Consider the following 72,089-nt stretch of genomic DNA (forward strand, 5'->3'; position numbering starts at 1 on the left):
CGTACCGTATGCGTACAAAACCAGCACCAGCGGCAACAGGCATCCACCCTTCGGATGCCCGGGGGACAGCGAGAGGAGATAATGTGCCTAAAAGGCACACCACCTCCCCTTGTCCACCACACACGGCGGCTAAGTGTACAGCCGGAGTCTGAACGCTCCGGAACGACACCGGTAAGAATCTCGGTCCCCGCAACACAGCGATCGAAGGCACAAGCGCTGCAGGCGCTGGGATTCGAACCAGCGTCTTCGCGTGTGCGAGCTCAGCACGTTACCCACTTAGCTACCGTGTGGCACGGCTTCTATAGGTGACACTCGGAATAGGTGTTCCGTGGGGGATGAAGCGGTCAGACCGGAGCATGCGCCGTGCCTTCTTGCTGCTTTTTACGTGATGGGGCGAGCGTGAAGCATATCTCGGGATAACGAGTGCCGCCTCTGTAGCGTGCGCGCTTGATATCGACTGCAGCCGCTGTATTTTTCGTGCCTGGTCATGCATGATTGCCTTGTCACTTAATTCCGTGCTTCGTTGTCCGGACGGCGGATATAAGAAACGTGCGAACAAGGAGAACGTGCCTATAATTTAATGATGGGCGTGCTGTTTCGTATTTTTGTAATGAAGTTCGCTTTTGATGACGTTAACGTAAAGAGAGGGGGAGTAGATAAGTTGGATTCCTATTCTGCTGGAAGAAGATTGCTTTCATAGCATGGTATATATAGGTTTTCTCGAAATCGACATGCCATCTATGAAAGACCCGATGAGGAGGTTTAAGGAACGGATGAGTACAATAAATATGGGTTGGGAGTGTTCGCATGAAGCGAAATTGAAAACGACTGCTAATGTATAAGCGAAGTTCGACAAGTACAGGAACGTGAAGATAAAACATCGTACGGTACTTGTGCATTGAGATGTGCGGGTTGTCGGGGGAACGTAGGGCGTGTAAGCAAAAGTGGATTTATCTATGCAGGTATCTGTGAAACATGAAAAGGTTGAGGTTACGGCGACGAAGTACGAGGTGGCACACCCAAATTTCACATTGTGGTTTGGTATGTCGGGTTTAACGTCCTAAAGCGAGTCAAGCTATCAGAGACGCCGTACTGGAGGGCTCCTGTAATGTCGACCACCTGGGGCTCTTTAACGCGCAGTGATATCGCACAGCACACGTGCGCCTTCCTTTCGCCTCCATCGAAAGCAGCCGCCGAGGCCGGGATTCGATCCCGCGTACTTCTGCACAGTTGTCGAGCGCCTTAACCTCCATGACGCCACGGCGGGGTAGATCGAATTCGATGGCATCACTTCAGAAGCATGCACGCGAAATCAATACCGTTATTACTCTTTTGGTCGCTGCATTGTAAGCTTTGCAACTTTTTCACAGGTCTTTTTTATCCCTCTCTGAATTAGGCACGCGCCATTTATACCGGGTGTCCCGGCTAACTTCGACCAAGGTTCTCAAAATACAGTTCACCCTAGTCCAGTGAAACAAATTCAGAGATTTGCAGAGTCGCATATGCTAATCTCTTATATTTCGTTAATTACAGTTCATTAGTACATACTAATTTTCTAATTATGAAGTTCAGAGAAAACGTGTCGATGCAAAAGTTTATCTCCAAAAACGTCTAGCTGCGCTGTCTCCATCACGCTACGACTTCTGCCGCCCTATTTACAATCCTTCAAAAATACTCACGTAACCAGTCAAATTCGCCAAAAGCACACAACCAGTATTATCGTTGAGAACTTGCTTTATTGAGCCATCAGTAAAAAAATGGGGCGTAAGAGTAGGTGGCGGCATAGCATAACATGCCGGTATGAAATGGTGGCGAGTTGTAATAAAATAAAGTAAACTGAACACAAGAAATCGAACACCTTTCTCACGCTTTATAGGATAGTTCCTTGGAAAAAAAGCCATTCTGGTTAACGAAGGAGGGATTAGTCGGAGAAGGGTGTTCAACAACTCTGGTGGAGTGCCCGGCGTCAGTAATCGAGAACTCGCACTAAGAAAAACACCAGTGAAGATGCAACAGCCCCTCCCATGAAAGCGTATGTATGCTAGGAAGTAGTATGCTTTCATTGCTCTCTTCAGAGTTTAACAGGATGACTTTTCGCGAACACTTTCGTGGCTTCTTTTCGTAGCTGCAGGATGGTGTTACTTTTCGTTATTCTTTTGTTATGTTGTCTTGACGCATTTTTCGTCGTTGGGATCGGGAAGTTCGTGGCAGTTATCGCCATAAAATTTACCCCAAAGTACTTGCCCATTTGAAAAGAACACAGTAAGACACCAGCTTACGTGGAAGATCACGTGACTGATTTGAGCCGTTCGTGCTCACACGTGCGAACCAAAGGTCGTGAGGCGTTTAATTCAGTGCTTCTTTATATGTTAAATTAGCTGAGCGATTCGCTTACTTTTTATTAGACATTTTCACTCCATGCGCGACGTGCCGTTTAACCTGTGCCATGAGGTGTGTTCTAAACTAGAGGTCATATGATATATAGCTCGGACATCATGACCCTTTCGACCTGTCAGAACTGGTAATACGCGACGAACTGCGGGGGACACAACGACGTCGGCTTCGCTAGCTCAGCACTTACTTCAACTGAATACTGCTGGAATTACCCGGCGAAGAGCTGCATTGGCTTCCTTTACCCTCAACAGCGCGTGGCTACGGTCGGCAGCTGTAAACTATAAAACGCAATGAATAAGAAAAAATAATAATTACCGCTTTTCCACTCTCGGACTTATCACAGAAAAGGAAATATGTCTGTGAAATGCGCAACCTAGCCCAGCGATTAGTGTTCTCGGGCCCATTGCTCATACTGAAAGGAGGACAATGATATGAATGACTGGAAGTGTGTTTTTCATATGACGACTCTTTTGATGGGCTTTCCACTGCTCCAAGCACCTTCACTCTAATGAACAATATTATCGGCAACTATAAGTAGCTAGAAATCATATTTATAGGTCACCTCCAACTTACTTCACAGAATTTTATCGAATAAGAAGATCTGTCTTTCAGCTCTTTGTAGCATTCGTCTATAGTGCGCTGCCAACTTCTACTATCCTGGTCGATAAAAAGAAAAAAAAAAAAAAACGTTTCACGTCTGTTTCATTGTATAAATATGTAAAAGTCATTCACAGATTATAATATACGTGAAGGCTTTTACGAATGTTCTCATTTTGTTCTGTTTGCATTTGCGCTCAAGCACCTCTCCAATAGAGCAAAGTTCTCCATGATTGCTTGAAACGAAATTTAAGCGATCGACTGATCATTTTATTTTATACACTTGGAACGTTTTCATTCAAATGCGCGTCATGTTATTCTGCTTACTTTGCACCCCTCATAGCCGCTACTTGCTAGTGATCACTGACCATTTCTCTAAATCGGTTGAATTATACCCGCTGCGTAAACTGGTCTCGTAGGTAATCTGGGATAAACTCCTAGACGCATTCACTCGGTTTGGCTTCCAGGTGCAGCTAATCACTGATAATGTGACATATTTTACGGGCAAGATACTTCCGGACACCTGCAAAGCTCTTGGCGTGCAGCACGAAAAGACTACGCCCTACCGTCCTCAGGCCAACATCACAGAGCGGGTCAACAGAAACCTGAAAAACATGCTCGTGGCTTTCACGGAGCATCACAAAGACAGCGATTCCCTTGTGCAGGAGATGGCGTTCGCCACAAGAACCACAGTAAACCGGTCGACTGGTTTTACGCCGGCGGCTATACTTCTCAGTCGTGAGCTTCGATTTCCCATTGTACGTGCCCTTAACCACTATTTCAACTACAGGCTCCCAGTTATTCAAGGTTCACCCAGGATCCCTGAAGTCGCTTTGCTGGAACCCAAAAGGAGGCCAGGGAGAACTTCGGTCTCGCCCGCCTGGAGCACTGCGGCTAGTATACAACAAGGACAGGCGTCCTTTGCAGTTCGAGGTTGAGGATAAAGTGCTGCGCTGCTCGCACCCGCTAAGTGATGCCGCAAAAGGGTTTGCCGCCTCTCTCGCTCCTCAGTGGACTGGTCCTTTTATAGTAAGTCTTTCGCGGCTAGCTTACATGCTTCGTCATGTATGGCCGGGAGACCGAGCGGCCAGAATGTACGTAAAGGCACTCGGTCTACCAGATGTGAGCCACCTGATGAATGTCACCAACCCAGCGAATGCCTTCAAGCGGGCAGCTCGTCAGCAGCAGCATTGTTTTCGTACTCTTCCCAGTGCCCTTCTTCCGTTCATCGACGTCTCGGGAGGTGTCGAGGTATCCCGTCTTGAGAGGGGGCTGTTTTCAGCCCCTGTTTCCAACCCCTGTTTTCAACCGCGCGCGCGTTTTCATATTTCCAGTGTTTGCGCGGGCAGCGCGAATGCGCATGAGTGAGCAGATAATCTTGGGGGCGGGATTTTAGCGGCGAAGGACGAGGGTAGACAAGCGTGTCAGAAGCAAGGCGTGGGGCCAGCGGGGTGTGCACGGACGACGGAAAGAGGGCAGGCGACATGAAGATACAAGGAGCGCCTGCAGAAACGGACTAGACTGACACTGCTCCTATTCACGTGAGTTGTTGTCACGCGAAGAGCAATGTTTCTTGTGCCGCCGTTAGCGCTTTGACCCTATTGCTCGCCCTGTTCGCTCCGCAGTGTTTTGTCTCGTCGCGGTAAAGCCCCGACCTTTTTCCCGCTTCGGTGTTTATTGTCGCGCTCATGAACAGCATGTTCTCAGCGCAGTAGCGCTTGATGCGATTTCTTTTTATTAGGTGCTTTTATGTTTATCCGGAATAAACCGGTGTTTATAAATAACTGGATTTGTCACTCGTCGGGCGAAACCATGAGGCGCGGACCCCTTTTTTACGCAACCGTTAAACATTACAATTTGGAACTGTGAGCCCACGTCAGGTCCACGATGGGATTCAGGCATAAAATGTAGGCAGCCGAAGCCGCAGCAAAAAGTGTATCGAGACTGACAACTACCTCCTTTTCATTCCTCGTCAAATATTTGCCTTTCATTGTGGCGACCTGTCATTCAAATACAAAATCTATATATCTAAAAGCCCACCTCCCGCACATTAATAATAGTTGTGGCGCCATAAAAATCAATATTTTGCCAATATTGTGTTCTTCTTTTGACGCATTGTCTGCAGAAAAAAGACTCGTGGGAGTGTACGCGCCACACTTTCAAACCGCTGCTGCTCCTACTCCTACTACCGCTGCTACTGCTGCCGCTACTGTTCCTGCTCCTCCTACTGCTGCTCCTAACGCTGCTACTGCTATGGCTGCCGCTATTACTGTTCTTGCTACTGCCCCATTCCTACTACTGCTGCCGCTGCTACTGCTCCTAGTATTACCGCTGCTGCTGTTCCCGCTCCTCCTACTACAGCTGCTGCTGCTCCTACTACCGCTGCTACTGCTATGGCTGATGCTACTCCTCCAACTGCTGCCGCCACAGCCGCCGCTGCTACTGCTCCCACTACTACCGCTACTGCTGTTCCTGCTCCTACTACAGCTGCTGCTGGTCCTACAAATACCGCTGCTCCTGCTCCGCCTGCCACCGCTACTGCACTTCCTGCTGCTGCTCCTCCTACTACAGCTGCTGCTGCTTCTACTACTACCGCTGCTCCTGCTACTGCTGCCGCCGCCGCTGCTCCTGCTATTACTACTGCTGCTACTGCCGCTCCTGCAGCCGCTGCTACCGCCGCTGCTGCCGCACCTCATGCTGCTGCCGCTCCTGCAGCCACTCCTACCGCTGCTGCTGCTACCGCTACTGCTATCGCTGCTGCCGCTGCCACTGCTACAGCCGCTACCGGCGCTGCCGCCACTGCTACTGCCACCCCTGCTGGTACCGTTGCTGCCGCTACCGCTGCTGCTGCCGCCGCTGCCGGTACCATTACTGCTGCCGCTGCCGCCACCGCTACTGTCCCGCTGCTCCTGCCACCGCCGCTGCTCCTGCCACCGCCGCTGCTACCGCCGCTACTACAGTTCCTGCCACTCCTACCACCGCTACCGTTGCGGTTGCCACAGTGCTGCTGCCGCCACTGCTACCCCTGCTGCCACTACAACCGCTGCTGCTTCCACTGCTAACGGCGCTGCCGCCACTGCTACCCCTGCTGGTGCCGCTGCTGCCGCTACCGATGCCACAGCTGCTACCGCTACTGCTGCTGCCACTACCCCTGCTGGTACCGCTGCTCTTGCTGTTCCTGTGCTACCGCTGCCGGTACGACTACTGCTGCGGCTGCCACCGCTGCTGCTGCTACCCCCGCTACTGCTGCCGCCACTGCTGTTTCCGTCACCGCCGCTGCTACTGCTGCTGCTACCGCCGCTACTGCTGCCACCCCTTTCCTGTTTCCACCGCTACCGCTGGTGCCACCGTCCCTGCTACTACCGCCGCTGCCACCGCTACTGCTACCACCGCTGCCGTCGCGGCCGCCGCCGCTACTCCTACCGCCGCTGCTGCCACCAATGCCACCGCCGCTGCTGCTGCCACCGCTACTGCTTCCGCCACCGGAGCTGCTACCGCCGCCGCTGCCGCCACCGCTACTGCTGTGCTGCCGGTACGAATGCTGCTCCGGCTGCCACCGCTACTGCTACCGCCGCTACCGCCGCCACGAAGGCCGCTGCTGCTGCCGCTACTACTGCCACCGCTGCTGCTGTCCGGCTGCTGCTGCCGCTGCCACTGCTACCGCCGCTGCTGGCACCGCTATCGCTGCTCCCGCCACCGCAGCTGCCACTACTGCTGCTGCCGGCGCCACCACCGCCGCTGCCACCGTTCCTGCTGCCGCCGCTGCTGCTGCCACCGGAAGTGCTACCACCGCTTCTGCTGCCACCGCTACCGCCGCAGCTGCTGCCCCCGCTGCCGCCGCTGCTGTCCACACCACTACAGCTGCGGCCACCACTATTACTGCCGCCACCGCAGCTACTACCGCCGCCGCTGCTGCCACCGCCGCTGCTGTGCTACTGCTGCGGCTGCCACGCTACTCCTACCACCGCTGCTGCGGCCGCCATCGCCGACGCTGCTACCACCGGCACTACTGCCCCGCTACTGCTGTCCCGCTGCTGCTGCCACTGCTATTGCCGCCGCCACCACTGCTGCTACCGCCGGCACTGCTGCCACCGCTACTGCTGCCGCCACCGGTGCTGCTACCGCTGCCGCCGCCCCCTCCGCTGCTGCCGCTGCCGCCACCGCTGCTGCTACCACCGTCGCTGCTGCTGCTGCCGCCACCGCCGCTGCTGCTTGTTGCCACCACTACTCCTGCCGCTACCACCGCTACTACTGCCGCCATCCCTACCGCGGCAGCTGCTGCCCCCGCTGCTGCTACCGCCGCCGTTACTGCAGCCGGGACTGCTGACGCCACCGCTACTGCCGCCATTGCTGCTGCCACCGCTACAGCAGGCGCTACCGCCACCACTACTGCTGCCGCTACCGCCGCTGCTGCTGCCACTGACGCCACTGCCGCCGTCACCACCGCCGCTGCTGCCCCTGCTGCCATCACCGCTGCTGCCGGTACCACCGCCACTACTGCCACCGCCGCTGCTGCTGCTGTGCTACCGCGGCGCTGCTGCTACCGCAGCCCCTACCACCGCTGCTGCTGCCACCGCTATTCCTGCAGGCCCCGCTGCTGTATCCGCTGCCTGCTGCCACCACCTCTACTGCTACCGCCGCCGTTAGTACCACCGCGTTGCCGCCACCGCGACTCCTGCCGGTGCTACCACCGCTACTGCTGCTGACACCGCTACTGCCGCCGCCGCTGCTGCTGCCGCCGCTGCTGCCTGCTGCCACGACTACTGCTGCCGCCACCGCCGCTACCACCGCCACTACTGCCGCAGTAACCGCTACCACCCCTACTGCTGCCGCCGCTGTGCTACAGCCACCGCGACTGCTGCCGCTGCCACCGCTGCTGCTGCTGCCACCACTACTGCTGCTACCACCGCTACTGCCGCGTTACCGCCACCCGTACTGCTGGCGCTGCTGCTGCTGCCACTGACGCCACTGCCGCCTTCACCACCGTCGCTGCTGCTCCTGCTGCCATCGCCGCTGCTGCCGCCACCGCAGCTGCTACCGCCGCCGCCGCTGCTACCACCACTACTGTGCCACCGCTACTGCTGCCACCTCTGCTGTTACCACCGCCTCTGTTCCTGCTGTGCCACCGCTGCTGGTAGGACTACTGCTGCGGCTGCTGCTGCTGCCACCGCTACGGCTGCCGCTGCTACCGCCGCCACCACCACCGCTGCTGCTGCTGCCACCGCCGCCGCTGCTAGTGCCGCCGCCCCATCCGCTGCTGCTACCGCCGCTACTACTGCCACGGCTACTGCTGCCACTGCCGCTACCGCTGCTGACGCCGCTGCTGCCACGACTTCTGCTGCCGCTACCACCGCCACTGCTGCCGCCACCGCTACAGCAAGCGCTGCTGCCGACACCACTACTGCTGCCGCTACCGCCACTGCCGCCGTCACCACCGCCGCTGCTGCCGGTACCACCGCCACTCCTGCCACCGCCGCTGCTGCTGCTGTGCTACCGCTGCCGGTACTACCGCTGCGGCTCCTGCTACCGCCGCGCTGCTGCTACCACAGCCCCTACCACCGCTGCTGCTGCCACCGCCATTCCTGCCGCCCCCGCTGCTGTACCCGCTACTGCCACCGCCGCTGCCTGCTGCCACCACCTCTACTGCTACCGCCGCCGTTACTACCACCGCCACCGCGACTGCTGCCGGTGCTACCACCGCTACTGCTGCTGCTACCGCCACCGCCGCTGCTCCTGCTACCGCCGCTGCTGCTGACACCGCTACTGCCGCCGCCGCTACCGCCGCCACCGCTGCTGCTGCCGCCGCGGCTGCCGCCACCGCTGCTACCGCCTGTACTGCTGCCGCCGCTGCTACCTGCTGCCACGACTCTTGCTGCCGCCACCGCCGCTGCTACCACCCCTACTGCTGCCACCGCTACCGCCGCAGCTGCTGCCCCCGCTGCTGCCGCCGCCGCTGTGGTACAGCCGCCGCTACTGCAGCCGCGACTGCTGACGCTGCTGCCACCAAACTACTGCCACCGCTGCCATCGCTGCCGCTGCTGCCATCACTACTGCTGCCGCCACCGCTGCTGCTACCACCGCTACTGCCGCGTTACCGCCACCCGTACTGCTGGCGCTGCTGCTGCTGCCACCGCTACCGCCGCTGCTGCTGCCACTGAGGCCACTGCCGCCTTCACCACCGTCGCTGCTGCTCCTGCTGCCATCGCCGCTGCTGCCGCCACCGCAGCTGCTACCGCCGCCGCCGCTGCTACCACCACTACTGTGCCACCGCTACTGCTGCAACCTCTACTGTTACCACCGCCTCTGTTGCTGCCGTGCCACCGCTGCTGGTAGGACTACTGCTGCGGCTGCTGCTGCTGCTACCGCCGCCACCACCACCGCTGCTGCTGCTGCCACCGCCGCCGCTGCTAGTGCCGCCGCCCCCTCCGCTGCTGCTACCGCCGCTACTACCGCCACGGCTACTCCTGCCACTGCCGCTACCGCTGCTGCCGCCACCACTGTGCTGCCACCGCTGCTGCCGCTACCGCCGCCGCTACCACCGCCACTGCTGCTGCCACCGCGGCTACTGCCGCTGGTGCCATCGCTACCGCCGCAGCTGCTGCCCCCGACGCTGCCGCCGCCGCTGTGCTACAGCCGCGACTGCTGAAGCTGCTGCCACAGAACTACTGCCACCGCTGCTGCTGCCGCCGCCACCGCCACTGCTGCCGCCACCATTACTGCTGCCACCGCAGCTGCTACAGTCGCCGCTACTGCTGCCGCTGCTGCTGCCACCGCTGCCGCCACCGCCGCTGCTGCTACCACCGCTACTGCCGCGCTACCGCCACCCGTACTGTTAGCGCTGCTCATGCTGCCACCGCTACCGCCGCTGCTGCTGCCACCACTACTGTGCCACCTCTACTGCTGCGGCTGCTGCTGCCACTGCTGCTGCTACCGCCGCCACCACCACCGCTACAGCTGCCACCGCCGCTGCTGCTGCCGCCACCGCTACTGCTGCTGCCGCCACCGCTACTGCTGCTGCCACCGCCGCCGCTGCTGGTGCCGCCGCCACCTCCGCTGCTGCTACCGCCGCTACTGCTCCCACTGCTACTGCTCCTGCCACCGCTACCGCCGCAGCTGCTGCCCCCGCTGCTGCTTGCGTTGCTGCCGCCACCGCTACTGCTGCTACCGCCGCGCTACTGCAGCCGCGGCTCCGCCGCTGCTGCCACCGGAACTGCTACCACCGTTACTGCTGCCGCCGCCACCGCCGCAGCTGCTACTGCTGCCGCCACCGCTACTCCCGCTGCCACCGCGGCTGCTGCTGCCACCGCTACTGCAGCCACTGCTGCTGCCACCGCTACTGCAGCCGCTGCTGCTGCCACAGCTACTGCCGTCGCTACCGCCACCCCTACTGGTGCCACCGCTGCTGCTGCTACCGCCACGCTACTGCTGCCACCGCCGCTGCTGCCGCTCCTGCTGCTTCCACTGCTACCGCCGCTGCTACTGCTGCTGCGACTGCTGCTGTCACTGCTACCGCTCCTGCCACTGTGCTGCTGCCGCTGCTACTGGTACCGCTGCTGCTGCTACTGCTACAGCCACTGCTACCCCTGCTGGTACCGCTGCCCCTGCTGCTGCCGCTACCACTGCTGCTGCTTCCCCGGCTGGTACCGTTGCTGCCGCTGCTTCTGCTGCAGCTCCTGCTACCGCCGCTGCTGCCGCTCTTGCTACCGCCACTGCTACTTCTGCCACCACTACCGCTACCGCTGCTGCTGCCACTCCTACTGCTACCGCTGCTGCTGCTACTACAGACATTTAGCACACCGTGATCCGCGGTCCGCTACCGTGAACCGTCACCGCGCGTTCCATTGCGCATGCCCAGATCACTTTCATGCCGATAAATGGCGCCTCATACTTGATGTCGGCACATTGACCTGGCGCATCGGAACCAATCAGCTTGTACGCCCCGCCCACGAGCGGTAGAGTGTCACGGTGGCGGATCGCGGATCACGGTATGCTAAATCTCTCTACTACCGCTGCGGTGAGCACTGCTGCTACCGCTGCCACTGCTAACGCTGCTGCTGCTGCTGCCACTGCAACCGCTGCTACCGTTGCCACTGCTGCCGCTACCGCTGCTCCTGCCGCTCTACTGCTCCTGCTGCTACTCCTACTGCTACTGCTGCTGCTACTGGTGCTCCTGCTGCTACCACAAGGCCGTGACCATTTTCCCGATTCGGTGTTATATTGTCGCGCATATGAACTGTATGTTCTCAACGCAGCCGCGCCTGATATTTGATTGTAATAAGTGGTTTATGTGTATCCGGAACAAAGTAGTCTTTCTAAGAGACTGGATTTGTCACTCATCAGGCGTAACGACAGCTCGCGGACCAGTTCTTTATGCCTTTAACAGGTGCCTTTACGCCCGTTATACATTCCGATTTGAAGCTCGGAGCCCGAATACACTCGTAATACACCCTACACCGAAATACACCGTTAAGGGTGGATATGAATGTCTAGAAGGAAGTGTGCCCTTAAAACATCATAAATTTATGTTCAAATGTACCCTTACGAATGCGAACTTCTATTTCTCCGTTTTAAAGGAGAAACTCGGAGAGGTGTTCTGTGCCAGTTACACCGTTTCACAATTGGTGTAGAAAACATTCCTTACTTTGGCACAGCTTTTAATTTTGTGATATTATACCGTCCCTTTTCGGAAATTTCTTTACTACGTACTGCGTGGCGAGGAACGCCGAGTGAAATATGAAAGCCTTGCACTTCCCAAAATATTGAATATGTGCTGCAGGCAACACACCTGCTTTCTCTTCCTTTCAGAATGTTTAAACCATGTCAAACATTCAATGAGAATGAACACACATGAAACTGTACTCTTCGAAAACCATTCATTGAAACCACTCAGGGGACAGGACAGACAGTTACAGTACATGCTATCAAAAATATGACTTTCGCTTGAAGGATTCTGAATATAAAAAAACAATGTGCTTAACCATGGCCTGGTCTTTACGCAAAAGCAATATGTGCTGCTATGAAGAGCTGAATGATGTGTATCAAGCCTGTGTTACATAAACACTTCAATATAGCTGATCAAATACACAAAAACCCAGTGTGCTGCCATGAAAGCTATAGTGCCTTATATGATGTCTGGAACTCGGAGTACAGAATTTAAAAAGTAATCTCTTGTGCCTCTGCGATGATGATGCTGGTGAATCCCATGCATGGTGTATAATTTTCTCTTTGTCCTGAATAAGAAACAAAAAGGAACAGAAGTTAAAACATTTACTATTTCTATTAATGACAGCATTGTTGCCATCTACTGGCTTACAAATTTGTGTCACCAAAAGCTGTTACTGCAGTTTTATAAAATATTTCACACTTTGGAACCTGTAAGGCAGAACGAAGCAGTCAGTCTAAAATTTCTATCAAAAAACTGTCTACGTCTCAGGTTTTGCTTTTTTTAATACCAGTCATAAAACCTTTTAATCAATTTTTCCTGGCTATCATATTCAGTGCAGTGTTTCGAACAGCTAGGTCAGACACATGTGTGGAACATTAGGCACTGCTTCGAGTACCTTTGTTTTTGTCCCTGTTCACACTTTCAAACCTGCAAGGCAGAACGAAGCAGTCAGTCTTTAAAATTTCTATCAAAAAACTCTACCTCAGGCTTTCCTTTTTTTTAATACCAGTCTATAACTCTTTTAATCAATTTTTTCCTGGCTATAATATTCAGTGCAGTGTTTCGAACAGCTAGATCAGACACACGTGTGGAACATTGGGCACTGCTTCAAGTACCTTTGTTTTTGTCCCTGTTCAGGCACCAGTATGTAGAAGGCATTTATTTATTCAGTGCAGAAATCCTACTGAATAGAATCTGTTGCAGCAATAGCCAGATCTAGTATGGGCCCTGGTAACATATATAACTAGAGTTCTACTTATGCACATTACCATTGCAACTCAGTCCTGAAGAGGAATGTACCATCAAAACTGATGCTTCATTCTCATGCACAGAAGAATGTGATTACTATTTTCAAATATTTTTGCATAGCTGTGCTCGAATAATATCCGCAAAAATACAAAATATCATGAGTCCAAATCTAGAATGCAATTTTTGGCGCCACAAAATGATTGCACATATTACAAGTAACATGAGACTACGATTTCTTTTAAACAGTATACGAGGGTCTAAATATGAAAACAATATTCCAGTTAGCACACACTGTGTACAGCATAATGCTAGTTTAACTCACCAAAGCCACAGAAGTTGCTTCCTTTACTCTCAGTTGATTCACATATTTCAACAGCAAGCAAAAGATGTATGCAGCTTGGATGTCTGTACCATAAAGACAAAAATAAGCCAAGATTGAGGTTTTGGTCAAGTCTTCGTTTAGAAAGAACAAGGCACTATGAAAGCTGACAGTACGATTCTCTGACCATTCTACTGCTCACTGTCCACCAAAAACCAGAGCTGCATCAGTGAAAATACTGAGAGCAGCAATAAAATTTTCTGAAGGAATTTTCTGATATGATTTCAAAGCTCAGAAACTGTGACTAAAATGTATGCATTGCCATAATACATCGCCACACATTCATGTCACGAAATCAGAGGAGCCATTCCACTATTAGGGAGTTTCCCTCTAATGATGCTTCAGCCGCGCTGCTAGAATAAAAAATTACAATGATGCACTTAAGCCGGATCATGTGCGGAATTCATTACTTAGTTGCCCTTTCTATCGTTCAAATATGGGAATTAAGAAACCAAATTCCAGGAGTGGCCCACTGACTCTGGTAATCACAACTGAGTCAGCTATACTCAAATTAAGCTTTCAAATTAATTTTTGAAATGGCTCACCTAAATTTGAAAGTCATCGTAGAATTGGTCACACTTAAATAAGATTAGACACCAATTTTCGACAAAATGGTAATAGTTAAATTTCAGAGGAGACCTGCCTTTGTATGGAGGTATGCACTGCATTCGGCATACTCGCATTATCAGACATTGATTTTCATCAAATTGTGGAGGTTCCCAATACCTATGTGGCCACCTAAATTCGCAGTACTCAAATTATATTAGACCACCATCAGCCAGACTATACCCACTGAAAGGCACATTCATATCACCATATTTTTCCAATTAGCCCTTTCCTGTATCAGCTGCATTCATTTGACCCTAACAAACTAAACCTCATCCACCCACCTAACTTTCTGCCACCCCCTGCTATGCCTTCCAGCCCTTCAAATTTAATTTGTTACGCTAAGCAACAATCAGTTCTCCTATTTTCACAATACATGCCCGGCACATGTCCTTTTCTTCTTCTTGATTTTTGCTAGGATGTTATTAACTTTAATTATTTTCTGACCCACCGGTAAGCTGCTAGTCAAATCTGCGAGTACTTGCCAAATCCACTGCAATCTTATTTTCCTAGTTAATTCCCTTTCATGGTCTGGATCTGCAGTTACTACCTGTTCTAAGTTGACATATTCGCCTACCATTTCCAGTGCTTCATTGCCTATTGTAAACTGCTGTTCCTTCTCGAGGTTGCTGAACATTACTTTAGTCTTCTGCATATTGATTTTCAGGCCTACCTTTCTTTCTGCTTTCCCTGCCTAGGTCACCAAACATCTTTTGTAGTTTATCTCCTGAATTAATTAACAAGGCAACATCATCAGCGAATTATAGATCACTTCGATATTCTCCATCAACTGTTATCCCTAACTGCTCCCATTACAAGTCTGACTACTTCCTCGAAGCAAGCTGTGAATAGCAATCAGGAAATCGTGTCTCCTCCATAATACTGTATTTGTATTGCAATTTTGCTACCGCTTTCATGCAGAATAATAGTTGCTATACAGCCACTACAAATATCTTCCAGTACTTTCACATAAGGCTTGTCTGCACCCAGATTCCGCAGTGAGCAATGCCTGCACGACTGCTGATGTTTCTACTGGGTCAAACGCTTTTTCTCAATGAAAGAATGCTATGTGTAAGGTCTGGTTATATACCGAGCATTTCTCTATCAGCTATTCTATTCTAATACCAGTGCTGTGACAGGGGACAAAGATGAGAAGGAAGGAGAAGCGCTACTAACAACCGCAATTTATATGAAAAATACACTAATCATATACTCACAAAAGACAACCAAAAGTGCAAGTGCTTACTCCTTACCCCGTAAAAAGAAAAGAAATAGAACAGACATTATTTAGGTATCCGGATACGAAATTTCATTCATGTATATTTACTGAAGGGGTGCTTATGCACGTGTTGCTGTTCTTGCCAATAGGCTTCATACAATTCCGTTGTCAATTGATCTTAATGTCTGAACATCACTTTTGCCTGGTTAAAAAGAGGAGCACATGCTTTTTTCGACACATAGACACACTTCGTTTGTTCAGGTGTCTCGGTAATGTAGGGCTAAATTTGATGAAGGAGCACCATTCAAAGAAGTTTTGCATTTTAATGAATTTCTTGGTCTAGCCCATATTATAGTTCTTGCCACATTTAAAAGGCATGTCATAGACCCTGCCATCTCCGCATGGCACAAGATGCCACACATGTTCCACTTCGCAGGCCTTGTTTTTGCTTCTTTGTTGTTTTCATTCTCTGGCTCTTCTGTCAAAAAAAAGCACAAAATTTTCCTAGCTTATTAGGAGCCGAAAATAATACCTCAACCACATATCTAGTGACAACTTGTTTAAGCCCATGGGATAAATGATGGATGTGTGGTATCACTGCATACTTTTTTTTATCCCTACTGTGGATCATGTTTACCATACGACTATCTTTTTCAGGATTTTATTGCAAGCGTTATCACGTCATTCGGGAATCCGGCTAACCTTAGACTCTGGATCTGCTGCTTGAAGCCTCTGTCTATATTGTGGATGCATGATTTAGTAATCGCTGATAAGCATGGCACTGCCAAGCCTCACTTAACTATCTTCGAATGCTCTGAATGATAAATACGTAAAAGTTTTTCCAGCCCATGTAGAAAGGACGAACAAATGTTATCTTCCTTCTTTTCCAACAGCCAAGATTAAAGCTGATTTCATTTCGTATTTCAAAAGTAAATATAGAAATTTGAAAAAATAAAAATAAAATAAAAATACCGGAAAGAACGCAGCCCCAATTCCTGGATGTTTGAATGGAAGGGAACAAATATCAAGTTTGTTGTTCCTTTCTACAGTGGTCGGAAAAGCCTTTACTTATTTATTATTCAGGGCATTTGAATACAGAGAAGTGCGGTATAGCAGTGCCATGCTTAGGATCAGCGATTAGTAAACCATGCGTCTATGCTAGACAGAAGTTTCAAGCAACAGGTCCAGAGGCTCAGGTTAGCCGGCTTTCTGAATCACTTGAAACGCTTGCAATAAAATCCTGAAAAAGATAGTCGTTTGGTAAACATGATCCACAGGGGCCTTCCAGCAGAGAGAAAAAGAAGTATGCAGTGGCATTATACATCCATCGGTTATCCCATAGGCGTAAACAATTTGGCATTACAGTGCTGTTTTCAGCTCCTAATAAGCTAGCAAGAATTTGTGCTATTGTTGACTGAAGAGCCAGAGAATGAAAACAAAAAAGAAGCAAAAGGAGAAATGCCTGTCAAGTGGAATATGAGTTGCATTTTGTGCCATATGAAGAGGGAGTGGTCAATGACATACCTTTTAAATTTGGCAAGAACTATACAGGCCAAACCGGGAAATTCATGAACACGCACTTATGACAACACAAAACTCATTTCTCTGAATAGCGCTCTTTCATCAAATTTAGCCCTACATTACTAAGACTCACCTGAACAAACTATGTGTGCCTAATGTGTCAAAAAAAGCATGCACTCCTCTTTTTAACAGGGCAAAAGGTATTCAGACGTCAAGATCAATTGACAAGGGAATTGCATGAAGCCTATTATGTGTACAAGAACAGCAATATGTACATAACCACCCCTTACGTAAATATACACGACTAAAGGTTGGTATCTGGATTCCTAACTAATTTTCGTGTGGAGGGGGTAGCACATGCGCTTCTGGTTGTCTTTTGTCAGTATAATAGCTGTGTATTTTTGAAGTAATCTTCAGTTGTTAGTAGCGTTTGTCGTTCCTGCTCTCTATCCCCGGTTGCAGCACTGGTAAAGTTTTTGAAGATGTACCAACTAACTGAAATGTATGTTTTAGTATGGTATGGATATAATTGATAGTAGAGTATAGTACCCTTTCCGAAAACCTGCTTGACAGACGTTTAAGGCTCACCTAATTCTGTTAGCAATTGCCTTAGTAAAACCTTATATGTAACAGATAGTAAGCTGATTGGTCTGTAATTTTCAAGTCCCTGGCTTCCCCTTTTTATGAATTAAGATAGTGTTAACAATCTTCCATGATTCCGGTACTGTTGATGACACCAGGCTTTACACTTATCCTAGCATCCCCCCATCCTATAACTAACAAATTTGTAGTTACCCGATCCTCCCCAGCTGCTTTCCCCCTTTTCAGTTTCTAAAGCGTTCTCAATCTCGTCTTTGTCACTAGTGGAATGTCTGACTGCTTTTCACAACAGCCAATCTTGCTGTCCTGACTACTTCGGATGATACATAGATTCACCGCTTTAAGGCAGCGCCGTTCTTCAGAATGTGCTCAATTTTCTTGACGTAATACTTCCTTACGTGGACACTTTGTACCTGTTGATTACCTTTGATAGCTCTGCCAGATTTATTGTCTATTGGGTTGGAAGCTTTTATAATTTGGCATTTCTTAGTCAAATATTTTGTCCCATAATGACAGCTTACCGGTATCTTCCCTATCCTACCACCTACTTCTACAGTGCACCCAGTAGCGATATCACTGAAGGTATCACTCATCGTTCATACACAAAGGTTGTCATCTTTGGTTAAAGCTGAATATCAAAATCGACTTTGGTCATATCTGATGCAGTGAAATTTGGGGGTCCAGGTGGCCAAATTCTGTATGTTCCCCATCCCCAATTGGATACGCTCGAATAGGTTAGATATAGCCAATAACAGCTCAGTTATCATAAAACCAATGCCTAAAACAATTATGGGCAATATAAGCTTTTATTCAAACTCATCATTCTCATATAGCACTTTTCACTCTTACTCGCTGCCTATGAGCCCAGTCTTGCTCGGTCCACTATTGGTGCATTTCTATGAACAATGTAAAGTGCATGACTCAATCTTACGATTTATTCGATATTGCAACTACTCACATTTCTTGTGTCTTGGGACAGTACCAATGCATCAGCCTGGAGAACCACCTTCATGTCCCTGTTTGCACTGCCATAATGCAGGAACTGCAAAGAAACCAGTATAAGAACAAGGCAAAACAAAGGAAAGATGTGAACTTGCAACAGTTACTGCATGCAGCAGCAGACTTGCATGATTACAATATGCATTCACGAAGTGCTCCAAATAACAGCCATATATTATAAACTAAGATAGCAATAGGCATCTGCTCCTATATTTCTCTGAAAAATATCAAATTGGTAAGTAAACCCTTGCCAAGGGAGCACTTCATGAGTAAAGCATGATAGTGCAGTGTCAATGAAACCTCACTGCATCAGTCCACAGCATGATCTAGACTGCCATTTCTAACAAATTGCAACCAATGTTTAGCCTTATGATCATTGCTTTGCATTAATTTTATACACTCACAAGTCGTAATGATGTTCCAGGCAAGAGGTGACCTTGTAGTCAGAGTTTATGAATGGTATAATGATTTTCAGTTCAGCCACTGCACACTGATGTCAAACATTTTTTTCTTTATGGTTTAGGGCATTTAATACCCCAAAGCGACCCAGGCTATGAGATACACTATAGTGGAGGGCTCTCGAAATTCTGACCATTTATAGTTCTTTAACGTGCACTGACATTGCAAGCACCTTTCTTTTGCATTCGCTGCTAAGCGGCTGCCACACATTTTGAGCAATCCAAATTTTTTTCAGCATGCCTTCATGTTTTCCACTGAGTGGCAGTCTTAACACTGCTGTGGATGCTGCTATTGCCAAATATCACAAGATTTTGGTTTGTTTGTGGTTTAACGTCCCAAAGCGACTCAGGCTATGAGAGACGCCGTAGTGGAGGACTCCGGAAATTTCGACCACCTGGGGTTCTTTTACGTGCACTGACATCGCACAGCACACGGGCGCCTGGCTTTTTGCCCCCACCGAAAAGCAGCCGCCGAGGCCGGGATTCGATCCCGCATCCTTGGGAACAGTAGTCGAGCGCCGTAACCACTGCTCCACCCCGGCGGGGCAAATATCACAAGAAAAATAGCAACTAAGATTAATGCAATACGTTCTTCAGGAAACCCAGCATGTGTGTGCATGAGAGGAAAGGTGTATTACCAAGCCACACAATACATATATTTGTCCTTTCATACCTTGCAGTTGTGTTGAAGGTATCCACAGGGGAATATTGCTCAGAAACTATGAAGTCTACCAAGTTTCCCTGTAAACTATGTTAATACGTCAATATGTAAATTTTTAATGCATTAAAGAATGACCTGAGCTCCAGACGATCTTCTATTCATCTTGGGGGGGGGGGGGAAGGGGGGGCACAGTATAATATTAAGGGATGAAGAAAGCCTAAGTGCAGTCTCAATAGATTAAACTTTTATTTTAAAAAATTATTAAGTGAATAAGAAATGAGGTTTTGGTTAGTCATCCTACAAGCCCAAAGGGCAACTTAGAAAGATAAAGGACAAATAAAAGAAACAGCAAACTGGTTTGATTTGTTTTCATTCACTGTAGACTATGTATGATAAGAATTATTAAAAGTGAAGAGACAGCAAACACCTGCTATGGCCTGCATTATAAAAGCAATAACAAAGCCTGAATACATCAACAAAAAGAGAGAGAGATGGTCACAGCTTTGATAAATTCATATTTTTTTTTCACAGCGGCAAGGAAGAGGTGATACACTAGCCTTATGATAGTAGCAGAAGATATTTAGACCCATGAACTGAAAACAATGCGACCATCAGGAGTAATGACCTTGAGAGTACAATTAATTTCTGAAATATACTCGACCTCCCCATTGCCATTCTGGACGGCAACCACATGGAGCATCAATTGCACTGTTTTTTCAAAATAATTGTTCCCCCCTCAACAGTATAAGCTGCATTGCTTTTTGAAAATTTCGTTGGTGCTTTTCACTTTGTACTGCATTTGTCTCTTTTCTTTTGGAATTTCATCCTTTGCATGTGTGGCGTAACATAATTCGTTCTGCTCAAGTATCTCCTTTCCACATTATTTATTCCTTTCTTAACATCACCCTCCAGATCGTCAGCAATGCCTTCCTAGAACCTCCGTCTTTTTCTTCCCTGCCTTCTTTGCGACCTGTTTCTCACAGTACCTACTGCTAATCGCACCTAAGTTGGCATGGAAAATCACCATCGGGTATCCACTCTCCTTTATACACAGTATTTTAACCAAGTCACCAGCTTATCTTCTATTCTTTATCTTTTCTTTTTGCATTAGCACTGTTTCCCAGCATATTTTTTTATATAACTATTTATGGAGTGCTTTCGTTTGGAATTCTGCTGCAACCATATTTTTCTCCAGGTCCCTTTAAAATCATCAATTTTCTCCTACAAACACATGCAAACATCCAACCTGCTTCTTGTGCCTATTCATCGTGTACAATGCACTGCTCTTTAAATGCTGCTGCAACATTATTTTCTTCAGGTTAAGGGATCACAAGTTCCCAGTTAATATAAGGCTATCTCCAGGGCAGCATCTTTTTGTTCCTTCCCCACTTGCCTTATTCCTTGGGAAGCAAAAATAAACATAAACTGCACCACTGCCCAGACAGTGACTAGTTCACTTGTCAAAACATCCACTGGACAACTGCGGCTCCCCCTCAATCCTTGTTCAGTCTTCTTTGACTCTATGTAGCCTATTGCCTTCATTTTGTTCTGATCTATTTTAATGATAGAATACTGATATTCAGGCCATATTTGTATGCAGGCTCTTGGTGCCACACAAATTAGCCCGCTAGGGATGTTATAGCAGCTTCATACAGCAACTGAGTCCAGCTGTGGCTTCATCTATAGCTACAGTAAGAGTTCCTTCCAACTCTGATAAATTATGACTATATTTGCCTCAGCATTTGGCCTTCTTGAATGACTTATGTAAATGATTGGACCTGAATTAGTTACGTCATATTGAGGCCCTTGCATATCTCACAATATATGTGGTTTCAAATACAAGCCTCAAAGTTAGCACAGAGTTAGTTAGCTTTTTGTTTTAGCATGATTTCAATACCAATCAGCTTTTGCAACAGCCGTAGCCATCCATTAGTAAACGTTTATTATGAGAGTGCTTAAGAATTCCCAATTTAATAAAACATCAATAATGAAGCCATGAGAAGGTCCATTTCTGTCTGCTCACATTTACATCAATGATAGCCTCTCCACACATTTCGCCTTTCATTCACTTAATGCAGGGTTTTAAGGAACATTGATGCTCAACATAATATTCAAAGCGGTCTGAAACAAGTCTCGGCTGAAATCCAACTACCAAGAATGAATAAGGTATTTAGTGCATAGTTATACATATTGCTATGAAATAAAGAAGCGCCAACGATGAACGAATACAAGTTCCACTACAAGTTGTTCGTGTAGAATGAGAGGAAGAAGATTACTACACTGTATGAAAGAGCATTGAACAAGGGTAGAGGGGTGAAGCCTCAGTTCACAGGTTGAGCCAACATTTCAACAAGTGGACTTGTCTTCATCTGGGCAGAGCGATCATCACTGGCAGGGGTTTATATACGCTTTGATTTTGTTCTCATCTGCCAGCCAGCGCTGCGATACCATAATGTCGACAACTACAAACTAGCCCAGCAAAACACCTTGCAAGGATATATCTAGTCCATCGCCTTAAACGCCCGGCCACGACTGCACAAAAAAAATTCTCAAAAGCCTTCTGCAGAGGGGGAGAAGGACAAACAATAAAAACAGAACAGTAAACTACATTGGCAGGTGTGGTTCACTGTCCTGTTATTTTGTTTCTTTTTCCTTCTCCCCCTTTGTGGAAAGCTTCTGATAATTGTTCCCCTGCAGATATACTCCTTATCAGGACCTTTTGGAATGCATGTTGCTTTTCAAGAAAGGTGTGTCTGCACTAAAACTGCTTTAGGTGCCGACTAATCATTGCAGAAACAAACATACACTCACCCCAATGTTTTGAAAAAAAAAGAAACAGAAAGACAGAAGCACGACGTTTCAGGGCCCGTATGAGTCCCCTTGATAACATGAAGCGCTGCATGGAACGACGGCAGCTTAAATGTGGTTAAAATTGCATACTGTCCCAGACACTACCCAATTTTAGCCGTATTTAAGGCGCCATAGTTCCATGCAGTGCTCTGTGATCAAGGGACCCACCCGTACGGGACCCGAAATGTCATATTTCTTTTTTTTTTCAAAACATTTTGGCAAGTGTATGTTTGTTTCTGCAGTGTTCACTCCTCGCCAGACGGTAGTCCGTGAAACCCTGGACTATGCTGATTAATCATCTACCCTGCATTGTAGTTTTTCCTGCTGCTGTCACTTTTATTTATTTTCAGGCCACAGGATCACCGATTCCAGCTGAGAAATCCATACTGAAGAAATATTTTTTTTTTCCATTTTTGTTTCAGTTCTTGACCTATTTTCTTCTCATGCACCCGCCTCTCCTCCTCAGCTTTTCTTCTTCAGAATATTTAAACCCCTGCCAGTGATGATGTCTCCGTCCAGAGGAAGATGTACAAGCCAACTGGTCAAAACGTTGGCTCGACCTGCGAACTTAGCCATCTCCCTCTACCCTTGTTCAGTGCTGTTTCATACAAGTTGTCTGTGGCACTTACTTGTATTTGTTCATTGTTGACGCTTCTTTATTACATAGCATGCACCAACTAGCCCAGCAAAAAGTTCTACTCGAGTACTTACATACATATTGCATTATTTATGTAGGATGGAGAACACATAATCGAACTTAAAGAGAAGCACTGCAGCCAGAACACGCACCACTGGTTCACATGCTGTGCTTGAATATTTTCCAGTGGCCACAAAGCCAGTGCTGTGAGCTTCCATGTGTTATGCCCTGCAGACATAATGTAATGCTGTTATAAATACAACTGAGCAACGTGGCCAGAACAAAAATGTGGCAGAAGTGAGAATAAATAAAATAAGCTCTGTAGAGGTTATCACGCAGTGGGTTTTCACACGCACAAAATATTTTTCACTTCCCATTTTTTTCCTTTATACACCAATACTTAGCACCACGAAACATTGGCTTTCCGTTCTAAGCAGTGTGACAACTTTGAATGCATTTTCAATTTTTGTTTGAATAAACGAATTGGTTAACCATACACTACATTTTCTTAATTAGCACCATCAAGCATTCAGTCTGAGCATTCTCCTGTCTTTGAACCCTGTTTTAAATTTATTTTTTAATTCATCATTGCTGAATTACCATGATTACATCAACCCTTCATCGCCTATCACACACTAATCAATCATCTATTATTAGAACCACAAATTACCATGATTAATATTTTTATGTTCTCTTATTTTCGGCATGCTGTGCCTACTACTATGACTACTGCTAGTATTACTACCACTACTACTAGTCAGAGATGGGCAAATGCCCTCATTTTGGCCTTTCCTCCTTCGCCCTCATTTTCCAATCAACGGTCCTCCCTCACCCTCAACCTCATGTTCAGCAGTTTTAATATTCTAGCTGTTTCATTATTTTTTATCTATGTCAACGTTATACTGAGTCGAAGTGGGCACAAACAATTCTTCTCTGCGTCTGTTTTCGGTGGTGTCAAGCCGAGTTGATCATTTAGCAATCCGAATTTCTCGGAGCTAATAATGGACTTAAATAAATTGCATGGCTGTGTTCATCCTGTAGCGAATCACTGGCAAGAGCTATCTGGTACTTGTTCCGACAGCTACTGAGAATGAGATATGCACTGCACGAGGAAGCCAGGGGCTGTGAAAAGTGCAAAGAACAATTCGGACAGTGCCCTAGGCATGTCAATCAAAGGCGAAACTTCAGGAGGAAGAAAAATAACTGCCATAGTTTACTGGGCAAACCTGTCCACCAGTTCACACTCGATATTTGAAGAAGATAGACAGAATACTCTACTCTGCATGAGGCAGGAGGAAATACAAACTTCTAGCCAGTCGCAGATGGAGAAATCATGAGGCATATACGGCATATTGGCAACAGAACAGTGTAATTCAAGTAACAGGAAAATTGCTGTCACACTGAAGCATAAATTTTGAGGGGGTCAGTGGGTCCTGACCCTTATTCGCTTTGCCGAGGGGGGTGGAATGGGGGGACATATAACATGCAAGTCTGGGGCCGTGCGCGACAGGTGTCATTTGGGAGACGTCGCGTGAAAATGCTGTCGTTTGGACATGGTGCCGCAGGTGCCACCGATGATGTGCCCCGATCGCATCCAGACTTCCTCCAGGTACAAACAGAAAAAGCAAAGTGAAACACGTAACTTTGTTGCACTTCTTATTTTCGCGAACGGCACCTCATTAGTGCCTAAACTTGTTTTTTTAAGCATTTTTTAAAACTTATACGAGAACAGAACGAGACAGCGCATAACTAGAGCAGTACGACGTGCAAAGTGAACAGGCCAGCATTTCGTGCGTAAGGTTTCATTATGCTTCCTGGATTGTGTGCTCAAATCTAGATTCACTTATGAAAAAAAGCAATGCTTAGAACGGGGAAAGAAAAGCAACACATACGCATCAACTTGCCGGAATCGGCACTCTATCAATTCGCCTAAGCCCACATCTCCTAGCTGATATTTTTCATTTCGGACAATACGTACCCGCATATGCAAAAGCCGAGAGCCGGATTGCCCACACTGAGAAGGCAAGAGCTGCAAAAGAATGAAATTCACCTCGAACCTGCATGAACAAACTTTTCACTTGGACCGCGCATTTGCCGAAAATATCCGAGGGCACTGCCGCAATGGAAACTTATTCGCGCACATTGTACACAGGCATCCTTGAGCATATATAATTTGCAACAGCGCACCAAAGTGTTGTTTTTAACATAAGCATCAACAACTTGAGTGGTCTGATCGAAAGCACACGGCAACACAAACTGAAGGGCTTCCCCAGCTGTTCCTACCATTCGCTGTTTTTTTTTCTCTTTTTTGTGTGTGTGTGTGTGTGTGGGAAGGGGGGGGGGGGGGCAGAATTGAATCAAAGGAAGACCCTTTGGACAGAGAGAGCGGGAAAGGAACGAACGGTGGTGGACGCGTGTGTACTATTCTTAGAGCACTGCTGCGACGCGCACCCATGTCTCCACCCACCGCTTCAGGGAGATCTGATAAGACCAGCCACAGCCACTGCTTGAGCCCTGCCGTGGACCAGCGTGCGTGGTCTGCTCGCCCCGCAGAAGAGATTTTATTTTTTTTTTTCAAACAGCTTTCGTTTGACAGCTGCCCTCATTGTGAACGCAGTATAGTCTGTCGTCGGCGCATTACCACAGGGGGCAAAGCCCCACGCACACTTGCTTGCTTTCTGCTTTATCTGTCGCCTCCCAGCAGCGCCGAGTCAGTCTTCAAATGAAGAGCCACCACGCAAAGCTCTCGTGTGCGTAGGCTGAGATGCGCCCTGGCTAACAACGTTCCGGCTACAGCCTTCTAGAACACTGTAGCCCGCCAAATGGAACATCTTCCCAGCCTAGTAAGAGTTTCGTCGCTTTCGTTGCTTCTTTTTAGTTTGTTTAGCAACACACACATGGTGCACGCGTATGTTTGGCACAAGGCAGAAAAAGGGACAGGACGCTATCTGAAAGCAGGCATCTCGCTCACATGAGGATCGAACAACTGCTTGCACAACAACACGGAGAATCTGCGGAAGAGAGGGGGCCTCTTTCCCTTCACAGAAATGGCTAAGCAGAATCAGGTGTACAAAAAGCAGTGTTGTCATAATTTCAACCTGCAAGCTAGAGCTCCAACGACATACCATGACTACACGGAATTGGATTTGATTTAACCTCAGCTGTCTGCTTTATTGAGCCAGTCTTAGAGTGAGTGTGAGGCGCTGAAGGGTAGCATTCGAGAGCAGGTATCACACAAACCCTCGAGGCTTTCTTCCCCGAAGTCTTCCTTTTGTTCAGATCTGGTAGCAGTATGCGAGACAGGTGCTCTCTGGTGCGACTCTAGCCTTGGCAGCATGCATACAGGTACTTCATTTCGGCTTTCCATCTTGTTGGGATACTTATTAAAACGATCTCATAAAGTCGTAAGCTAAAATTACAGCCTGTACTTAGGATCCAAGCGTCCTGGAGGGCTGGACTTCGATGTCACCCTCTCATCTCAACAGGTAACAAACACTCCACGGCGGGTCGGGCCCAGCCCGTGCGGATCTCTATCACTGAGTGTGAGGAGACGCTTTGTAGCTTTCCTCGATATAAACCCGAATATGTGTCAGCTAAAAATTTGATTTCAGCGGTTGCATTATTTCTGCAGCAATGAACCAGCATCACTTTTTCGCTTTATATAGTGACGTACCAAGCACAGGAAACCATGCTTTGGAGAAGAAGCCGTTGGAAGCCGACATAAACATGGTCCACCCCTAGAGTGAAGCTGATCTTGGCAAAGTAATGGCAAACTAAGAAGACTGGCACACTGACATGTTTGGGATATTTAAACTCCTCAAGTTATCGAATAAGGCGACTGAGGCCTGAATTGCTAACACAAGTGGTGAATTCCATCTTAATGCAATATGCTTCGTATGCGTTTCTGCAGAGTTTAGACGTGAACTTCTTCAAGGTTGTCGTTTCATGGAATAGAGTCGCAGCCTCGGTTCGGATGCAGTGGCGGCAACAGACGTTCAGTTCCACATCCCCCCCTTTTCTTTTCCTCCCGCCAGTGCGCCTACTCGTGCGTGCAGGTCCTGAAGTGTGCCGTTTTTTGCAACATCCAATTTATTCTATGTAGCTTTTGGCATATGGCAGCCGTGTACAGTAAACAAATGCACTCTTCCTCAGGACGAACCTGCCGACGCGCTTGATGCTACATCCTTGCTTGTGCTTTCCCTGCATCATATTGCACACACCAGCCAATATTTTTGGTGCAGTGATGACTACAAGGACATCACCTTTCTGAGACACGTTTTTTAAGCGGTGGGAAATTTGATAGTAATATGGAATGGCAATGGGTCTTGTACTTTGCACTTCTTCAGCTCAGCGGCGCTCCTCTACATCCCTAGCATCATTAGCAAGGCCCTTTAAAGCAGGGTAACCACCTCACAGAGAAATCCTGCACTGATCAGTGTTTGCAGCCAAACATCTATGCTATGTGTCATTTCATGTAGGCACGATTTGTCAACAGTGGCATGCAGGTAGTTCTTTAGCAATACCCCTGGAAACTTAAAATGAGCTGACTGGTTCTTTAAAATACCTTCTTTTTTATTGAGGCTCATGCCACCAGCACGCTTTGATTTTGCAAACAGCAACAAATGTATCTAAGAACTGCAAGCACCATTGCGCTAGCACCTCATAGCTGAAGCCAACCTGGAAGCACATTCGGCAAAGAGTCATAGAACCCGGCTTGGCATTGTGACACCCCTGTAATGCGCGAGTCTGTCATAACATAATGCCTTACGATCGTCGGGTATTACGATGCATTAAACTTATTCTGACTACAGAACGGATGTTAAAATCAAATAAAGAATAGGAGAACCTTACTCCGATACAGGACTTCAACAGGTTAACACAAAATGCGAACACACTCTTTGGATACTGGAAATGAAGCAACTCTTTCGTGAAATTGTGCTCAATGCTCACCACCCCAGGGTATCACTTCACTAACGATATTAAAACCCATCTTAAGAACATAGATAAACTAAAACCAAATGTTATAAAAATTACGGAATAAACAATTCATTGTAATTATGTTCCGCACATATTAATGCACGATATGATGATTTTGCTAATTCACAACAAAGCAAAAAATGGTAAAAGAAGTAAGAAAATTCTCCTGTTTCTGCAAACACATGACAAAGATTGCATTGGATATTGAACTGTGGTTTATTTTATTAGAGCTCTTATCAGCCAAAATTCACTGTTGTTTATTGCGAACTGTTATTTACACTTTTTAAGAAAGCTTTCTGTCAAATCTTGCTAACAGACAGTCAGGAAACACTGTCAAGAAATACTTCTTATACGTGGACTACTCATGCAAGCCACCCTGAAGGAGGGGAAAAAAAAAAGATGTATGGCAGGGTCGCAGCAGATAAGATCATCCCACATCAGTCTTTTGGATGCGCTTTTTTTTTTTCTCTGGACCTGCTTTTGCCTGAATAGCAAAGAAACGTTAGCAGTTAGAAACGGCTGTCCTGTGTATTTCCCCGGTCCCATCCTGTTCCGTGAGGCTGGAAACAGCAACATCGCTTTCGGTGACTTCCTGCAGCTCTCTAGAGTCGTTTTTAGACTTTTCTTCACCACGAGCATCGGGGCAACTTTGTGGCTTTCCTTCCTGCTTCTTTTTGCTGCAGCGCCTGTGCCCCGTTCCATCTGTTTTCTGTACAACACAACTTTAGTGGAGGAGAAAGTGTGTGGTCACTCGTGCCTTTCGTGTTGTCGCGTGCTTTTTCTTACTATACAGAAACTACGCCTTTCGTGGAAGGTTTGCCCCCACCACTCAAACTGTATCTTTCCCTCCCTCACCCACACCTCAAGCGGTATTCCTACAGGGGAGCATTTCGGGGAGGGGGTGTAGGTGCAACACCGACCGGCGGAACTCCTTCCCTTGCTCCCGCATTCACGCGGGCGACAAAGTACGAGAGGGGTGTCACTGCTACCAGACAACAGAGGTTCGGCGCGCGCCGAGGAGAGCGGTGTCTGTGCTGCCTGCTTCACTCCTTCGCCGCAGCCGGGTTCAATGTGCATTGTTGAAATTTTAAACTCTGGCAGAGTGGATGGTGTGGAGAAGGCACGAGGAAGCTGGAGACGGGTTGATGATCAAGTAGCCCGGATATTTTGTATAAAATATCACATCAGTTCAATGTCAAAATAAGAGCATAGAGACAAGGTAGGCATCAGAGCCACGACAGGAACAGACTAGAATGCCTACCCTCACTCTTTTTTCCATTACTACTAGGTCCCTAGATGAGGAGTGCAGTTACTTGAAAAATGAAATGAAATCAAAGTATTTCATTTACTTTGCTCAATACTACAACGCATGAAAAGATTAGAAGGCTTCCAGCCGCAGCTTGAAAAACGAACTCCCTGTAACCATCCTTCGCACGGCGACCGAGCTTCAGCAATCGCGGTGGTAGTATGAGATCTCTAGTTTGTACACAAAAAGCAACGTATTAGAACAAAATAATTACATACCACATATGTTAGTAGCATTTTATGAGCTATAGGCACTGAACTTGGCAGGAAACAAAATGGTAATGAAACTTGCACCAAAAAGAAAAAATGTTGAGCGCGAAACAAAAGACGTGAAAACATCAAGCGTTAGATAGAAAGGTGAGGCTTTACAACTAATTATTTTGCATGTTATTCTGTGATCATGTGCGACAGAGTGGCAAGACCAAAAGTTGTTCTCTTGCACTGGATAAGCAGGAGCGTGATGTATCAAATTAAATGGAGCATTTTAAGCTTACAGTTAATGTTACCAAAAGAGCAGTTTTATGCATGCGTAAAAGCATCGGTGTATAAAGTCGCTGACCTGATGATGATAAGTTATGAAGTATGCATCAGTGTGCACATGCGATGGCATGTTAACAATAATTTTCGCTATGAGTTTTTGTGCGACAGATATTCTGACTATTATGTTCGGTTATCGCATCGCAGATGCGAAGGCTGTACGGGAAGAATGGTTGAAGGAAAACACTGTAGATTAGAATTTTCATGGCTGTTGGAAGATTGCTTGAGGCGACATTGGATACCAGTTGTTTTATTTTAATTTACTACAAACACTCTATACCAATAATTCGTCCCAGAAACAGATAGGGTGGCGTACGGCCGTCCACTTCATTATGATCTTCCACACAAACATACTCAAGATTACTTTGCTGCACTCCACATCGCGACTGACATAGTGGTACCCTTCAGCTAGTGAAAGTGAAAAAGAATGTTTCTTGGTACATCATATTAAGGTCTGTCACAGCAAAGGGGCACCCCACCACACCACAAACAGCTACGACAACGCGCTTCCCACAGAGCGCAACCCGCAAAGTTGCCAGGAGAGCGAAGAAAAGGCCTTGGACACCCCTCCTCCCCGGAGGAGGTTTCGTGCCAGCCAACAAAATGCCCGCCACCCCCAAGGGGCCCCCCCGGGAAACCAGTTCAGGTGCTCAAAGGCGGCTCGTTTTCACAACATCGCGGTCCAAAGGGGTGGGTTTCTCCCCTGTGTGAATACCTCTTCACCGCCTCTGCCCTCCCTCGCCCTCACCTCCCTGAATCAAATCCTCACGAGGTGAGGGTGAGGACGCCCTCGTGAGAATGCCCATGTCTGCTACTAATATTACTATGCCGACGACTTTTCGACCGAACGTGCTGCGTAAGCTGTCGCTTAAACTGAAGACAGCATGAAAGAAATGCAAAGCAAACAGATGCACAAACCAGTGGCCAGCATCTGTGCAGAAGATAAAGAAAACAAAGTGTCTAAAGGTGCGTCCGACGTACTCATTCGATTCTCGTAAAGATACGGAGGACGTCGATATACAGGCTCATAGCTACATGCATGTTGAACGCGTATTTCTTCCTCCATGGTCTGCATTCCGCTTGCTACGCTATATCAGTTAACCGCGACTCCTGATGAGGTGCTACGAAGAGTTCATCTATGCTAACATAAATCACGGTCTTCTCTCCGGATTGTGTACGGCAAACATCGCTTGTCACGCACATAGCTGCATGCGATGCGATGTACTGCACCACCTCCGCCAGCTGGCATCGAGATACGCACATTCACAATCAGCTTTCGCTTCGCACTAAACTATCACCTCGATCTGCCCGTAATACAACAAACGAGCTATTCCTAGCATTTATGCTGTCTTAGGTCCTGCATCGACCTCCGAAAATCGAGCACTGGCAAAACACACACACACCTCGCCGTGCAGAACATTCAGCCGTCCAAAGTATGTATATACGCTGTACGTGAAATGGCATTATGCTCGTTCCTCACATGCAGACAGGGAAACAGGATGTTTCTAGTTAAATTCTTTGTTTAAATCCTACCTCAGAGCTGTGACAAAAGACATGCCGATAGAGGCCTAAGCTGCTACTGCGGCGAACTGCATGTCAACTCGTCGAGGCGAGGACCTACAGCACCGCAATACATGAGTGCACAACCGGAAAGCCGGAATGATCCGAATTCCCTACTAACAGCAATGTTGTCTGGTATTTAGGGGGAAACTAGACAAGTACTCAGCCTGCCTCTTTTTTTTTTATGTCGTTGAATTTTGTGTACATGTAGTTAAAACCCCCGCATGCTCGAGGTTAGCATGACCCGACTCAATGGCCGCAGCTTTGAAACGAGCGGGAGATATGCATGCGTTGCCGGACTTAGGTACGCGGTAGAAAATGTGCGCTCCACATTTCGTTGCAGAAGCTGACTCTTGGAATTTTGCAGAGTGTGCTATGCAAGTGATCGTTGCTACAACCACGCATCCCTGTTCCCACGGCTGGCCTACCTCAAGGCGCATAAATGTTCAACCGAGGACGTATCAATGATCGAAGAGAGGACAGATTTTCATAATATAGGGCACGAAATCGATAGCTAAATTCTCAGTGTTAGACAAATTTTGCCTTGACCATGCACAATTCAGTGTTTCAGGTGTGGCCAGTAGCTATAAGTTTGAACAGTTCACCTTTCAAGTCAGTGGCGCCAGCAATGGACCAGCGGAGCGATTTTCCACACTACACCACTGTCTTGCTAGAAAGCCTACCAAGGCGGCGTTTGACATTCAGCTGCTTTTTGTGGGCCCTGTAATTGAAAGCAACACCCTCAGAAATGAGTTTGCACAGTTTCACTCCAGGCTGTCAAAGCAGGTGAACGTTGATAAAACGGTTGAGCACTCCAGTCGAAACCAAACACCCGTGCATCTTTAGAGATCTGTAGAATCCCCTTCAGTTTTTAAAATTATTGGAATAGGTCACTTTCCAATCGCTGGGACATAGGCCCTCATGACAGTGCTGGCACATGAATAAGGACCACACCAGACCGAAAGCGTATCAGCGAATTGTGTTGATTTTTATGGTGCATAAGCGACTAATGCTGCCCTGCACCAAAAGCAAGGTTTAATTTATTTATTTTGTGTGTAATGATTAAAATGTTTTTTAGGATGTAGCTTGTTTAGGAACATTTAGGAAATCAAAAATGCAGGGAATTTGCACGTCTCTCCTTGCTGGGATGGAAAGGGATCTGTTTCAAAATTGTACAAAATGTTTTCCTCTTATTTTCTCGAGTCTGGCGCACGTGTAAGTAAGATATGGTTTATTATTAGTTCGTCTCCACACTCCTTGCATATTGATTTGTCCTTTTCATAAGTATGAAGCTGTGTGTCAGGTGTGGGTGTGTTTTTTGTGAAGATGACCTAAAATGTCCTCCATGTTGTGTTTGTGATGACTGCATGATTTCAATTCCTCGATAACAGGTTTGACAAAGAGTATTTTGTTGTTTATTTCAACGTTTCAAAAATTTTACCATTTCACTCTCACTTTTCTTTGTACAAGCTTCTTCGTATCTTCATGTAGCATATTCACCCTCTGTAATTTAGCATTGTGGCAAGGTAATCTGGTTATTTCTTTTCATCACCTTTCAAGACAGCTGTCCCGATTTCATAAAGTGTAGGGTTTCTGACGACAGGAATTCCTTGAAAGTCATAGAAATAAATGAGATCCACAATCATGAGCTATCTAAGGTATGCACATACATGTCCATTGTTCAGTGGAATGGTGTCAGCATGCTGTTAGAATAAGTCTTGTGGTAACAACAACCATTGTCTGAGGTGGTCCTTTAATGGGCATCGAAGTGCCAATAACTGCAGGTACTGACTGAACTCTTGATCATGTTATGTGATAATGCCATCCTTGTATGCATATCGGTATACATTTCAGAATCTGCAGTGCATCATTTGACCATCTGCCACCAGTTTGTGTGAAAAAGTATTTTTCATGCATGTTAACCAGTATGATTAACAGATGGACCCTGTGCACAAGCCAAATGTCACGAGGCTACACGACATGGCAGGAGCTGTTAACTCAAGCTTACAAAGTTATATTTGAAATATGTTTCGGGATGTTTCAGCTCAGAGTAAGAAAGGTTACTCCTAGGTCATGGAGGCATGTTTGTACAGTTTGATTAACGCGAGGCTTACAGAGGTCTATGCCAGGTTGTCTATCACATAACAGGGCAGCCTACGACCAATGCTAATGAGTATGTCTGAGGTAACAGACATGAATTAAGGAATTAGTAATTAAGTTTGTAGCAAAGGGCATGTAAATTAACGGGAATCCATAATGGGATCTGCAGACAAGAACCATTAAAGCTGGCGCATCATACCTTTACAGGTGGAGATTAGGAGTCTCCCCAATTTTTATCTGCTCAAGGCTTGTTATTTTTTTAGTTCTTCCAGATGAAGAAGATGTGAAAATGATAGCATCGAGAATGCCAGAGACCATTGTTAACAAGGATGCTGATCCCAACAGCGTAGAAAAAAATTTCAAAAAAGCTGGGTGACTAGTAATGCTGGCAACAGTTGAAGGTAAGTGGAAAGGCATGCAATTGAAATGCAACGTATGAAGAGATATGTTGCGAGACGACCAGTCTGTGGTGTGCGACATATCTGTCTCCGTTAGTTTCATCAAGTGATTGGCCAAAGCAGATGGGGCTTGTGGTTTTGTGATAAGTGTAGTGTAGTAGCATAGATGCAGCCTTGCCCATTAACAATTGGAGTGTAGTAAGTGCATTGTTTTGTTTTTGTAAGATGTTCATGGTTTCCATGCAAACATTATGAGAAATTTCTTCCTAGAGAATGTTTGCTGAAATGTGAATATAATGTGCAATAAAACTAGTGTTTTCTTGCTATTTACTTTTCCTTGTATACATTAGTTCTGTGAAGGAAACCACAGGCTAGAAGGAAATGTAATGGCATGCATTTTGTTACTTGACCCTGTTGTGCTGGCTCAGTAGTTAAGAGTGCTTGGCTGTTAAACCCATGGATGCAGATTTGATTCCAGCCACAGCAGGGGCATTTCAATAGAGGCAAAACAATAGCCTATCATGCACCATGCAGTGTCAATGCATGTAAAAGAACCTCAGGTGGTCGAAATTATACTGGAGCCCTCAACTATTGTGTTCCTCACACCCATAGTTGTTTCGAGATGCTAAACCAGATATTGTATATCCCATCGTACTCTGAGTGAGATGCTATTCATGGTCAGTTAATCATACATAAAATGACTAAATTTTTTTCTGCATGGTACAGCAGCTGTTGTACAATTTTATTTTAGCCTGCATGAAGAATATCACACTGGCTCCACATGGCCTTCTGTCGACCCTTGATATGTGCCACAATCACACACCCGAGTATGTATTTGTCTAACGGCACCTGTGCATGCATGGAGGGGACCGTTACTTTCCATTTGTCAGAACTGAAATGTATGATCGACATCATTCCTGTAATTCAACTGCCTGATATTTGAACTGTCCAGCATTGACGCAAGTTTCAAAAAACTGCAATTAGCAAATTAATCTAAAGAAACCATGCCAAGCACTGCTTCGGTTTCATCTTCAACAACTGTTTGAGAACTAAAATTAGCCAAAGGTTGCACAGCATAGATGAGAGGTTACAAAATCTAAAAAACAACACACCCCACCTGTGCCTTGTAGGGTTTCACATCCTGAGGTGACATATGTAGCTATGAAGAATACTGTAGTAGAGAGCTCCAGACTAATTTGACTGCCTGGGCTTTGTACTTTGCGTTGACATCTCGCAGGAAACAGATGCATTTGAGCTTCACCTGCACCAAAGTGCAACTGCCATCACTGGCATTAAACATCACGACCTTGGGACTTGGGGCGAGTAGCCGAACGCACCAGATGACGCAGTGTGTACGTACATGCTATGCACGTCAACCTCTCAAGCATTAAAGCGGTCACATGCATGGCAGATATTCATGTTCAGCTTTGGACTGACAAGTTTAAAAGTGTACCATTTGTGTTTGTCTAGCATGAAAAACAAAAGAAACTAAGGAAAAACAAAAATTAACATTGAAAAAGCACTAGTCAATAACACATAAAGCATATTCATTCCTTTATTAATGATAAATTGGCCTTCAACAATAGTACAAAACCTGAACATTTAGGAAGGTGCTGTGCCAGGTAGCTATTCTACAGAAGCCTGAACCATTTCACCGGTAGTAATGCATACCTTGGCAGTGTGGGCTGGGCACTTATTTTTCTGTCCATTCTAACATGCGAAAACTGTATCATGTGCATTCCTATTTTCAGAGTTTTGGGCTCTGTAGTGCAGTCTGATAACAAATTTTGTCGATGACTTATTTTCGTCTGACTGTTGCACAGCGAGTGTGAATAAATTCCCGCGACGCTCTCTTTATGCAACGTTTTTGGACGTACTGCTGCACCTAATAAACACAGACATGCATGTGGAACGGACACACTGATGTCCGTCCGGACATCGGCGCACTCGTCACAGAACTCTCATAGGACGTAATCCGGACATCACAGCATCTCATGGTAAGCACAAATCACACCTCCAGTTGTACAACAAACACGAATGACGCGATGCTTGGGCTAGAGACACGACGGCGGTACCCAGCTTTTTCAGCGCCGCTTGTATGTATGTAGAACTTCCAGCGCTAAACCTCAATACGAGCAGAAAGCGATGCGTTACGTGACGCATCTCATCACAGATGGAAGTGAGGAAACTTTGAAGAATCAAAATTACATAACTACATAACGAACGTCGTAGACGTTAATCCGCATGATAACGAGGACCAAATGAGCGGGCGTGCGGGCCGCGGGCTGGCCGTCAACACCGCGATTACATGCGCTTGCGCTCTGGTCGTGCTTGCCACCCTGCCGCGGTCCAACTCACGTAAACCTATCATCTAGGCACTATTCTTACCACTGTACTATTCTTTGTAATTTCACATTTCACGCATGCAGTATGTAGTACATACTTCTTGCACCTCGCATGTACACCTCATACTAACTACATATGGCTACCATGTTGTTGCTACAACCACATCTGGGGATCTCGGATCCGTCCGGCTTTCCCGACGGATCCCAAGGCCCATATCGGAGAAAAAGGCGTTGGGTCCGTCGGACGAACCCTACCGATCGGGTCCGTACGCCGTACCTCTGAAAAATATTTCCCGGATCCGTCCGACGTATCCCGAAGAAAAACGCACCGAGTCCGTCGGACGTACCTTTAAGACCATTGATCGGGTCCGTCCGACGTACCTTTCGCCACAGCCTAAAGAAAACGTCTCAAATATTGTGCTTACGCAATGTATCACATAGAGCTAAACTACAGCCCACGAGCGCGCATGAAAGCAAAACCTCTGGACGAGATGGAAATCAAACTTGTCAAATTTTAAATCTGGCAGAACGCAGAGGTCCTAAACAGTATGCGCTAGTAATCTCTTTCCAGGTACAATCGTATAAATCGAATGATTTCCCTTCGATTTGTTGCAACCGCTCTCGGCGGCGAGCTCCGAACAAGTCTGTAACGCTTGTAATTACCTGAGCGTCAAACTCAGCAGTATGCCAGGCATGCTTTCTGTAAAACATGCGTTCTAAAATTCGCACCCACCATGCGCCAATACATAGGATTGCTTACCTTTAGAGGGAGGACGAGCATCGTCGTGAAGACAACGCAAAGCACATAGGGATGTCAGGCGGCATTTTGACAACATTGAACGAAACTACTCACATCTGCAGTTAAATACGCACACAAAAACACTACGGTTCACTTCAATACGTCGCAAATATGTCCGAAAATTCCGCTGGCGTAAACAACGCATCGCCGCCATGCCACACGCTGAAAAACAAAATGATGGGAAAACGACGCTACCGGTGGCCACCTGGAGGCAGACATGCAGCGATGGAGCTTCGGTTTCGGTTTTATCGCTAAACGAAAGGTGCAGCTTTCGTACAGCAGCAGCAGCAAGAACGATTGCTACAGTTGCATGTGTAAATTCTGCTCTGCCGCCACCAAGGTTGGACTCAAGGCATGCATTAGAATGAGAAGCAAGCCCGCATCAACATATGGAATAACTAATTACAAAGCGAAACGCTTTCTCACATGCGCCCATAACGAGGTAACAAGGATAGGCTGTCGGCCTCCAGTTCTATAGGTACATGGAGCGCAAAAACTACTAATACGAAAATTGAGTCCAACCGAATGTTCCTTTTTCAATTTGAAATGAATATGTGATGCCCCACATTTCGATTTTTCGTTACTTTCATTCTGAACGCAGCCTCTTTTTCGGGACGGGCGCATTCCTTCATCGGTTCAGCGTATCGGGCGGCAGTGTTGCTGTCACCGGAGTAGTGATCAAATAGCGTTCTTTCACGTAGTACAGATCGGCAGCACAAATTCAAGGACGCAAGCCTTCTCCCAACGGCGAGTGCGTAGCCCGGTGCCGCACTTCGAGCGAGGGGACCGCCCGAGTTACGCGCTGCGCTGGTTCTACGCTCCACCATCAGTCGCCACCTTCGAAGGCCGGTACAGTGATGTACGGCATCTGGCTACTCGTAATGGGGTCATGCGAGGCAGGAAAGCCGGAAGGGGAGGTAGGGGAATGGTCTAAGCGTTAGATCTGTGGTCAAATAAAATAGGAACATGCAGCAATGTTTACGAGCTGCGCATAGTTAACAATGCGCCTACCATAATATGCAACTTTCACCTAGATCGTCAGGACGCAAAATAAGCGCTGGAGAAATTTTAATTGCGCAACGGCACTGCACGCTATGTTTGGCGCCGTCACTCTGAGCCCTCATATTGTGCGGCGATACGCTGGTAACGGGGTGGATGAAAATGTTGGCATCGTGTCATATCTGATGCATGGACTCTCACCGGCCCAGATTTCGTAAGTTTGCCGAGAATGGATACTAAAAACATGGAATGTTTACAACGGCAATATATATTGCATTACAAGTTCATCTCTGATTACTCCACTACGCACGACGCTCCCTAGCTTTTGTTGTTGTATATAGCCGAACTATGGACACTGAACCCAGCACACCGTGTCTTTTTTCATTCTTGCAACCGTTTGCAAAAAAAAAAAAAAAAATGTGCGCCTGAATGCATAGTAAAGAGCACATGATATCAGCACCGTGAGAGTATTTGAACTGCTTTCACTATTACTGGAACAGACTTCTCGTCATTCTGCAAACAAAATCCACGCTGATCCCTCCCCTTATCCTGAAGATTGCGTTATTTATGACACATTAAAAAAAAATAAAAAACACCCTTACATCCTTGAAATTAGGCGTTGTGCATTTTACTAAATGAACCTTTTCAACACCCCAGAAATTCCGAGTGGAGGTAAAAAGGGTGCGACCAAATAAGAACACCCATTTCACGAAAAACATCGGTGTTGTAAGGATGTTATAATGACTAATATAACCTTAAGGGTGCAGAATGGTTTACAGTCCCCGTTACAATCCCCGTTTACAGACGAAAGTTTGTTCGCGCTGTTTTTTGGGTGATGTATAACCAACTCGCCGGCTTAAATATCCTGTAGTCGTCAGAAAGCCCCATTCACACACCCAGGAGCCTTCTGATACCACGTACGTACGGTCAAACCAAATCGGAAGAAGCAGAATCTCTGTACAGGACCCGTAAACGGCTGGAGGAGACTAATTGAAGTAAATACACCAGCACATGTAAAACAGTGGTCGGTAGTATATAAACGTCTTTCCTCTGTACTTTGCAAGTGGGGAGATTAGAAGTCGACATTGTTGCTATGCAACTACGATGGTCACGGCTTGCTTTGGTGATGGAACCAGTCATTAACGCCAGACAATGGCAATAGCTGCTATATAAACTGTTCAATGATGTTTTACTTGATATTATGTATGTGGTGTTCGCCACTTAACTTCAGAAAGTGAGAACTGAGGCTGGTCACGTGACGGTATTCTTGAAGGATTGTAAATAGGGCGGCGGATGTCGTAGCGTGATGGAGACAACGACGCTAGAAGTTTTTGGAGATTAACTTTTGCATCGACACGTTTTCTCTGAAGTTCATAATTAGAGAATTAGCTAATTATTATGCACAAATTAAATGTAGTGAAATAATGATAGAAGATTAGCATATGCGACTCTGCAAATCTCTGAATTTATTTCACTGGACTAGGGCGAACTTCATTTTGAAAACCTTGGTCGAAGTTAGCCGGGACACCCGGTATAAATGGCGTGTGCCTAATTCAGAGAGCGATAAAAAGACTCGTGAAAAAGTTGCAAGGCTTACAATGCAGCGACCAAAAGAGTAATGAAGGTATGGATTTCGCGTGTATGTTTCTGAAGTGATGCCGTCGAATTCGATCCACCCCGCCGAGGTGTCCCGGTGGTTAAGGCGCTCTCCAACTGTGCTGATGCACACGGGACGAATCCCGGCCTCGGCGGCCGCTTTCGGTGGAGGCGAAAAGAAGGCGCACGTGTGCTGTGCGATATCACTGCGCATTTAAGAGCCCCAGGTGGTCAACATTTCTGGAGCCCTCCAGTACGGCGTCTCTGATAGATTGACTAGCTTTGGGACGTTAAAACCGGCCGACCAAAAAACAATGTAAAATCCGGGTGTGCCACCTCGTACTTCGTCGCCGTAACCTCAGCCCTTTGCATGTTTCAAAAATACCTACATAGATACATCCACTTTTGCTAACACGCCCTACGTTCCCCCGACAACCCGCACATCTCAATGCACTCGTAGCGTAGTATGTTTCTTCTCCACGTGCCCGTACTTGCCGAACTTCGCTTATACATTAGCAGTCGTTTTCAATTTCGCTTCATGTGAACACTTGCATTCCATATTTACTGTACTCATCCCTTACTTCAACCTCCTCATCGGGTCTTTCATATATGACATATCGATGCCGAGAAAAAAATGCATATACATGCTATGAAATCAATCTTCTGTCACCAGAAAACGAATTCTTTGCAGAGTGCGTGTGAGGAGGATCGGCCTCATTCAACCGATCTACTTCCCCTCTCTTTACGTTAACGTCATCGAAAGCGAACTTCACTATAAAAGTACCAAACAGCACGCCCATCATTGAAATACAGGCACGTTCTCCTTGTTTGCACCGTTCTTATATCCGCAGTCCGCACAACGAAGCACAGAATTAAGTGATAAGGTAATCATGCATGACCAGGCACGAAAGTTACAGCGGCTGCATTCGATATCAAGCGCACACGCTACATAGGCTGCACTCGATATCCGGAGATAAGCTTCAAGCTCGCCCCATCACGTAAAAAGCAAGAAGTAGGCACGGCGCATGCTCCGGTATGACCGCTTCATCCCCCACGCAACACCTATTCCGAGTGTCACTTAGAAGCCGTGCCACACGGTAGCTAAGTGGGTAACGTGCTGAGCTCGCACACGCGAAGACGCTGGTTCGAATCCCAGCGCCTGCAGCGCTTGTGCCTTCGATCGCTGTGTTGCGGGGACTGAGATTCATACTGGTGTCGTTCCGGAGCCTTACAGACTCCGGCTGTACACTTAGCTGCCGTGTGTGGTGGACAAGGGGAGGTGGTGTGCCTTTTCGGCACAGCATCTCTTCTCGCTGTCCCCCGGGCATCCGAAGGGTGGATGCCTGTTGCTGCTGGTGCTGGTTTTGTACGCATACCGTACAGCTGTTATGAATGTGGAACATGCGGTGCGGAATGCAAAACTGGAGAAAGGACTGGAAAGCGGCATCGTGCCTTCGTGTGTCACATGGAGACAGCTAGCACACGTGCATGCAAGTTCTGAAAGCGCTTTTCCACGTCTTTCAGAAATATATGAGCCGTCTATGATTCTCCTCCCGTTGTTCGCGTCCTGTGTGTCCCTGCTGTATCGCATTCATTCTGCTTTGGAAATGCGTATTGTAAAGCTGCTGCATAGTGCGGGGATTCGAAAGTGCTTCGGAGATTGAAGAAATGTGCTGCCAAATAAAGTTCCGAATATGCAATTAAGGCGGCGGAACCCAGGATATCGGTAAGGGATGTTCAGAGTGAATGTTCCTTTCGGTGTCGTTATCTCTTCGCTACTGCATTTCGTAATAGTAATCATGCCACATAATGTGCGATAATCCACCCCTACAGCTCACTGGAATTAACAACACATTCCTAAAGCGGCAGGACGCGCTAATCAGCTCGGGAGTTATGGCGGATGCAATATAACGCACTTTCATTCAGGCGGCGGCTTTTGATGGAGGTGATACGTACAGCACCCGTGTGCTGTGCGATATCAGTGCACGTTAAAGAACATAAGGTGATCGAAGTTCCCAGAGCTCTCATATACGGCGTCTCTCACTTTGCGACGTTAAACCCTAAGACGAAAGCAGCCTATAAGGGACGCTTGCAAGTATTATTCTCACGACCTGCCCTTAACTGCATGACTGCAGCTTTACATAACCAGACAAAAGTTATAATACTAGCTATAGCGCTTGTTACGAATGGGTGAACCAATCTCACGCTTTTTGTTCCCGGTGATCACAAAACTGTTCGCTGCCTGGAATTAGCTTGACTGCTGTAAGGCCGTCCTCAAGTTGTAGCCGATAGCGGAACAGTTCTGTGACGCTGCTGCAGAACGCATAAAAACAAGGAACCGGTTGTTTTACAGATCCTTATGCAGGTTCCAAACAAGCACATATTTAAAGGAAGTAACAAGTGAATTGGGGAAGGGGTGGGGGGGGGGGGGGGGGGGGGGGAGGGTAGAGATGAATGTCGAGAAAAAAGACAGATCCTGGAATTGCGGTCAAGGAATGCGCAGACTACGCCTTCCTCTCTAACCAGGTTATCGCCTAATTGCTCTCCATTACATCGTTCCAGTGCAGCACGCACCTCCGCTTTGTCATATGACCATGCGTTAGCGCGTTAGCTGCTTGAACGCGCTGAAATACTAGCCGCATTGCCCAGTTTTCGGGTCCGTTATCAATTGCAACAACGTAAAATAAGCTAATATATCACTGGTGGTATATTAGTGGTAAAAACAACTGGAGCGCGAAAAAAAAAAAACATTCGGAAGTGACAACAGTTTATGAAACAAAACCACATTAACATAAAACGATCATGCGGCAATTGATTACAAGGCAAGTTGGCGGCCGTCGATGATGAAAATATGGTTCGAAGAAATGACCATGATAACAATCAATTATTTTAGTGCTCTTTTGCTTATCTCTAACTATACTGAAGATCCGGTCGTGTGCCTACATGGGGAAAAGACAAAATACACTGTGTGGACATTCCAATGAAAAGGCGGACAAAACGTACCACATCAAAACTATTTTTCGACTTCCCTTTTTCGCTTTCTTACCTACACGGGCGGAACTATGTGACGAGTCAGATTCTGAAATGGCGTTTCACACGTTTCTCAAAGCACGAGTAACAAATACCTATCACGCACTACACTACGCCGACCCTGTTTCTGAGATTTATCGCTCTGGGCAGCTAGATGGGAAGGAATGATCCGGAGTTGATCCGAAGCTTTCCGTTCTGCAAATAATTCCGCGCCGTAATGCATCCTTGCTCGAAAGGGTGCGTTTAAACGTGGTTTTCATTCGCAAATTCTTGCATTGAATTGAACAGGCGAGCTTGCTGGAATGTTCCACTTGATGTATTTGAGAGACTGTAAAGCATACATTAGTGGTGTGTCTAGGGTATGCTAGGGATAGGATAATGCCATTTGTTTGAAGCCTTTGGACAACAGAACTCTCATGGAGGATTTGCCACTATAGGTACTTATTCGGATAAAGAAAGGCCGTATATAGAGGCAATGTAGGCTCTTTGACGCTTATTGAGCGACATTGGACTCGGCTCGCGCCTGTGATGTCAATTACTGTGTACATTTTAGTGCGCCTGTGTGTTTTTGTGGCTCCAGGTGTTGGCTTACGCTTGTGAAACTCGATTCAAGAATAGTTTAACCGCCACAGTTTTCTGAATGGGGCGACAAAATGGGAATTATATTACAGCTTTGAAGATAAGTGATTCGATTGTTTCCGCATATCATGACAGCGCTGAAATTAGGTCTGTATGGCAGTTCTACGACTCTGTTTTCGGCGCCGTAACTTGCTAACATGCCGGCATTATAGAAGCATGCACATGTTAAAAACAAAACACAGAAACCAAATTGGAAATAATGAATCGGAGCCCCGAAAAACACCAGAACCCAAAACGAAAGCAGCCCATCGTTTTTACCTGCCATTGTTCCACACAAACAATATCTTCGGCTTCACATGCATTGCTTGAAGAATGGAATTCAAATAATGACAAGCAACCATCTCTTGGTCGTGCGAATTACACCAGCAACTATTGTGATCAATTGTGATAAAGAATAGGGTGTCGGTGATGCCTTGCCACTGAAAAGGAAACGGCTACGTAGTATTTGGGTTAGTCGAACATTCAGGAGAATCCCTCAAGATGGAGTAGATTTCAAATAAGGGATTAATTCGCATTGCCATCCATCCAAGCGCAGCCATACGGCCACGAAGTAAAGCTATGCAACTTTTTCAGAAACTTCGTAGTTGATGAAGAATTCGTCCTGGTCTGGGGATGGAACCCGGAACCACCGCATTTCTGGGACGTTACCTCGCTGAGCTAACCAGCACGGCCAACAGATCATATGTATAGGGCGACAACAAGTTGATGAATTACTTGAAGCGGGAACGAAATTGGTTGAATATATAGGGAATCCCCTAAGGTGGAGTAGATTTGTAATACGGAAGTAATTACTCATTGACACCAAAGCAAACCTTGTTCATATACCATCCCTGAGTGGAGAGAACATGTAAAGCAAGGCCGATCAGCTAAAACTTCCATATAGCTACACTATAAAAACTGCAGTTGCACGCTAATGCTCCACTAACATAATGCGGCTATAGTTTTTCGTTGTTTTTTGTTGCTTATTCTAGCCCTGCAGTCGAAGATGTGCGCTGTAAATATTTCAGAATAAAAACACCTCGTTAAAGGGATGTCTAACAGAGCGTTTAATGCGTTCCAGATTCCAAGAATATTGAACTAAGCGGGGGACAACACTGCTATATATGGCGACGCAAGGGGGATTAAATGACAAGCTTACCATTTTGGCACCTGCGGGTGCAGAACTTTGAAGTTGGCTGACACACGGCGCGGCGATGACGGCATTCGGCGGCAGAAAGCGTTGCTGTGCTTCGGCTTCTGCGTTGCACTCAGCTAGGGTTAGGCCTAGTCTAGGCAAATCTCAGCTGCTGGCTAATCCATGAGTAATGACCACCTAGATTGGGCCTGCGAACTTCGCGAAATTCGGTATAGGATTAGCAGCCTTGTGATCCACTTGTGATCCATCACTGTGCACAAGGATGCAGGATCGAATCCTGACGCGGCGGCCGCTTTTTCATGGAAGCGGAAAGTGAAGCGCCTGTGTGCTGTGCGATGTCAGTGCACTTTAACGAACTGTAAATGATCAAAATTTTTGGAACTTTCCACTGCGGTGTCTATTGTACCTGGAGTCGCTTTGGGACGTCAAACCCGACAAACCAAACCAAACATCTCGAACAAAGAGGCGTTGTGCACCATGTCAGAATTAATAATGCATTTGGAAATGTAGACAAAATATAATTCTGAACGAGAATGTACTTATTGGCTGGTTGGTTTTTTTGTTACTTCTTCTAAAAAATTCACATTACAACGTCCATTATTGGAAAACGTGTCAGGCGTTGGCATAGACGTGCAAAAGGACGTCTCTACCTTAGGGGCGCCTTGCGGGTCCCAAATCTTACACTGTCAGCTAAATGTGCAGTACTATAGAGACACGGACACAAGACGCATGGAAGAACAGAACTAGCATAGTCGTGTTGATTCGTCAACCCACCACACATATACCTCCCTCAACTTTCCGTAGGCCCTACTTGCGTCTGTCTGTAGTCTTCAGAAAGTCCCACTTGTCACACACCCAGGAGCCTTCTGATACGACGTACATACCGTGAAACCAAATCGAAAGAAGCAGAATCTCTGTACAGGACCCGTAAACGGCTGGATGAGACTAATGGAAGTGAATGCACCACTCCATGTAAAACAGTGGTCGGTAGTAAACGTCTTTCCTCTGTACTTTGCAAGTGGGGAGATTAGAAAGGGACAACATTTTTTGCTATGCAACTTCAATGGTCACGTCTTGCTTTGGTGATGGAACCAGTCATTAACGCCAGACAAAGGCAATAGCTGCTATATAAACTGTTCAATGATGTTGTACTTGATATTATTGATGCAGTGTTCGCCACTTAACTGCAGGAAGTGAGAACTGAATTCTCGCAGATCATGTAGCCCTGCTGGCCCTGTCAGGTGAATATTTACATGCGTCGTTTTGCAGCCAGTGAGTTTTGTTTTCACGCGTTTGTGCACGAACGGATGATGTTCATTTTCCGTGTATTATATAAGGTAATTATACTCTTCAGCGTTCTTGACTTCCCATTTTCACAATGCGCTGTAGACCGAGCTCATTTTGCTAAGCAAGGAGCAAACGCCAGTACGTATTGTGCGGGCCACTTGTGTACGCCGGGATGCTGCGCTTTCTCCTGTGTCACAGCAGGCCACACGTGCACCAACAAATACGCGCATTGCAAAGGCGTAAGCTTAGAAGTGTGGCGCGAACACCCCCACGAGATTTTTTTTTCTGCAGACAACGCGCTAAAAGAAAAATATACTATTGGCAAAATATTACTTTTTATGGCGCCACAGCAGCAGCTATATATAGATGTACGGGAGGTGGGATTTTAGATGTGTAATTTCTTGATCTGCGCTACAGGTCACCACAATGAAAGGCAAAAGCAAATATTTGACGAGGAAAGAAAAGAAGGTAGTTGTCACTGTCTCGATAGAGAATTTTTGCTGCGGCTTCGGCTGTCTAGATTTTATCCCTGAATAATATGCCAAACAGCTCAATTCCATCATGGACCTGTCGTGGGCGCGGAGTTTCAAATCGCAATGTTTAACGGGCGTAAAGGCGCCGATGAATTTCATTTTATTAAAATTCGACGAATTCACTCGAGTTCAACCTGACTGCGTGAAAAGCTGAAGGGCGATGTTTTGCAGAAAAGCCGGCGTCGTTAGTTTCCCCCGCAGTTCGTCGCGTATCACGAATTCTGACAGGTCGAAAAGGTCATGACGTCCGAGCTATATGACCTCTAAATTAGAACACCCGAAAGCGCACAGGTTAAACGGCACGTCGCGCATGGAGTGAAAATGTCTAATAAAAAGTAAGCGAATCGCTCAGCTAATTTAACATATAAAGTAACACTGATTTAATGCCAGAAGGCCCTCATGTAGTGGCTGTAAGCACGAGCGGTTGAAATCAGTCACGTGATCTTCCACGTAAGCTGGTGTCTTACTGTATTCTTTTCAAATGGACAAGCACTTTGGGGTCAATTCTATGGCGATAACTGCCACAAAATTCCCGATCCCAACGACCAAAAATGCGTCAGGACAACATGAACAACGCTTGCTCCGAGCCAAGCTGTTTTTCCTCTCTAGCGAAGAAGTGGGAGACTGTGCTTGATCGTAAGCAAAAAATAACTGACATGGTGGCAACATACCTGCACTCCTCCAGCCAACATCGTGCGAGGTGGGTGTATGCTTGCAGGGGTTATCTGACAATGTAGGAGAGGGACAAATCTCAGAGAAACTCTGAGAAAGAGAGGAGTATGGCAAACAAGGTTCAATTATTAATTAGTATATGTTATTACAAATTGGTAATATAAACCATCTTGCAGCCCCTGTTTCACCCCTGTTGACTTCGCCATGCAAACAGCCTGTAGCACTGCGAGTAACATTTGTATTGAACGCAGACTCCGCCGACCAACTGGAGCCTTAAATCGTGGGCCTGAACACGCGCCTGTTCGAAGTCCTTTCCCTGGATCTCAAGGGCGGAATTTCCTTCGCCCTGGTGACCTTTCTCGATTCCGAGTTGCTGCAGGGGATTTGGTCGCGTTTTGGGATGCACGAACCAGCCGTTGCAAGCACCAATTTCCTGGAGACCTCAGTTGACGAAAACGTCGCGAAGGAAAAGCAGCAGGTAGAGGACGTCTGCAAGAAGCGCAACTTGCAACAACACGTGCTGCTCGCACGCAGTTTAAGCAACACATACGGCTTCATCCGGCCTCGCATTGCCATCGACGGGATCAGCTTCGCGATGCGTCACGACGAGTGTCTCGGCTTCGTGGGCGCCCTGGGGCCCGGCAAAACTACGCTGCTCGGCGTCCTTGGCGGCGAGCGGTTTCTGACGTCCGGCGACGCCTACATGGGCCCCCCGTCACTTACACTTCACTACCGACAGTAGCTGCGGAACATCGGCTACCTTCCTCATGTCGGGGGTCTCCTGGAGACACACACTGGCCGGGAAATGATCCTACTGCTGGCCGTACTTTGCGGAGTCCAGGACGTACCGTGTGTTACGAGGTCCCTTCTGACCATTGCAGACCTCGCCGAGCTTGACGCGACCAACGCGTCGTGCAGCGCGAGCACCAGGGTGCAGCTGTCGCTGGCTCTGGCGTTGATGGCCTTACCAAAGCTCTACCTTCTGTACCTTCTGGACTACGACAAGCAGACGCGCGCTTTGGTGCGGCGAGTGCTGGAATACCTTGGACGGCAGAGCACCGTTATACTGACGTGCGAGCATCTTCGCCACTACGAGAGCGTCTACGACCGCATCGCTATCCTGTTGGCTGGCCACATAGACTGCATCGGATCAGTGAAGGGGCTCAGTGAAAAGTACGTGGCACCACGATCCCGGTGTACACGTTTCCCGACCGTAAGTGCGATATGGATCATCAGTGGCTTATCGTGATGGATGTGATCGACCACTTCCCCATGTTCTCACTGGTGCGCTGCTACGAGGCCCTGCTGGAATTTCGCATTTTCGAGCCGCCGACCAGCTTATGCGAAACGTTCGACCGCCCACTATTCCTCAAGCGGAAGCACAAGTTACACGTTTTCTACGTCAGCGACACTACACAGCGACACATTCGCCAGCCTAGGCTGCAAACACGTTGGTCTTCAGGCTCGCGAATAAGACGCATTTAACGGGTCGGGTGGGAAGGGGGGCGGGGTTCACAAACAACATGGGAACGGGGAAAGCTGGAACACGGGGAGGGGGTATAGCACTGAGAATTGTTTAACCGCTTTTACAATATTTATTTAAACGGGCTTGCAATAATGATTGTTTTTGAGCCGGACCGCAGACAGGTCTTATGTAACACTGGCCAAAATAAGGTGAATGGATACAAAGGAGACCTCGTTTTGACTTTCCTTAGGCTGAACTTGTTTTTATGGCAAAGGTATTGATACCTTACACCATGCTGGTACACTGCAGCTGTTTTCTTTATCATTCTGATAGCCAGAGCAACGTACGTCGAAGATGTACAGCCACGACCTTCCAGACGCAGTGTGTGAAATTGTGAACATGCATTGGTGAAGTTCGGTGGTTACAACCACAGCTGGGCTCAGTCATTAAGCTCTTTTTTCGTCAACGCGAGGTGCCTGCGACATGGCGACAATATGCGACAGTATGTAAAAGTGTGGACATGCATTGGTGGGGTGAGGTTTGGGGGAGGGGAATAACACTCTATATGAATAAAGACTGCGGTGACTAGTACCAGGTTTACTTGGTTACGACGAAAGCAGTGTTCAGTCCCCATGTTTATTTTCGCTTCCTATTGGGCGACCTATAGGTGCGTGTGCGATGGGTTGCGGGCCGATCGTAAAGGCCAACGCGAGGTGCATGCGACATGGTGATGTCCTCGCCCTTCACCGACTGCAACACAAGCCACTGCCAGTCGGCACGAATATGAGAAGATATTTTTCCGGAGCATTCTCTTGAAACGCCGCTGCAAAGCCTCCGAAGTGTGCTTCCTGTACATTGTTTCTTAAACTTATGTTACAAGCGGCGAAAGAATAACGAAAGGTAACACCATCCTGCAGCTACGAAGAGAAGCCACCAAAGTGTTCGCGAAAAGTCATCCTGTTAAACTCAAGCATACCACTTCCTAGCATACATACGCTTTCATGGGAGGGGCTGTTCCAGCTTCAGCGGTGTTTTTCTTAGTGCGAGTTCTCGATTATTGACGCCAGGCATTCCACCAGAGTTGTTGAACATCCTGCTCTTGCTAGTCCCTTCTTCGTTAACCAGAAAGGCGTCCTTTCCAAGGAACTATTCTATAAAGCGTGAGAAAGCTGTTAATTACATTTCCTGAGTTCAGTTTACTTTATTTCATTACAACTCGCCACCATTTCATAGGGACTGCTATGCCGTCACCTACTCTTACGCCCCATTTTTTTTTTTACTGCTGGCTCAATAAGGAATGTTCTCTACGATGATGATGGATGCGTGCCATTTGGCGAATTTGGCTGGTCACGTGAGAGTAGTTTTGAAGGATTGCAAATAGGGTGACGGAAGTCGTAGCGTGATGGAGGCAGCACAGCTAGAAGTTTTTCGAGATGAACTTTTGAATCGACATGTTTTATCTGAAGTTCATAATTAGAGAATTAGCTAATTAGTATGCACTAATTATTTGTAAAGAGCAAAATATAGAAGATTAGCATATGCGACTCTGCAAAACTCTGAATTTGTTTCACTGGACTAGGGCGAACTGTATTTTGAAAAACTTGGTCGAAGATAGCCGAGACACCCGGTATAAATGGCGCGTGCCTAATTCAGAGACGATAAAAAAGACTTGTGAAAAAGTTGCAAGGCATGCAGTGATCAAAAGAGTAATGACGATGTGGATTTCGCGTGCATGTTTCTGAGGTGATGCCGTCGAATTCGATCTACCCCGCCAAGGTGTCCCGGTGGTTAAGGCACTCGACAACTGTGCAGAAGTACGCGGGATCGACTCCCGTCCTCGGCGGCAGCTTTCGGTGGAGGCGAAAGGAAGGCGCACGTGTGCTATGCGATATCACTGCGCGTTAAAGAGCCCCAGGTGATCGACTTTACAGGAGCCCTCCAGTACGGCGTCTCTGATAGCTTGACTCACTTTAGGACGTTAAACCTGACAGACCAAACCACAATGTGAAATCCGGGTGTGGCACCTCGTACTTCGTCACCGTAACCTGAGACTTTTCATGTTTCTCAGATACCTGCATAGATAAATCCACTTTTGCTTACACGCCTTACGTTCCCCCGACAAACCCGCACATCTCAATGCACTCGTAGCTTACTATGTTTCATCTTCACGTGCCCGTACTCGTCGAACTTCGCTTATACTTAGCAGTCGTTTTTAATTTCGCTTCTGTGAACACTTCCAACCCATATTTACTGTAGTACCACGGCCGCTCGATGGAAGCGCACTTACTTAAACCTCCTCATTGAGTCTTTTATACATGGCATATCGATGCCGAGAAAAAATGTATATACATGCTATGAAATCAGTCTTCTGTCAGCAGAATAAGAATTCAACCGATCTACTCCCCCTCTCTTTACGTTAACGTCATCAAAAGCGAATTTCACTATATAAGTACCAAACAGCACGCCCATCATTGAAATATAGGCACGTTCTGCTTGTTCGCACATTTCTTATACCAGCCGCCTGGAAAACAACGCACGGAATTAAGTGACAAGGTAATCATGTATGACCAGGCTCGAAAGTTACAGCGGCTGCATTAGATATCAAGCGCGCACGCTACAGAGGCTGCACTCGATATCGCGAGATATGCTTCACGCTCGCACTATCACTCATTGGAGGGTCAAATTCTAAAGTTAAAGCTCAGCTACTTTGGTCATCTGATGAGAAGAGAGGAGTCGCCGGAGAAAGATTTGATGTTGGGAAAGGTTGAGGGTCACCGGAGAAGGGTTAGGCAGCGAACGCGATGGTTAGATGGCATCCTCGAGGCGCTGCAGATGAAGTTATGTGATGTTAGGAAGATAGTGAGAGACCGGAAAGCGTGGCGCGACATGGTCCATAGGGTCACGAAGAGTCGGACACTACTGAACTGAACTGAAGGCACGGCGCATGCTCCGGTATGACCGCGTCATCCTCCACGCCACACCTATTCCGAGTATCACCTAGAGGCCGTGCCACACGTTAGCCATGTGGATAACGTGCTGAGCTCGCACACGCGAAGACGCTGGTTCGAATCCCAGCGTCTGCAGCGCTTGTGCCTTCGATCGCTGTGTTGCGGGGACTGAGATTCTTACTGGTGTCGGTCCGGGCCCTTGCAGACACCGGCTGTACACTTAGTGTGTGGTGGACAAGGTGAGGTGGTGGGCCTTTTAGGCACAGCATCTCCTCTCGCCGTCTCCCGGGCATCCGAAGGGTGGATGCCTGTTGCTGCTGGTGCTCGTTTTGTACGCACATGGTACGGATGTAATGAATATGGAAGACGCAGTGCGGCGACTGTGCAAAATGCGGAACAGCGTTGAGAAGCGGCATCGTGTCTTCATGTATCACACCAGGACAGTTTCCACATGGGCTGTCTTTGCCAAAAGTAACCAGCTGCATGGCGTGCATTTCGATTGTATTGCAAAGCCAACATGGATCCGCAGAAAATCAAAACTTGTTAAGAAGTGATTACGGGAGTTCCTCTTTAGTTTTCACAGATTTACAGCTTCAGAAGTGGTACGACTTCTCTGCTACCCGACTGAGAAGCGGAACATGCAGCGTGGTTACTTTTGGCAAAGACGGTACATGTCCGCCTGCTTCTGAAATCAATCAGCTCTGTATCCAACTTTCCTCTCTATGTTAGCGTGTTGTGTTTACCTGCTGTATCGCGTTCATTCCATTTAGGACACGCTGATTGTAGAAATGCTTCGTACTACAGTATTATACAGTACTTGAGAGAAGGAACGATCCCGAAGAAAGATGCTGCCGAATGAAGTTCAGGATGTGAAATAGGAGGGATGGGGTGGGGGTTCTGGTATATCCGTAAGGGATGTTTAAAATCGTAATTCACTCGTTTGTCAATTTCCTCTGTGACGATGTGTCTTCGCTGCTGCAGTTCGTAATAGTAATCCCGCAACGAAGTATGCAGTAATCAAGCTGGGACAACTTCCTGGAATTGGCAAAACATTCGAAAAGCGTGAAGACCTGCTAATCGGCTCGGGAGTCACGACTGATTTAAGATAACGCAAAGTCATTTAGGCGGACGCTTTCGGTGGAGGTGGAAAGGAAAGCACCCGAGTGCTGTGCGATATCAGTGCCCGCGAACACCTCAGGTGGTCGACATTCCCAGAGCTCTCCACTACGGCGTCTATCATAGCCTGATTCGATTTGGGACGTTTAACACCAAAACAAACCCAACCTGTAAGGAACGCTCGCAAGTGGTATTCTTACGACCTGTCCCTATCTACATGACTGTAGGTTTACATAATCAGACAAAGGTTATAATACTCGCTAGAGAGTTACTTACGAATGTGTGAACCAACCTCAGGCTTTTTGTTCTCGTTTATTACAAAACTGTTCTCTGCCTGCAATGACGCTAACTGCTGCGAAGCCGCTCTCGAGCTGTAGCCGATAACGAAAATGTTCGGTGACGCTACTCCCCTGGAAATGAGAGAGCTAATACAGGGCTGCAATAACACATAACACGTTCAGCAAGAAGACAGCGCAAAAAACAACCACAGACAAATTAAAATCAGCTGATAGCAGCATTCTTTTGTGTCGCGTTCTCATCTATGGTTGACTTTTTTCGCGTTCTTCGTAGCGAGTACTGAGTATAAAAAAGGGTGTAGAAGCAGTGCCGAGCGCGAAACAACATGCTGAATAAAGTGCACATGTAAGAGCGCATACTCGACGACGGCGCAAAACTACAGTGCTCAGGCCCTTTCGTTTTACTCTGCGCTCGTTTAGCACTAGTCTTAATAAACTAACCTAGCTTATCACGTTAATACACATTACATGTTAATAGTTAATAGAGCAGTTGTATTACACCGGCGGAGGAGTACAATTACATATACCCGCGTTTCGATTCAGGGAACATTGGTACGCTTCTCCGACCATAGCAACTAAACTCCCTCTCTTTAATGCACTGCCTCTCGAACACTCGCGCTTCGCAATGGCAAAAAAGTCTGGCCAAATTGGCACCCCAGCTGCGGGCGCACCGCCTACAGCTTTTCGCGTATCTGTCATTCACATGACGCTATAGCATTTTCGCGTGTACGCCCGTAACAGCGAGGAACTTGGCGTATGGAGGTCCCAGAGCGATGGCGATGAGCTTCGCTGCCAGGTGCCTCTCCTGCAGTTGCGATTCTGCAGGGGTGATTCTGGTCATCGTATGCCCGGCTCGACTGGAGAGCTTGCCTGAGGTACGGGTTTTGAGAGATTGTCTTTAGCGCATGAAGGAGAGGGCCATATTTCATAAGCGAAAACCGATACTATCATATGAAATTCAGCCCTCTCGTAGTCTTTGATGCCAATGATCAAACAACGTCACTAGTTTTTTTGTATCAAACAATAAAATGCAAGTCAGTGTCGAATATACCATTTTCGTTATAATATAGAATTAGGATTATAAGTTGGTCACAATCACTGAAAAGGGTACTTAGTATTGAGCGCTAATAATGACATTGAAAGCGCGAAGCTTTGACGATAAGGTGAACACTTACATCATCATCATCATCATCATCATCATCATCATCATCATCATCATCATCAGCCTGAATAACCCACTGCAGGGCGAAGGCCTCTCTAACATTTCTCCAATTAACCCGGTTCTGTGCTAGCTGCATCTACTTGACCCCTGCGAACTTCTTAACCTCATCCGCCCACCTAACTTTCTGCCGCCCCCTGCTACGCTTTCCTTCCCTTGGAATCCAGTTTGTTACCCTAAGCAATCATCGGTTATCCTCTCTTCGCACTACATGTCCTGCCCATGTCCATTTCTTCTTCTTAATTTCTGCTAGAATGTCGGTAACTTGAGTTATTTCTCTGACCCACTCTGCACGCTTCCTATCTCTTAATGTTACCCCTACCATTTGTCGTTCCATAGCCCTCTGGGTTGTCCTCAACTTAAGTAGAGCCCTCTTGGTTAGCCTCCACGTTCGGCCCCATAGGTGAGTACAGGTAAGATGCAACTGTTGTACACTCTCCTCTTGAACGATACCGGTAAGCTGCTAGTCATAATCTGCGAGTGCTTGCCTAATGCGATCCGTCCCAATCTTATTCTTCTTGCTATTTCCTTTTCATGGTCCGGATCTGCGGTTACTACCTGTCCTAAGTAGACATATTCGTCTACTACTTCCAGTACTTCGCTACCTAATGTAAACTGCTGTTCCTTCCCGAGGCTGTTGAACATTACCTTAGTTTCCTGCATATTGATTTTCAAGACCTTTCTACTTTTCCTGTCTAGGTCTTCAATCATTATTTGCAGTTCGAGTTGCTTAGCAAGGCAATGTCATCAGCAAATCGCAGATTACTGAGGTATTCTCCATCTACCCTTATCCCTAACTACTCACATTCCAAGTCTCTCAATACTTCCTCTAAGCAAGCTGTGAATAGTACTGGGAAGATTGTGTCTCCTTGCCTAACACCTTTCTTTATGGGAATTTTCCTACTTTCTTTATGCAGAACTAAGGTTGCAGCGCAGCCACTATATGTATCTTCCAGCATTTTTCACGTACGGCTCGTCTACCCCCAAAGTAGTCAGGACCGTAATGAAATTGGTGGCAGGGAAAAAAAGTCAGACGTTCCACCATTGACGAAGGACGAGGTCAAGAAAGCATTATAAACTATGAAAAGGGGGAAATCAGCTGGAGAGGATCAGGTAACTATAGATTTGTTGAAGGACGGGAAGGATATCGTGCTAGAAAAACTGGCCACCCTGTATACGCACTGCCTGGTGTCATCGACGGTACCGGAACCGTGGAAGAATGCAAACATTATCCTCATTCACAAGAATGGGGACTCTAAGGACCTTAAAAATTACAGACCAATCAGCTTACTGTCTGTTATGTATAAGGTATTTACTACGGTAATTGCTAATAGAATCAGGACAACCTTGGACTTCAATCAAGCAAAGGATCAAGCAGGGTTTCGGAAACGGTACTCTACTGTCGATCATATTCCTACCATAAACCTGGTGATAGAAAAATGCTCGGAATATAACCAGCCCTTATACATAGCATTCATTGATTACGAAAAAGTATTTGACTCAGTTGAAACCTCGGCGGTGATGCAGGCATTGCGAAATCAGCGAACACTTACACTCCGCCTTAAAGATATCACGCGATAGCGGCCTGTGGCCCAGTGGGGTGCTTCAGCATTGAAAAAAAAAAAAAAAAAATCGACGCAGACGCGCATTTCGCATTGCGAAAGCCGTTTTGAGACTTGGTAGGGTGCCTCAGACTTGGAACACGGAGGCGCCATCTGTCTCTGCAACGACGTAGAAGGTCTCGATTAGTTCCGGTAGCTGCCACATGCTGGCGGCTATTTTTCCGGCATGTTTTTCGTAATTAGGGTGTAGCGATGCCTTTTTGACTGAACGAGCTGCGTACGTTACAAAAGTCGTGGAATAAAGGGGAACTTCGCATGATTCGGGGAAAATCCCTTTGTTTTAAGTGTTAGCTCATAGTCTATCCACTTTGAACATACAAGTTACGCAAAATTTGTATTATCACTTACAACAACAGCATTGCGAAGGCCACACGGCATCATAAAGATATTGTTTCATTGAAAAGTGGCAAAGTTTTAACGTATGCGAATCGATGGCACACGGTATGCTAATCTCACAGGATAATCGGCGTAAAGCAGCGAAAGAACACCGCAGGTTGGCGAGCCGAGCACACGCGCATTAGGAAAATATCATTATAATGTGTTCCTATCCCGTAACACAATGCATGGTGCTAAAATCAACACGTGCATCGTAGAGACATTCGAGCTCGCCATTCCGAGGAATTATCGCCAGTGCCAAGAAATATCTGGGGTTAATGGAGTTCCACAGCATTATGCCGGAATGGATAGTAGCAAGGCGCTATATGTAGTAACGAAGTACGTCTACTTACGACGAACATATATAAATAACTAGAATCAGAATGGGATGAGTACTTTCGGAAAGTACCATCGGATCATGAATGACAGATCACCAGCACTGGCGTAAATACGTGCACATTTCAGATGGTACTCGTAGGTTACTATGGCATCATTTTGATTAATAAAATTTATTTGGTCGTGTTCTTCTCCTAAGTAAATCAGATCGGATAAGTTAAATTAGAACGTCGTTAACTTTTAATTCCAGGACGATGAGCTAAAACTTCTATATATACTATTATAACTGCAGGTACACGCTAATGCTCCACAAACGTAATGTGGCTTCATTTTTTTTTTAAATTCTTTTTGTTGCTAATTCTAGCCCTACATACGAAGATGTGCGCTGCAAATATTTCAGAATGAGAACACGTCGTTAAAGGGGTGCTCAAAAGATCGTCCAATTCGTTCCAGATTCTGATGAAATCAAGCCAAGCGGGGAACAACTTTGCCATATATGGCGACGCAAGGGGCAATAACTGACAGTCGCACTTACCACTTTGGCGCCTGCGGGTGAAGAACTTTGATCTTGCACACAGAGCTGAAGCTGGCTGACACACGGTGCGGCATCGATGACATCTCACCGCGGAGATTGGCAGAAAGTGCAGCTGATGCAGTTTAGAGTGTCACGAAAACAGTACCAGCAGTGGTTGGCGACGTTCGGATGAACTTCTTGCACAGACACAACACTGTCGATTGCCGATTGCAGTGGACAGGCGAGCCTGCAGCATGGCAAAGATTCCGAGGCCTCGGCATTTGCAGGGTTTGAACACACGTCACAGTTCGCAACTGCAGGGACTGAGAAGAGAGGCGAGGAATGTTCTGCTAGTCTGGTTAGTCCTGGGCGGAGTTGAAACGTTCGGAATCAAATAGCGTAACCTGGACAGGGTCGGGAATACAAAGCCGTGCTTCGGCTGCTCCGTAGCATTCTGCTGCGTTTAGGCCTAGTTTCGGCAAATCTCACCTATCCCAGACGAAGCACGTGCCGCTATCTCGTATCTTGATCGGCAAACGCCGCTGCTGAAGCCTTTATCTTTGGAAGCCAACCTTTCTGGTTTCTGACTGCGTCATGCTGGCGTCCTATAAATTATAGCTCGACTGCAAGATTTTCATTTCTTGGGCAGGCCCTGGCGTGTACAAGTACCACGTGATGTGTTGGTCGCGCGCACTACAGATTGTGTGAACGCAGCTGAGAGTATTTTCACGTGACGAGACGTTTTTGAACATTTCATTGTTATCAGAAGAGCACCATGAATGAAAGAAAGCATGGAGCAGACGCTCAAATCAAGCGATGAATTAAACATACCAATTTTCAATGTGAGCCGTAGCTAGGACGAACATGCTCTGCTGATATTCTATGTAGGTGCTCAATGTTGGTTTTGACGGCGCATGTAGAAGCGCACATAGCAAGAGAAACTACGGGTGAGAACGAAGGAATTCTGGTGGGATTTGGATTTGTACCTCGGGCACCCCTTAATATTCGGTTTAATCTCGTTTTGTACCAGAGTCCGCCACAAAACTGTATGTACTACATAAGAGCGGGGGGGGGGGGGGGGGGGTGCAGAAATAGACGTCATAGCAATCATACACATCCTTCCCGGCACTCTAAACGAACTAACATATCAATAGATCACATCAGAACAGTAGATGATTGGTAGCAATGTAACTTCAAAAATTACCAGTTTGATCATTTCGGAATGGCGCTGGTGACGCTACAGCAGGTCGGAAGGAAATCAAAGCTGCCGTGCTATCAACGTGCAGCGCAATTTTGCAGGGTCGTACTTCGACGATGATGATAATGATGATGCACCTTTTATTTCTAAATTGAAGTTGAGTGAGAGGATTGTAGGGCAGATCAGGTTGGAATGCTGGCAGAAGTCGACTCGCGTACTAGCCAGCCTTGCTTGTACTTTGTGCTAGGATTTTCACCTGTCAGGGCCGCCTCCCACACGTAGTATGAATGGCGGTCACAAGACTGCAAGCTTGTTTGCATAGCTCCATGATATACGGAAAGCGTGGACAAGTATACAACAGGGGAGAACCAGTGGTATCGGTTCGTGCGAAATTACCGAAATATAACAGCTTTCAAAACGTGTTCGTGTTATCCCCAGCCAATAGCTTATGCGGTTTCTCGTTCTATGCTGGCGGTTTTAACACTATTCTTTCGACCAGATTTTGGAGCCGCTCTCACGTACAGTCATTTTCTGTTGACTTGTGCAACGCCATCCTGATCTGTCTCTCTGGTGACAGCGGGACTGCGGAATCTTCGAGGCCGCGCCTGCACCGCGATTCGCCAGCATTCGGGCGCTGTAAAATATTTTCAAAGATATTTTAACCGTACCATTGTGTAGCTGCAATGTTATTTGCGTTATCCCAAATTAAAAATTATGTGTCCCTTTCAACGAGTGATATTTGTAATTGATGTCATTCGCGCAGTATCACACTCTGAAATTCAATTACACCCGCACCAAAAGGCGCTGGCCCTGTGGTGAGTGTGGTGCGTGACCTACGTCACTGGCTTTCAGCCGGGCGAGTGTGTAGTCTCTGGGGGTACAATGAATCTCCAGTCCCATTGTAGCGGCGTTTACATGGACCCGACAGGAGTGAGTTGAGTTGAATTATCGGGTCGAAAACCGGTTACCGGGTTCATGTAAACCCTGTTGATGGTAGCTCTCTCATCGCACAGTGTGCAGTCAGTTGAAAATTGGCTGGGGAAAATATGTGAGAGAACTACCGGGTTTGGGAAAGAGTTTGTTTGGAGTCTCCTTCAGTTAATTTCGTGTTCTTTGCTAAGCCGCTTGTGCGGGGGCGGAAACTTTCTTCATTGAAGGCGGAAGTGGTGGGTTAAGTCGTAAAATGATATAAGGTTATCCTTGGTTGTCCCCAGTGCGAAGGTGGCCACCGCCCGGCCGACTAAACCTCGGGCTGTCTGGTGAGTCGCCTCGTTTCCAGGGTTGCCCGAATGTGCCGGTACCCAAATTATTTCAATGCGTCTATCTGGGAAGGGAATCTTATTAAGAATATTTAGAGTAGATTGTTCAATTATACCTCGGCCGAAATTGTGCATGGCAGTCTTGGAGTCGCTGATGATATCTGCCTCGGAATTTGTAATGGCTAAAGCGATGGCTGCCTTCTCAGCCATTGCGGATGTGCGTACACGGATGGAGGCCGAGAAGGCTGTGGCATGTGTTCCCGTAACCTCTGCCACTGCAAATGCTGTTTTTGTAACTGCATACTCAGCCGCATCAACGTAGATAACACCCGGTTGGTGCATATGAGTCCTATGAAGAGCCAGGGCCCTGGCCATCCTCCTACCCTCGTGGTGTATAGGATGCATGTTTTTGGGAAGAGGCTTAATGGTGAGCCGCTTCCTGATTGGTGTGGATAGATCTCTCGGTTCATCTATTTTCGGTTCCGAATTTTCTATTGCGTAACGTTTGTTAAGTTAGCTTGATCATAACGCTTAACTGGAAACGTTAGATAGGAGCGCTAACAGTTTGATAGATAATTTTCCATGGAACATAATGAGCCTTATACTGCTGCTTTACAGTTACTTTTTTTTAGATACGCAAAATAGCAAAAAAGAAAAGTTTCCTTGGGCTGACGTTTCGTTAAAAATTTTGCTATAAGAAACAAAAATATAAATAACTGAGCGAAAGTAAAAACATTTTTATATGTCGCCGAACGATTTTCATATACATAACTTTAACGTTTTATGTTATTCATAAAAAATTAGCCATAACATCAGAACATTTAATCGCGGCACTAGACCTCTTGGCCATTAATTATATCCGGTGCTTATAGAAAACAAAAACGGACAAAAACCAGTTCCCGGGTTCGAACCCGACCACGGCGGCTGCGTTTCGATGGAGGCGAAACGAAGAGGCGTCGTGTGCTGTGCGATGTCAGCGCACGTTAAAGATCCCCAGGTGGTCGAAATTACTCCGTAGCCCTCCACTACGGCTCCTCTTTCTCTCTTTCCACTTTCTACCCACCTTCCTCCCTTCCCTTACGGCGCGGTTCGGGTGTCCACAGAGCAAGTGTGACAGTTACTGCGCCTTTCCCTTCCTGTGAACCAATTTAACTTTTTTAAAAACCAGTTTAAGATCTCTTTTTATTTAAACATAAAGAAGCACCACATAAAAATTTAGACCAGCCACGATTTAATACATCTTATGTGAAATCACCCAACGATCTCTTCTGCGTAACTGCCTACTGCAGGCGCCGTGTTTCATATGTGAGGCGACATCAGGTTACACATTAAACGGCCCCAGGAAGGTGGATGATTAAATCTAAGCCAGATCGACGCAAACTATTTTAATCAGCATGTGCTAGGGCACTTAAAATCGGGAACCAGTTTCAATATCTCTCCGCGTTACGGCGCTATACAGTTTTAAAGTCTGAAAAAGAGGGAAATTTTGGCACCTTCCCGTAGCAAGCGATGCATAATAATCAGACGCGCTGGGAAGCTCGTATAATAGTAGCACTGAACTGAAACTTGGGCACAATCTTTGGCTAACTGTATATTATATTGTTACGAGAAGCGGCAAGCCGATGAAGACAGGAGACAGAACATGATCGATGACGATGGTAGATGACGTTTAATGAATGTTCGCGGGCCTAGCGCGAGCGCTCTTGCCCGCGCCACTGCCCGCTTCTTCTTCCTTGTGGTCCGTAACAATATAAATGCCGGAATCATTTTGCGTACGTGCTTTTGTTCACGTATTACGTATTTTTTTCGTACCTGTTCTCATTAGGTTACACACCCTTTCGTCGCCACTTGCCGGTAGATGGCGTGAGTAGGAAAGATCCCCAGAAAGCTGGGCATGTGCCACTTGATAGTGCTCAAGAAGATTGGGCAATGTGTCGTCTGTGACGCGAATGCATGGGAGCGGGGGGGGGGGGGGGGGGGGGGGCTATTTTGCGATGAAGCAGGCGGATGGATGGATAGATAGATTATAGGAGCGTCCGCTTTGAAATGGGTTGGTAGCAGTTGCTATCGTGCTCGTTTTTTTCCCACTATATCTTAATTATCGTTTTAGATCGGTTAACTATACCATCATTCCATTTTTTGAATTTTGTTTCTACATTACTAACATTATGTTACTTTTCTGCTTTTAAGCCACCAATCTTCCAATCGATTTTTGCTAGCTTCCACACGGTCACTGGTATCTCTAAACAGCAGGGCCTAGGAAGAGTGACTGCGCCTGCATCGACTTCCGGATGGATACCATTACATTCGAGTATAAGATGGTTTCTATGAATTTACCACATACTGCACATGCGTCATCTTCATTGTTAATTTTTTTTTTTTTGTAGCTGCGTGTTCAAGACACCGTGATCTAGCTTTAAAAAGTAGGGCACTGCCTCTTGAGTTATCAAAGAAAGCTTCCTTCCTGATCTGTCCTTTCCACTTTTGGTTTAGTTCTAAACTCTTTTTATTTTATATAGAATTAATCCTGTTTATCTCCTTTTACCTGTTTTTCACCTGTTGTTTAACGCTCATTATTTCTTCATCATTTTTCCCAGCATGCTTACTGGTTAGGCGCTGCAATGCAGAGGGCACCACCAGCAACTGGTGTTCAGGTGTCCGGGCGCCTGCGAATGCGCGCTGTGCGGCGGGGCGGATACCGCGCGCACTGTACGTTCTTGTTTTCTTGTGCGTCGTCTCGAGCTGTTAGCGACAACATTTTGGTTAGCGGGGCTCTGTACTGTTAGTAATCATCTAATTTATTTTTTATTTCGGCCGTGGAGGCGCTGCGATCGCCGCAGGTTGCAACCGTGTGGCACCTCGGCTCTTCAATGTTTTTTGAACTGTGTGCGGAAATATTTTTCTTTTGTCTACGAAACAAAGGACAATGACCCAGTGAGTACCTCCGGTGAGTGCGGAGTGATTTTCGTAGATCTGAAGTCATCGTTTTTCCGCCTGCAACAACGTTTTCTGCGACAGACTGCTAACCCTAACAACACCCAGACGCAGCTCAGCTGCTGCCCTGGCCGGGCTGTCAGGACGCACCATGCCGAAGCCGGCGCCGGTTCGCTCACACCCGAGTGGCGCAAGTGCGGGAGCTGTGGGTTCATCAAAAAGTGTAGGCACCAAAAAAACTGAAAGCAGCCTCCAAGAAAAGGCGTTCCGACGCCCAACGCGCGATGGAGAGGACGGAACGCATCAGCTGCCGAACGCGGACGCTGAGAGTGGTCTTTCTGTGGGACTCACTAAGACTAAGGAGCAGCACGCAAGCGACCAAATGGACACTGAAGACGAAAGTGAGATCGTCGGCGACTACGGCGACTGGACTTTAATCAAGAAACGGAAACCTCAAAGGAAAGTGAAGCCTGAACAGCTTCGTCTTGAACGGGTAAGTCGACCCCTCTTTCCACTCTCGATCAGGCCACTCAACCGAGTACATGTGCATGATATACCTAAACAAGCCATTACAGAGGCGTTAGAAATGACCGCAAAAAGTTGGGAATTGGCAGATTTGGCTGCTTTCCGCTACGATGTGGTAGCAAATCGCGTCAAGGTCACTGTTAGAGATGAGGAACACGCAAATAGGCTCACCGCATTAACGCGACTGGCCGGGAAAGTGAACGGACGCGTCTGCACGTACGAGGTCACGATTGAACGAACGCCAACACGAGGCGAGGAAAAAAGTCGCGGCGTTATCAAGGTGCGTCCTGGTCAAACCATTGAGTACATCAAGGACCACCTAAGATGTGAAACTGCAACTATTCTTGACGCGCGTCTGCTAGGAAAGACAAACATGCTGCTGTTAAAATTCGATACAGAGCAGCTACCCAAAAGGCTCGTTTTTGATTACGAAATCACAAGGGTCTACGAGTACAGACCGAAAATTATTGCCTGCTACAACTGCCACGGACTGGGACATATTGCTAGGTATTGTCCAGCAGAAGAGGTTTGTAAGGAATGCGGACGGCTGCACTCTAAAGACACAGAATGCGATCAAGAGTTATTCTGCGTCGCCTGCCAGAAACCGGGCCACATTTCAATCAATTCGGCTTGTCCTAGTCGTGTACCAAAAGAGCCTAAAGAAAATAAGCAGAACCCTGATGCAGTTAAGGGAGAAGTTACATGGGCAGACAAGGCGCGACAGAACTCGTCGACAGAAACTGCGCTGCCCCCTGTTTACCAACAACAACTGGAAGAGTTGCGAAAAGAAAATCAGCAACTTAGAGAAATGCTGGAGAAAGTCCTTGCAAGGCTACCACCGGAACAAGACGTTCATGCATCTCAGACGCAGCGGCAACATGCTTCAGCTTCGCCCACTGGGCAGATGCAACGCGTGCGTTCGAAAAGCCGGACCGGACGGTCGTCCAGTCGTAAAACAACTGCAAACTCCATAAAGCACCAACATACCGAAACATCACTGACTCAAACGCCAAAGACTCATCAGACGACAAAGGCACTTACCGCACAAGACTCGGCGTATGCGCAAATGCTGAGCATCATGAGGCAAGAGCGACACAACGAGACACAGCGTCTAGAAAAAAGCCTGCGGGATGAGTTTCAAACGATAACAAACGCGATACAGACTCAGATTGAGGCAATTTTTATAGAGTTGCACAAAAGCATCCAACACCAGAACGATGAGCCAAAAAGACGTAAGCCCGCAGAGGCGCAATAAGAATCAGATCAATATGTCTACAATGGAACTGCAGAAGTTTCACGCAGACTGGACCTACCCTAAGGGAACAAGTTAGAAAATTGAAACCTCTGGTCATCCTTTTGCAAGAAACAAGAGGACCTTGCACTATTCGGGGTTACCGTACATTTCAGCAGCCTACCATATTTCACCAGAACAGAGGAAACCAACATGCACAGGGTCAAGCTGCTCTCCTTGTCAGAAACGAATGCACAGCAACCGAATTACAAATTCCTGATCTAAGTAATGAGTTCAGAGAAGTAATCGCTGTTAAAATGTGTCCTCCTGGGCAGCGGCCCATGGTGGCAGTCTCCGTGTATTATAGGCCTCTGACTGGCAGTCATAATACCGACTCATACGGGTGGCTCGCCAAAGTCCTGGCCCTGTCAGGAAGCCTCCCCATCCTGGTGGGAGGAGACTTCAATGCTAAGCACCCGACTTGGGGCTACGCCACAGCTGACCCAAGGGGACGCATGCTGCACGACACTGTAGAAATGTCTGGTCTGTACATATACAACACCCCGGACACACCAACGCGCATAGGACTACACGCCCGACAACGAGATACGACACCAGACCTGACGTTGGCCACACCAGGATTCATCAGGCAATGGGAAGTCGAACAGACAACATGGGGAAGCGACCACTTACCAATTTTGATCACCCTTAACCGAAAAAAGATTCGTGAAAAAAGGCAAACGGTTACCATCGACTGGGAAAAGTTTCGGACAGCCACTGGCGGCAACTTCATGGACTTCGCGCAATTCAGTGCCATGGTTGCGGAAGCACGGCCATGGTCCCGAGACACAATAATATGTGACGACACTACCACACACATGGATAGGCACCTTGCCAACTTGTGGCGAAAGGTCAATATCCTTACGCAACAATACAGATATAAAGGAAAGCGCCACAGGGATCTCATGAGCCTTAAGCGCCAATATCGACTCATCAAGGAGTACCAACAACAGCTCGAAACAGATTCATGGCACAGCACTTGTGCGACGCTCGGACGCAAACCCGGCCTTAAAAAGCTGTGGGGAATTCTACGAAGCCTGCTGGGGAAAAAGAAAAGCACACCACCACTGGCAGAGCTGTTCCTGCGCGAGAACCCAGCTGCACTCGAGGAAAAGGTGATCCACACGTTCTTCCCGCATGCTTCTGAGATACCCACGCCACCATTGCCGGCGATCACGATTGACAACACAGTGATGGAACTTGAAAAACCATTTACATTTGGCGAACTATTGGCAGCATTAGTCCACGGCAAACCGAAATCGGCTCCAGGACACGACGGAGTAACATGGCAGGAGCTCAGAAATCTTAGCGACGAAGCCCAAGATCAGCTCTTAACTATCATAAACGATTCATGGGAATCAGGAGTGGTGCCAGATGCACTAAAGCTATCATTGATATATCCCATACCGAAATCAGCGAAGGACCACACAAAACCAGAGAACCTACGGCCAATAGCTCTCACATCCACTATCTGCAAATTGATTGAGCGAATGATAGCCGCAAGAATACAGCATTATATCGAATACGTACAGCCTGGGTTGCATCCAGCCCAGGCTGGATTCTGTCCGAATATGGGCACGCATGATTGCCTTTGGCTGCTCCGCAGGGTAATCAACCGCAGGTCTCGCAAACAGACACCAGATTACATCCTCGCGGTTGATATGCGCAAAGCATTCGACAATGTAAACCAACAGGTAATCCTACAAGAATTAGCAAAAAGATATCCCAGCCAAAAAGCATACAACTGGATATGCAGCTTCCTTCAAAGTAGACCTATTAGGCTTCATGGCAAAGCTTCGGGATGGAGCCCCAGAACCTATTACTTGGATAGGGGCGTGCCCCAGGGCTCTATCCTCGGGCCTTTGCTTTTTAACTTGGCCATGACCCGCGTAGCAGAAGCGCTCGAGCGAGACACTTCGGCCCGCTTCACCATCTACGCAGATGATGTCACCATATGGACAGAGGCAGTGGATTACCCAAATGAAGAAGTCATGCAGACGGAGCTCCAGGCAGCAATCTTCAGCCTCACTGACAGCTTGGAAGCATTGGGGCTACAGCTCTCACCTGAAAAGACACAACTCATAAGCATAGACGGCAAGAATTCTACAAACACCAAAAAGCAGATTACACTGCATCTTGGACAACACAACATCACGTCTGCAAATGGGCAGACAAAAATCTTGGGGGCACAGATTTCTAGTTGCAACAGTCCTCGTAAATGGATTAGTACATTGCAACGTAACTGGACCCCGATGTTGCATATGATTCGCCGGATTTCAAACAAATACGGTGGAGCCCGGCAAAAATCGTGCCAAACACTGTCTAGAGCGGTTGCTGTAGGCAGGATTTTGTACGGGGCACCTGTCTATGAGTTTTCTAATCGCGATGTTAAAGACATCGAAAAGCTACACAGGGCCACTCTTCGCACCATTACTGGGCTTCCTAAGCACACGAGAAATGAAGAGCTGCTTAAAATGGTCAGCATACCACCCATACAAGACATTATAAGAGAAGCAAAAATAAGAATGCGATCCCGACTGGAAAACACGACCCAAGGGCAGCAGATCATGGCATGGGACAACCGAATCAACATTGCTCCGAGGCCCCTGGGGACAGACACTTCACCCCCGTGGGAGACGCCGGTAATCGCACTATGGCCACAACGACCTATTAGTAGGCGGAATGTGGTAGCTAGGCAACTTTTAGCACAGAGAACTGCCCTCACAAGACCACTCAATACAACAGACACTGACGCTGCAATTAGAAATGAAAGGGTGAGTGTGGCATGGGTGTGTGTGCCAGCGCCTCAGCACAACGGACAGCACACGTGCCACCTACGTGGAGGAACAATTTTACACCCCGAGTTGCTTGCCATATCGGGAGCCATAAATACCATTACTACCGCTGCAGCCAGAAAAGGTAACTTCAATGGTTATCGAATTTTAACCAAATCATATGCAGCGATTGCAGAGCTGACGGCACCAACTACAGACGACGCAGTGGCCAAGGACATCAGAAAGAGGCTGAAGGGAATGCGGGAAGTTGGAATAGAAATTCAAATTATATGGACACCGGGTCATACTGGCACGGACGGAGGAAACGCAGCCGCGCAAGCGGCCGCCGCGCAAGCGGGTGGGCTTGCTGAAACGTACAATGCCCCACACCCCAACTCCATGCCTACACCGACAGACTTAAATCCTTACCAAACAATGCTCACTAAAGGCTCCTCTGGCAGATCGATGATGCACTATGTACGCACAAAAATAAAACACGACAGTAAGCTTAGATTACATGAAGCGACACCAACGCCGGTGTTTGAGGACACGAAAGGGCTCACTCGACCACAAGAAATATTTCTCAACAAAGTAATAACAAACGCTGCTTACACACCGCACATACTTGACAAGTGGTTTCTCCGAAGACACGAAACACTCAAACACAACATATGCACGCACTGTCAGGAACAGTGTACAGCAGACCTAGAACATCTTATATGGCAATGTCCATCGTTTTCACAAGGAAGAAACAAAATTACGCATATTCCACACGACGACATGCCCACATTAGCAGGTCAGGTTATATCAAGCACCGAAATACAACACTCCATTGCTACATACGGCAGTGAGAGCGGCCTGCTTCGAGTAGTGTGAGAGAGGTCGACTCACAGCGCGAAGATCGGCCGCATGGCAAGCAACAAGCAACAGCTTGAAGAACCGTTAAGACGAAGAAGTTACACTCCCATCCCTCCCAACTCCCCAAGAACCCAAACAGCGGCCGAGAGCCATCCCTTCCTTTCAATAAAGGCTTCATTCATTCATTCATTTCGGCCGTCGGCAACACCTCGGGTTGCGCAAGGGGGAAAAAAGAATACCTGTCGCCTACCAGCGAGACAGAAAGGGATTGGTAGAAGGCATGCGGCACCGTGCAAAGAGCTACCGCGAATGTGAACAAAGGATTGGAATTTTCGTGCGGCACGGCAAATGCATGACGGAGAAGAAAGCGGGCAGCTAAAGATGAAGAGAAATGGAGATATATGAAAGGCAGTAAAAAAAATGGAAACAACCGAGCTTAAGAACCAAGTTAATGCCTGAGAGGAGGAAAGCAGTCCACAAACAGGCTACAACCGGGTCGTGCAATCTAACGCGTATAAAGGTATAAGCACTATTCTAGGAACAAATTTTTTTTTTTTTCAGTAAGCTGATTCTTGTAGCGGGTAGCTTTAAATACCCAAAAATGCGCGCTATACTTAAAACATTTAATCTCAATGCGTTTTAGTTTGAACATAAATTATTTCTCCCGGAAAATGTTTTCATTCTAGGTCGTTTTTATTCTGCTAAGGTTGCTACCTTTGTGTCGAGACCTTTGCCCAATAAATACAAATATTTCACTGGAAACAAAAATGGTCATGGACCGCGATTACCATTCTTGTCTGGACACACACATATATATCATATATATTATATGCACATATATATTGTTAGACATGAAAAAAATAGATTTTTTGGGTTTGATTGAGATTATATATAAATTTCAAGTGGCCAAGTCAACTTTAGCCTAGGGTAAAAAAACAAACAAGAAAAACCACTTGCACACAAATGCTAGCCATCTGGCGCACCGAATGCAATTCTTTATTTTGCAATTAACTGATTAGTGATTAAGATATTTATTCTAACTTACTAAGCATTCTCCTTAAACAATGAATGTGACTGAAAAGTTTGAGAGCACCTTCAGAATCCACATTTCCATTTATTTCCGATAAAGAAAGCCTCCCTTAATTGTATCGTTTTTCCAAGCTACAAGAAAGCCCGCGAAATCTACAAGAAAGCCCGCGAAATACAAAAGGTTAGAAGGGTTCAATACTGCTGAACCGAATATGGAGCGAAGGCATTAGCTACGGGTGACCGAGCGCTCTTCTTTTTCTTTTTCCTCTTCTTGTTCTTATGTCAGGCGCAGCGCCGGCGCGGGGGCCAAGGCCACGGACACGGCACACGGCGACGAGCGGTTAGACCTGGCGTAGTATTGCTTTCGCAATAGAATATCACGTGACTAGTGTATTCTGGCGCCATGATTGTGCTGCTGTCAACGTGGCCTTTAGTGAATGAAATCAGCTGCGGCCTTGGCTCCACTACCGCATTGCCGCGGCAGGCTATGTTTGCGATGGTTTCTTTGTACGCTCCAGGCAATCGGCAAACGTGAAGGTGCAAGAGTCGCAGCAAGATCACCCCTCTCTTTGCAACCATCGCCAACATACCAGTCTACCGCTGGGACTAGGCTGTCAATTCATTCATTCATTCATTCATTCATTCATTCATTCATTCATTCATTCATTCATTCATTCATTCATTCATTCATTCATTCATTCATTCATAAGGATGACCTTAGGCCTAGAGGGGAAGGGGGTGGGTTAGGTGAGGCTGAGGGCGCCAGAGTCAATGCCGCGGCTAATTTTGTTCACTCAAACAATTGAGAGCATCACAATCGCGGCGCACGAATGAGTTGATATTTTTTGCATTTCGCGGGCTTTCTTCAGGGCTTGGAAAAACAATACGCGCCACCGGCGGCGGTAGGGATCGAACCCGGGTACGATCTCGACCACCGGCGGCTGCGTTTCGGTGGAGGTGAAACGAAGTGGCGTCCGTGTGCTGTGCGATTTCAGTGCACGTTAAAGATCCCCGGGTGCTTGAAATTACTCCGCAGCTCTCCACTATAGTCCCTCTTATGTTTTTTTTATTGTGAAAGCAATACTACGCCGGGTAAACCGCTCCTCGCTGTGTTACGTGTCCGTGTTCCCCGAGACCAACGTTACTTTGCCCGAGCCGGCTCAGCGCCTAACAGAATAAAAGGAAGAACGCACGTTCACTCGCTGCTAATGCGTTTGCTCCATATTCGGTTCAGCACCTTGAACCCTTCTAAGTTTTTTTCTATTATGCTTTCTTTCATGACTATCTGTCCGTCCTTTTTTCTTCGTCCCATTGCTTGACACCCCGTCCGTCCGTCTGTCTGCCTGACTATATTATAGGGATATCAAACTTTTTCATGGCAGCTGATTAAAGCTATGTTCAGAGAGTCATATTGAAAAAAAGAAAAGAAAAAAGGGGGGGGGGGAATCGAGCAATTAACAACCAGGGTAGGTGGTCCACACCCCAAGACAAGACAAACAACTCAATGAAAATAATGTGTACACCCGTCCAGACTCCCCGTCTCTTTCTTCGGTTGTTGACCGCAACCCTGGATTGCTCGGACTCTCAATACAGCTTAAAGTTAAACGAATTTGCATGCCAAAGAGCAGAGCAAACTAAAAGATCGACCTTATAAGCGGCACATTAGGATAATGGTGCGTTTAACTCAAAATAGCACGATGATCGGCTCTGTAAGCAGTTACATAAACAAATATTTCTGGACAGCACACATAGAATGAATAGCCATGGTGACGTCGACCTGTTCTCGCACGATCACGAAACCAGGTGGTTTTTTTTTCGTATTTTGCAAGAACATGAGATTCTGCTTAGCAGACGTCCAGATTAGTTTGTAACCTGCCCTGAAAATAAAGCGACTCGAATACAGCTGCACAAAAACAGCGAACTTCTCGAAGTCAAACCGAAATGTTTCAAAGAGATATGATGTCAACTGACAAAAAAGTGTCATCGAAATAAACCTTGATCTATAACAATGAAGTCATCAAAGTGTCCATCAACTGTGACTACTGTGAGTACGGTAACTTATCTTGAATTCGCTTGAGGCTACTTGTATGGGTTGCTAATTCTCTACCCCTGATGGGGCCATCCACTACGCTTTGCTGCGACTCGCTGCCGTTATTTATCCAAGACGGGTTTGACGGCGCATCGTACGCAGGTTCTTCGGCGAAAAGTTCTGTGAGCATGTCGTTGAATACACGGGCCTCGTCATTCGGTAACATGTTTTTAGTTGCTGATGTCCCAAGTATTTTGGCCACTGGCATTGCGGACGACCTGTCTTCGGACATCGTCGCCGAGCGTTCTGGAAGCGACTCTAGTCTCACCTCGTTGTTCAAGACGGTTGCTCGCTCCACGTCAAACACTGACGTCATGGAAGGCTCGAATGCATGACTCAGAGAGGTCTTGAGCGTTGCGATGGTGCTTGCGAAGCGAGTTGTGAGCGGCATCTCATCAGTGGGCGATGGTGTATCAGCGTCCTCTGTCTCCATGTCCAAAGGCATCGTTTCCCTGAATGCATCGTCGTCTTCTTTCTCTACGTCCCATGGTATCGTTTCCTTGAATGTATCGGCGTCTTCTGTCGCCGTGTCCGTAGTTATCGGCTTCCTGAAACGGTGCCAGGAAGCCTTTGCATTAGCATTCGTAATACATCATCACTGCTGCTGGCTAAATGGAGCAGTTAAGCTAAAACGAGCGGCCAAGATAAACACTGCAATTCACCGGTGTGCTTTGGGAGAACTTTCCGTCTTTTGGAGGCCTTGCTTAGTTCTACGCTATAGCGTATATAGCTTTTTCGGTCGAAAAAGCGTCGCCGTCGCCGTAACCCGGAATCGAGAAAAAAGCTTATATAAACATGATGCAAGTGATTTCATATCAAAATAGCCTGAGTAGCTTTGAGACGTTAAGACCTATATACCAAACCAAATCAAAACTCTGACGAAACCGTTCTATGTGCAGCGTTCAGGGTGGTGTCATACCATTTCGCTTCCCCTTAGCACCAAGCTGTTGGTCAAGTTGGTTCCTGGTTGCAAAATGCATAGTTGTTTACAGGGAAGGAAATACGAAGTATCTGTCACAATTTTTGGCCGATACCTGCACCACACCATAAGGGTAAAGACGGTGGTATAGCGAAGGAAGAAAGAGGGCAAAGGGTGCGGTAGTGGAGCGCTTAGGAATAATTCCTGCCATCTGGGGATCGCTAACGTGCGTTGTGATAGTTGATGGTGGTGGTGAAATATTTTTTTATGCAGTGATATATACGAGTTGTGTTGCAGGTCGTGACCTGAAGGGTCACGCCCTTACAACTACTAGGTGGGATTGCTAGTCAATTAACCAATTGGCGGTTTCTGCAGTCCGGGAGTTCAGCTCTGAGGCCTTTTGAGCCTGGGGGTGAAGCAGTCGGGCAGGGTTGCGTTCCAGTTACCTCTGGTCGGTTTGAAGATAGGAGATATGAGTGGTTTCTGCTGGCAGACCCACACCTTCTGATAGGTCTCAGACACCTCCTCACAGAGCGAGCAATACCTATCGAATTAGGAATCTAAATGCTTTAGGAT

At 47.1% G+C, this 72,089-nt stretch overlaps 1 protein-coding gene across 10 annotated transcripts; it reads right to left on the minus strand.

Annotated features, from left to right (window-relative positions):
• Positions 1-11,852: 11,852 nt before the first annotated feature.
• Positions 11,853-37,012, minus strand: LOC146179168 (uncharacterized). Of its 10 annotated transcripts, none has more exons than XR_014700697.1 (6): positions 36,817-37,012; positions 24,813-24,863; positions 22,987-23,062; positions 18,188-18,271; positions 13,227-13,309; positions 11,853-12,221 (listed from the first exon to the last, which is right to left on the minus strand). XR_014700697.1 is itself a non-coding variant. In XM_084578848.1 (6 exons), exons 4-6 carry the CDS (start codon positions 18,217-18,219, stop codon positions 12,145-12,147), a joined length of 192 nt encoding a protein of 63 aa, XP_084434974.1. In that variant the 5' UTR covers positions 18,220-18,271; positions 22,909-23,062; positions 31,819-31,934; positions 36,817-37,012; the 3' UTR covers positions 11,853-12,144. The 10 variants fall into 10 exon arrangements, 8 of the variants coding, with proteins under 8 accessions (XP_084434974.1, XP_084434972.1, XP_084434978.1 ...); XM_084578848.1 differs by lacking the exon at positions 24,813-24,863 and adding an exon at positions 31,819-31,934 and having other exon boundaries at positions 22,909-23,062; XM_084578846.1 differs by lacking the exon at positions 13,227-13,309 and adding an exon at positions 31,819-31,934.
• Between the last annotated feature and the right edge of the window lie 35,077 nt (positions 37,013-72,089).

This window comes from Amblyomma maculatum, chromosome 9 (genome assembly GCF_055883805.1).
Source record: "Amblyomma maculatum isolate TAMU_Amacu chromosome 9, ASM5588380v1, whole genome shotgun sequence".
NCBI lineage: Eukaryota > Metazoa > Arthropoda > Arachnida > Ixodida > Ixodidae > Amblyomma > Amblyomma maculatum.

Excerpts from the sequence above, each read along its gene's own strand:
- LOC146179168 (XM_084578844.1), bottom strand. The coding sequence starts at position 23,052 with ATGGAAGCTCACAGCACTGGCTTTGTGGCCACTGGAAAATATTCAAGC. Across the intron at positions 18,272-22,986 it reads GCACAGCATGTGAACCAGTG|TTCCTGCATTATGGCAGTGC; the intron begins GTGCGTGTTCTG and ends GTTTCTTTGCAG. Across the intron at positions 12,222-18,187 it reads TGTCCCAAGACACAAGAAAT|GACAAAGAGAAAATTATACA; the intron begins GTGAGTAGTTGC and ends TTTCTTATTCAG.